The 72,089-nt window shown below is 35.0% G+C and overlaps 1 protein-coding gene across 1 annotated transcript; it reads right to left on the reverse strand.

The window, feature by feature from the left end:
- Positions 1 to 6,719: 6,719 nt before the first annotated feature.
- On the reverse strand, positions 6,720 to 56,993 carry LOC128260229 (uncharacterized). The gene is given in 6 exon segments (XM_052993045.1): positions 6,720 to 7,289; positions 42,366 to 42,606; positions 42,608 to 43,362; positions 43,365 to 43,390; positions 55,131 to 55,523; positions 56,799 to 56,993. Coding segments are annotated over 4 exon segments (1,293 nt in total). The 5' UTR covers positions 55,439 to 55,523; positions 56,799 to 56,993; the 3' UTR covers positions 6,720 to 7,289; positions 42,366 to 42,402.
- Positions 56,994 to 72,089: the final 15,096 nt, after the last annotated feature.

Consider the following 72,089-nt stretch of genomic DNA (forward strand, 5'->3'; position numbering starts at 1 on the left):
CATAATTTAAGCGCAATCGCTGCAGCGCGGAATGGCGTACGAAGTTTGCCTTCACTCGAAAAGGAAAACTTACGCTCTAAGACCCGTGTGGTCGCATCTGGCAAATATCCCTCGGACCGGCTCTTAGCAATTCAACTTTCCACTTGGCACAACGCTTCCAATCTCTGCAGAAGGAGCTTCCTCCTTGTCGACGGCTGCTACTCGATGCCTGCTGCTCATCGAAAACTTTGCTGTGCGTGCCGTGTCCTCCTCCGGTCAATCGCTTTGTAATGTCCTGGGTACTTGACCTGCAACTTGAGGACAAAGTACTGGGAATTGAGTCGCCAGGACGTGCCCAGCGACAGGATATTACATGCAAAAGTGAGTGATGATGGAAAGGACTTACAATAAAGCGTTAGCGCATCGGATCATGGACGATCATAATGTACGTGTAGCTAGACGCTACTGAATCGATCGATCTGATGACTTGCTCCCATCAATAGAAATCTCATTCTTCCATATATATTCAATCATTACCACAGATGGGAGTGCCGCTGTACTCACGCAGCTGCTCTGTTTACTGGGTGTCCGTAACTCGTGAAAGCCGCAGCTTAAAGTGCCACCAAGTAACCAAGCCAAGCCACCTAGCCGACTAACAATTTCCCCTACCCACTCCGTTTTTCCGCGCTGACAGTTTTTCTTTAGTTTCACGCACTGTTGAAAGTTATAAAAAAAAGGAAAAAACCGCGCCCAGAACGCACGTCGTAGTTTCAGTCTCAGTTTCTGCTAGGCGTCTTTGCATTCCGGCATCTTCGGCTGCTCCCGTTTGCCGCACGTGCCACACGTAAAAGTTAAAAATGCCGCACCAACAGCTGCAGCCAACCTCTTTGCACCCGCTGCCGTCTTGCACTAACTGCAACAGTTGCTATCGATATACCAGTTGCCATTTAGTTTTCCCAGGGGGCACACTCTACACAATGGGGCTGCTCTGCCTTATCGAGCCATTTGCAATGCAAGGTGGCTCCTTGAGATTTCCAAGTCACATTTCGTAACCTATCGATGCAGCTTCGCAATGGCGCAACTCAGACCCGAAGAGGGGCGAGCTTCCAGCTGACACTGAAACGCTTTGCAAAGGGCATTTGCGCTGGCTTGTTTGCTCGCTCGAAGCTCGTTTGCCACCTTGTCTGGTTGGGCTAAGTGCCCCGAGTGCAGCCAGAGCGTTGGCACTTTTCGTTTTTGCATAGCGCTCTGGCACAGGTTGGCATCGTAATTTACCAACTATATCCGCCCTGCTGCCAGCCGCATCGGAGCGAGTGCCATTGGCCCCCACCTCCGCTGGCGGAAACCGGATGCGGAAGCGTGCCATAAAAGTGGCATATTTGCCGCATCCTGTTGACAATAACTGGTCCATGGCATTGGTGCCCGCCCTCTGGCCCTGTGCTCCACCTGCACGCAATGCGCGAATTTTTCGCCTGAGTAGAAACACTTTTCTCCGCTCTCTGACGGCTTTTGTGCCTGTCTTCATTAGGAAAGGCTCAGATTGGCGTGCGGATGAGTCGTCTGGTTAAGCTGAAATGTCTCTTGTCTAAATGGGCGGCGATTAATATGGGTATGAAATAAGATAGGAACATGAACCAATTTATGCACAGAGACTTCCCTAGTGAACATATCTATTTGAACTAACTGCCCCAGAGATCATTTTCCGAGTGAGGATGGCCGAGGGCGGTAGTGGTAAGGCTGACAAACAATTACCAAAAAAAAAAAAACCAAAAACAATTAAAACAATGAAAAGTGGGCAGGCAACGCTAAAGATCCCAAAGAGACAGGTGTGACCATCCTTAAAGAGGCAGTCAGCTGGGCGGTGGGTGGTGGGGTGGTGTGTGGTGCTCGTTGTGGAAGGACGTGCCAACTTCATTGCCTGGCAATGGCTGGCTGTCGGCACTTCATCAACTGCCGGTGGCATTTCTCAAGCAACTCCCCGACTTCCTCCTTTGCACACTTTGCTGTTGCTGCTGTGGTTATTGTTGTTTTGATGGCTAGGAAAGGGTGTCCTTGTTGCCCGACCCTTTCGTTTTTCCATCTCCTTGCCTATCGCTCTCTATATATCCATCCTTAGTCTGACGCCGTATGCCGGCTCTTGTCGTAGTGAGCAGGGATGGAAAATTATTACTTATAAACTGTTGATTTGTCTCCGTCGCCCACGGGACGACACCTTGCGAAGGATAGAGCCCCTCACCCCTTTGTCGTTTGAACAAAGTTTGTACCACTGATGGGCCAACTTTCCTTTCCAGCTGTAGCGCCCTTCTTCATTGTCCTTTTGGGCCTATTGTTTAATAGTTGAAAAACATTTTGCACGCTTTTGGCATCTGACATGAAAATTATTGCGCCTGCACTGCCTTGACAGTTCAAGTGCACTGTGCGCAGCTGGTGGAAGGCAGGCTGGCGGATAGATTGTTTTTGCATTTTTAATTAAATTCAGTCTACTCTTGATGTACAAATATATGGAAATGGTAAAACACTAGGAGCGTATTTCAAATTTTTTTATCGCGCTCGCTTTTTACGTTTCAATAAACATTTGTTATTGCTACTGCTCAAATTAGCCGTCTGCCAGGGCCTAGAACTCCCCGTCCATGCCTTTCAGTTGTAACTGCATTTTCTTTCAGTTTTTTTTTTTGCGCTTTTTGAAACTCTCTTTTGCTAATGAGTCTTTGCTTGATTGGGGCTGAATCTCTAGCAAAATAATATTATTTCAGCAAGAGTCCTAGAAATTTCTCAGCATTCCGTAATTTGCCTTCAGCCTGGAGCGGTCTTTGTGGGGTAATGTCTGTCAGAGCCCATTATCTACTCCAAAAGTCCGTGAAATATATGTTTTATGTGGACGTAGCCCACTTGAGCTTCCAAATTGAATGTGCTGCAGTCCTCTAGCTCCGAGCATGAAATTCCATAATGAAATTGTGCAGAAACCGAGGGACGATGCAAGGCGAAGACGGAGGAACAGGGCAATTCGAATCGAGCGAGATGGACACCCACCAAACCTATGGCAATAGGCCTGTCACGTGCCAGCCATGGTCGGTCGACTGCCGGTCATTCTGCCTATATTGTGCCTGGGTTCTGGCTCGGATGTGGACTGGAGTGGGTGTGGGTCGGGGGGACTGGGGACTGGTCCAGGCTCCTTTTACGGCTGGTGGTGCTGGTCTGCAACAGCCATCCTTGGGATGTCAATTCTGTTTGCATTTTTCGCATGAAATTGACGTTTCATTTGTTATAATATGCATTGAGGCAACATTTCGATACTCATAAATATTTAACAGGCATTCATACGTTGGGAGAAACGTTGAGGTAGCCACAGGCTCGGCTGCATCGGGAGTCATGCGATATCTGATGTCGAGGGGAACTGGGAATTGGGATATGGCTGCAAGACCCCGGAATAAGAGCTGGCTGGCAGGCAGCCGTATATGTGCTTGAACATTATAGTCGTAAAATTACCAGCCCCGCCAAAAGGTTCCCTCAGACGAAAATTGTGCATTGGACATCGCCGTTGACACAAGCAACAACAACATAATATCAAAAGCGAAGTTAAAAAACCGGAAAGAAATACACAAATGAATTTCTCCGACTTCAAAATACCTAGAAATTACTTGAAATTAATTCAGCACTATGCTTTTTTTAAAACAATTGCTATTAAACTTAACAAAGACATTGGAAACAGCTTTCTTAGAGATTAACAAAAAAAATATTGTATATAAATGCAAGTATTTGTACCTTAAAATAATTATTTGATTTTTTAACGCTTACAGAAGCACAAGAATGTATATGCTGGTTAGGATGTTCGCATTTTTGCACGAATACAATATACCCTTTTCTTTATCCCATTTTAATATAAGTTTCATTGAGGCTAGATAAATTGCGGTGGCGGATATCAACAGCCCAAATTTCGCGACGATCATGTAATTCATTGACATAGGTTCTATTTCAGAACCTTTTTCTGTTACAGACAGACGAAGATTGCTCCTGTAATCTGCCTTTGCACAAATATCCCCTTGTATTTTGTGGGTACCGGGTATAACAATAACAACCGCAGCGACAGCGAAAGCCAGAACAGGAAGCTCCAGCTCCGTCGTCGGGTGTAGGGAAGTGCATTAAATATTGATTTAAATAATACTTGAGTCGTGAGCTGCATCGCTGCTTGAGAATGACCTCGGTTTGACCGTTCCGAACCGGTAAAGACCAAGAAATCTTAAAGCACGACCGAGAAAAGCCGTGTAGGCTGAATAAACTTCCTGTGCCTCATGCACGGTTTGTTTTTCGCTAAATCAAAGCAATCAGCACTAATTGGAACTCGAACAGTTCATAAAAAGCGCTTCACATCTATATAAATGCAACGCCGGGTGCAGACATCGTTGTTGACCCAAATAGCGATTAAAGCTCGGCAGTATTGCGTTGCATAACCTAAGGAGGAACAGGAAAGGGGTAAGCGTAGATATTTTAAATAAATAAGTTCCAAAAAAATGGTAAAACAAACAAAAAAAAAAATTATTTAATATTATTTATTGTAATTCTCAGTAGCTCAATAAGGTCCGAAGCCAAAAACCCTTTTGGTTCCTCCACTGGCTTAGACATCGACCTCGCATAAGGTAGCGAATTTGGACCTGGTGTGGGGAGAAAGTGGTACTTATAAAGTATTTTATTGCAGGCGGTGGAGCATCGGCGTGTCTTCTAAACATAAACAGATATGCGCTCACATTAAAAAACTATCAGAGTGTTTTTCATTTCACTTCCAAGCTGCTTTCTCCCTTTGATTCATTCGTCCCGCTACTCGTCTGCTCTCGAGGAGAACACTAATTTCGCACCACTAATTACACTTTTTCAGCAAGCCTTACCAAACCCCCGACACTAGCCCTAATTAAGCGAAGTGAGCTTCGCTACTTTATTCTGTTGGGAAAATTTTAATACAAATAACACAACCCATATGCTGATTTGACTGTGATGTTTTTTGCATGTAATTGCTGAAATTCCTGCTGCTGCAGCAATTAGTTTTTATATAATTTTAGACAGAAGTTTTAATGTATATATATTCTTGATCGGCCAGCCAAATGTCTGGCGGAAAATTTCCGTGAGGCTTTTTCGGAACAGAGAATTAACAGAGGAATATTCGAGGGTTTTTCGGAAGTGAAAACTTGAACAGGTCTGGGAAATTCGAATCCGTGTATATCTTTCGTGTAAGAAGTGGAAATGGAAACAAAAATTAAATATTTTTTTATAACAACAAAATTCCGACTTTTATGCGTTTATGATTTACAAAGATCTATAAGATATCATTGTCCGATTTTAATAAAATTATCAGCCCTATTCCAGGTTTCACTTCCGAAAGATTCACACGGATTCGATATTCCCAGACCTGTTCCAATTTTTACTTCCGAAAGATTTGCACGGAATCTAAGTTCCCTCTGTTATATCTCCGTTAGCTTCCGCAAAACCGTGAGACTTTTTGACAAGCATTTGGCTGACGGATCCAGATCCGCAAGAACACAAATTAGTTATATTAAAATACTTTGTTATAATTTAACTTTTTAATGATATTTTTACCTGATTCTTGATGTTTTATGAACAATACTGAAAACAAAAACAGGTTAATAATAACGTATTTGACTTTTAAAAAAATAATTTTCGGTTGATAACTTAAAGTGCAAATGATATTTTTACCTTATTCTTTGATGTTTTAAGAACATTGTTTGGTTAATAGTAACATATTAGACTCTTTAAAAATTATTTTGTGATGGCACCTCAGAATCGCTTCAGATCTAACCTACTGGAGTTTTGCAAATCCGCCGCCCCTGTTCTGGTTTCCGAACGAATTTGAAAGTAACAAAGCAAGGGCTGTCATGGTAAGAAAAAAATAATTATTTTCTTGGGGCTTATTTTTAGCAAGCGCTTTTCGGTTTGTTATAACATGGTTAGAAGTGTAAATTTTCTAAGTTTAGTTTAGAAGTGTTTTTGTTCTTATTACCCCTTAATTTAATGTACTTATTGTGCAAAGCGTATTGTGTATTGACCTTTTTCATCGTCTTTGGCAACTTTGGTCCCAAACACGACTTGTGAAAAGTTTGCAAAACTGGTGCGAAGCAGCTGATTCACACAAATTTTTCAACACTTTTGTTGGTCAGCTTTCATTGCTGCCTTTAAAATAAGAATAATTTCTTATTTTTGGCTACCAATGATTTTTTGACTGATTTTAGACATTAAATGTGTGCACCAGTTCCTTCGATTTTATGCGTTAAACTAGTATACCATTAATGTCATCAGCTGAGGGACACCAGCGGGCCAAAATTTAATCAGCCCTGAGGCAGCAAAACTCTGACAAATCAAACGCCTTAGTCAATAGGAAACAGCTGCCAGTCAGCTGATTTTGTTTCGGAACAAAGAAACAAATAAAGAATTTTCCTGTGGTAAAGGGAAATCCGAAAATGTTATCAAATTCACTTCCGAGTGAAAACCGGAAAAGGCTTGTGTATCAACTTTTTCGTCCAGACACACTGGCAAATTGATTGTCAGTCACAAAACTACCTTTCCTTCCTACTCTCACCCGAAAAACAAGTATGAAAAACTTGTCTGTGCAACATGCAACAGTTCTGGACCTTCCCGACTTACACCAAAAGTGCCAAGAAACGCTGGCATGCGGGAGATAATAGAACAAATTTAAAACAAGGTGCCGCTACCAAGCATTAAGTTTAAGAAGGTTCGTTTAGGTTCGCATTAAAAAAAAACACAGTTCACCGCCGTAATAATCGCTTTAATTATAATTTAATCGTTCTGTAATTATTCTGAAATTTTTTGTTGTTTTTACCATGAAGATGGATGGCCAGCCATTCATTTACACAATTAAGCAGACAGTTCAGGACGAGCGGAAATGTGAGTTCGAAAGAAAGGCATTAAAAGTCGCGAAAGTAGATGCTACTTTAATGCTTATAAAGTTTAATCGCTTTTATGTTGAAGACTTTAGGAAACGTCTCAATTTGCATAAAGTTGAACTGGGCAGTTAAGCTCTTCCGACCTCGGAGTCACTACAAACTGTGGAAGCGGGCAGACTAAGGCCAAGAGATTAAATTGTTAATTCAATGTTGCATTTTAAGTTTGGAAATGTGTAATTTTATGTGTCGAATTTTTAAACTGTTTTGATCTTAAATCTATTTCATACATTTTAATGATAGACTACGCTAAACGCTTTAGTGTTTTATCATATGGCACATAATACAGGCTTGATTCATGCCAGTTACTTCATAATTTTACACGATGTAGCCTTGGGATGGGAGCTGCAAAGAGACAAAAAATAATACATTAAAATGACATTACTTACAATTAAGAAATGTATAGAGCGGTTATTTCTTTTTAAATCCCTTTTTTAAGTTTTTGGTAAGCCCCCAATTATCAATTCCCAGCATTGTCAAAATATCAAATTTTACGACCATTTCGCCTAATTAAAAAGCATCAAAATAAATATTCCGTAAAAAGTTTTTGGCCACATTGCACAATGGGTTGAACGATCATTTTTTGTGACATTAATTAATGAAACGAGATAATTGGGTTGTCTTTTTGATTTAAGATTTTATTAACAAAAAGAAAGGTATATTTAAGAAATTTTGTATTTTTTTTTTTGGGCTTAAATTTAAAAAACCGATGGTGCAGTAATAAAACTTTGACAAAAAAGGCGTGGTCGTCTCTTTTTTTTTCATACAGCACAATTTAAAACAAGGTACTGGTTTCAATCTTAACGCAGTAACTCATTTAAAAAGAATACGTGACATGCTTTTTATACAATGAATATCTATTTACAAAGATAATTGCATACCATTCTTCAATCGTTTCATCGAAACTGACTTACACCAGACAAAAAAGTACAAATTTTACGACTTAAGGACGTGGCATAAAATACAATTTTAGAGGAAGTGCACAAAAGTGCATTTTTAACATTCATTTGAACTAGAATATAATACTCTAGAACATTAAAAAATCTTAAATTGAAACGAGTTAAAACTGTTTTTTTCTTTTCAAAGATGAGTTTTTATAACCAACTATTACAATTTTAGGGGGCTACTAAAACACTTAATTACAAAAAGAATACGATCAATTCAATCTGTCAACACTCACAAGCAAATGCACAAACCACTCTGTTTGGTTTTTATCTAAAACATTAAGCTTAAGGGGTTACATGGGTTTCCCGGTTTCAGAAAATATAATATTTTCTTAATACATTCTATAACATTTCTAGAATATTTTACAAAATTTTTAATTTGGTCCGAGTCATAGTTTTGAAGATACAGCTTTACCACTTGTATTGTCACTTGAAACTTCTTACGCGTTTTTCTCGAAGTTGTCTATTTAAAATCGGCTCTCAAGATTTCTTGAGAACTACTCATCTGATCTTAACACAATTTTGAATGAACGAAGGATTTCTTTGTTCAGTATAGTTAATAAAATAGTCAATAAATTTTCACCAAAATTAACATTTTTTGTGAAGATTTTTATTTTTTCCTTGTCCAATACCTAGTTTTTGGTTTACCTAAAACATAAATTTTTTTTACTTCTGATGATCCTAGAAAATGTTCTGCTGTCAACACGGAGAGACTTTTTTTCCAAGTGACTGCCGAAAATTACGCCGTAATAGCCAAGTTTTTAAATTTTTGTTTTAAATTTCACAAAGTCTGTAATCAAGACTGTAATATAATCAATTTATAATTTTCTTATAAATAAAAAATAAAAAGTTAATACAATTTTTTTAATTTATTATATGAAAAAAAAATATTGAAAATCACCCGTTTTTTGTACGAGGAAACACCTGTTACCCTTCGAATCGTTTAAAATTCGTTATTTTTTTTATTGATTGTTTTCGTTTTTAAGCTTGTACGTGCGCACTCTACTTCAAACAGCTGTTTTAACAGGCGATCACTAACAGTGTTTGTCTCTGTTAAAATTTCTGGTACGTAAAATTGAAGTCGGATGTTTTAAGATCTAAAGATTTACGACTTTTTGGCCAGAAAAACTGGTCTCCATTCCATAGTGCATATGCAAACGTGCTGAAAAAAGAAGCAGGCAATTAGGCGCCGCATAAGAACAAGTGCTAGAAGCAAATGTCACAGAATGGAAAGCAAATATTATCTGAGGCAGATGAGGGTTGAACAAAAATTAGCCTGAGACGGGGAGATATTCGAGGTGAGTGCGAACTGCAGCGATAGTTTTCAAGCATTGACCACATTTCTGGATGGGTGGCATCTTACACCGCTCAGTTCACCAAATGGCAAATGGGATTGATATGGTTGAGAGTGTAATGAAGTGGTGCGATGAGGAGACCTAACCAATTGACACGCTGTTAACTTTGAGTCTACAACAATGTGAATTGCAAAAAATTTTTATGGACAAACAAAGGCAGGGTAGCAAAGAGGAAGGAGCACGGAACAACATAACATCCTGCTCCTTGACGTGTGTGTGGCTCCCGCAAAAAGAAAACCGCAGGTCGACAGGATGAGTCGGCAGAGGACTATGTGGATTTTACGCTCTGCTAAATAAGCAATTTGCAAAATGTCGAAACCAATAACATAACAAATGACACAATGGCTCCCCCAGCTGCACCATCCAGATCCATTTTGCACCATTCAGATTCACTTTGGGTTTGCAACTTATGAAAATTAAAGCCTAGGCTGTTGTTTTTGAGCAACACGAGCTTGAAAGTTATTCTAGACATCGCCTCACCTAGTTTGTTTTAAAGAAAGCAGCAAATTAAATCAGCCCCAACAGGGTAACTCCAGCTGGGTGGACAGGGTAACTCCAGCTGGGTGGACGAGCTGGAGTTACCCTGTTGGGGCTGATTTGAAAATTCTTGAAAGCTGGATAATTCATCCTTCAGATGGCTTTTCACGTTTGTCCTTCAGAGCAAGCCACTTGTCTCACCAATCAATGCCCAACGTTCGATCTCTCGTTGTGAAAATATCATTAATTGGCTCGGGACCCCAAAACGAACATAACATGTCAAAGGCATAAGTGACAAACTCCAAGCTAAAAGCCCACTTTAAATATTAAAGCCAAACATCTCCGAGGACAATTGAGTGGGCTGCTCATTTCTGAACCTAGCACCACGTCAACACAACCGCAAAACATCAAACTAGAGCGAGAAGAAGAAGGAAAATAACTGGGGCTAGTGCAGGTTCGAGTTTGTGGAGGCTAAACGTAAAGGCGTATAATTTACATCACACCTTAGGGGCAAGGATATTTGGGGGGTGCCTGGGACAGCCACGCAGGCGGCGTGACCAACACCTTTGGCTAGAAGGCTGATAATGATAGTCATTATGAGAATGGCTTATGAAAGATGATGAGTGGTATGCCGACGGCTTTAACAGCAAAGACAGGTCTGTTTATGCTGAATTGAAGCTGCACGCGTAATTGGCGTAGGACATCTTGTAGGCCCCATGCTGAGTAGAGCAAGTATGGGTGGCTGATAGTATGAGTTGCGGGTCCGGGACAAACGTGCCGGAAATCAACTTAACACAACCGCAAAAGCGCAATCTCCTTTTGGCCAGCAACAGCAGCGGCCACCTCCTCAGACCCTCAATGTTTTGGGCTTGCCATTTTTGGTAATTGGTGTGCAAGTTGGGGTCTATGCGCATCTTTCGACTGCCTTTTTGCCAGATCCACGGGTCTCTTGCTGGACATTAAGTTGCCGCTTTGGCACTCACAAATTGATTTAATGGCGCTGTGGTGCATCTGCATTCTCCTACTGACCCCCGGGACTCCCGTGTATTTCCGCTGTTGTGAAGCCATTTTGTTCGCTCTTTGGTTTCACGCAGTTTGATTTCGAACAGGACTTGTTTGGCCTCAGTCTCTTCGGCCGGAGCTGCAGTTGCCGGACTTTTTGGAGATCAAGTTGGTCCCTGCGGTCTCATAATGATGTGGTAATGTGTCTCGCTTTTTGCATGCAAAGCTCCCAGCACAGGACATTCTGGATGGGCTTGCCAGTCTGGTGTCCTGAAACATGGCATGGAAAATAATAAATTTATCATGCTCACTAGAATGAGTGTCAATATGCAAAGTGAAAATGCGGTTGACACCTCAGGGTGGCGAAATGAGGATACCAACAAAATGGGGATTTAGCGGTCTAAATCACTCATGACCAAGTTACATGTCTAACTGCAGAAAACGGTCTTAAGCGCAGACCTTAGTAATATCTCAATGATATTCTCAGCTTGCGAACCTGAACTCCGAAATCATCAATTAGTTCTCGAAGTTACTGATTAAGAGTCCGAAAACCATAAACACAAAAAAAAGCGAAAGCAATTGTAGGATGGGTTCCCTAATGCTAGAGTGAATCTGCCGGTAACCCGATTTTATACGGATTTCTGCGAAAAAAAGGGCATTTTTTTGAAGATATATCATATTAACAAATACTTTAAAGCCACGAACAGTCCACAAATCACCAATTTTGCAAGCATAAATAATTCTGAAGAATGTTCAATTTCTTTTAAAATAAGCTGATCGAAATCAGTTAAGCAGAACTGGAGAGTGGAGATTAAAAATGAAATAGGCATGAAAACCGGTGAAAAACGTGAATTACACTTAAATAAAAAATGGTGGCATTCAAAATTTGGAGTGTAATTTTCTGAACCAGGGAGTCCAACTGAACCGGAAAATTTAGGTTTGATCTCTGGAGGATTTTGTCTTAAGTATAAGGGGTTCTTTTTTAAACCTCTCATCAATTTCGTTTCACAGACAAAAATCGCCTTTGGCTTTAGAAGAAAAACACTAGAACTTTTCTAAAATTAAAAGTTTAAAAGTTAAAGTTAAAAATGGAATGAAGAATGGAATTTTCCAAAAGGATAGCCTAGGGTGTAAAATTCTTGGAACATCAATCATTGCTTAACTTTTAAAATCCTGGTTTCAAATCCCTTGCTAGGTGAATAATTTATTTTTTTTTTTCAAAAATCGGGAAAATTGTGATGGTTTAATAAATGGACAGCCCCCAATGTACTAGCCACGTAACAATCCTTTTTTTACTACAAAAAATATTTAAAAATAAATTTATATTTTAAAAAAGTTTTTCTTTAAAATTTTACATTTTTGAGGAACGTATTTTTATAAGTGTTGCATTGTAAAATCACACACTCACCACTTTACTGGCTCACGGTAGGGTCCTTTTTTTATTTTCGTTAGCTATAATTTAAATCAAATAGCTATAGAGAAAACAAATATTTAATTACCACTCAGCAACAACAAAAATATACGACAATAGCTGTTGCTATTGCTGAAGGGAAAGCTTGAGCTCTCGGGACAGGGCTACAATTTTGTTAGGCTGATTTCGTTTTGTTTTCTTTGCATTTCATTAGGGAAATACACCGAGCAACAAGCTATATAGTTTGACATTCCAAAATATTCTCTTTCCGTCTACAACTCATAGTTTTCTCAAGACTCTCAGCATACCTGTACACTCAGTTGACATATAACCTTATACGCATTAATTCACACAGGGAATCGTATAAGGCTATATGCCGTATTTAAAATAATAAATAAATAAATGCTATAATATGGCTGGCAATTCTTGAATTCTTTTGAATATAAAATCTATTTTGCTTAAAAATGACTGAAACAAATACAAGCGCCGCAAATCCTGGTCGCAGTACCACAGTTTATTACTGCTGGATCTCTGGCAGGAAAAAACTGCCAATCATACGAGTATCTTGCTCATTTTTAGAAATTGAGGTGGTCTCCTGCAAACCCGTCAAAATACACCATCAGCTCCCCTTTGTTGTCGTTCAAGTTGGCAAATGCCATTAAAGATTTCCGCATAAAAGTTTTCCGTAAACTCGCTCATATTCATTATTTATAATGTATTTCGTTTTGATTTGCGACAATTTGCAATTGAATCAAGCACATTTTAAAAGTCCCTTTTTGCCGCAATGGAATCAGAACAATGGAAACAAACAAAACTATGACAAAAAAAACAAAAAAAAAAGAAATAAATTGGTCACACAGGTTGGAACATAAGCCTGGACCTTAATAGCTACTTAATGTTTGGTGTTTCAAGACATTTACCCCTAAGCCATTTTTTCCTAAAGCAACTACACACAAAAAAATATCGTAAAGTGCGATTCGATAACGACTAGTCCGTTTCATATTTACAAGAGATTTTAGTTTTTACCATTGAAAAAGGTTCAGTTGTCGTTGTAAAATGGTAAATTTTAAATTGCTCTCTCTTTGAAAGTTTTCTCAAGTCGAAGAAGAGATTCGTGCAAAATGGCGACAAAAATCCAATAAGTTAGAGGGAGAAGGGCAATTACGAAATTTGAACTACCGCTTTCGCGTTGCTTGTTTCTCGGTCATTTGAATTTAATGTGAGAGGACATCGGTAGTGCGTTTTACAATTGGAATTCAAGAAAGGGTGAGTAGTATTTCTTAAACTTTATAAATAAGTGAAATGTTAGTGGATGATAAGTTATGATTGTAACTAACAAGTTAAAAAAGTTATAGTTTTGTTATTTAAAACTTGTATGGGGTTTTTCTCTGGGTGCATCTTCAATGTTTCTAAACAACACACATATTAAAATTATATGTTGTTTTAAAGAATATTTAATTAGTGCAATAACTGCAAGGGTATACAAACTTTGGGTTGCCGAAGTATGCTTCCTCTATTGTTTTTTCTATGTTTTACGAAATAATTTGTTTGGGTGTAAAGAAATGCTTTTTTATTATTTCAGAAGCTGTCAAGAAATTCAGTTTAAAATGGTTTATGAAGTCGGTTTGTACCATCTTGTTTTTATTTATTGACGTATTAACCTAGTACTGCAAAATGATCACAAATCAAATTTACCATTGCCATTTGGCACTTACTGCAATAAGTTTATGTGGTCAGGCAAATATTTGACCAAAGTTGACTCAAGGTTAGTCAAGTGAAGAAATATCGCCTTTAATGATAAGGAAGGCTCAAATACTTATCAGCTGATGTATTAAGTAAGTAAAATATGATGCGGTGAAAAGCTTTAAAAACTAACAATAAGCAAAGCCAGTGTTTGGTCTGCTACATTTATATTTGCAGCCTAAACTTTGGGTTTTAAACGTCAAGTTGGGAGATGGAGGAAAGCACATTTTCTTTGAGCCCGTACATTTTCAAATTAATTACCAGCTCTTGACTTATTCATTAGCTGCTGAGCAATTTTGTTTCCCACTTGCAGGCAAAGTCATAAAGTTAAACTTCAGCATCGTTTTTTCTGATTGTCAAAGAACCGTCAAAGAAGCAACTTTTAGCTCTAATGATACAAAAAAGCACCTATTAACGAGGTAAAAAAGTCGTGACGATCGCACCTTCAACATATAAAATATTTGATATCAAATTTTGTGTCGAAAATTTAATGATTTAATACACTTTTTAAATGTTTTCATTCGGACCGTTTCATCAAGATATTTTGGCTACACAGACATTTTTTATCTCAGCTTGACGAACGGGAACATTTAACAAGAAAAGAAGCAAACTTCGGCCAGCCGAAGTTTATATACCCTTGCAGCTATTGCAAACGAAATATTCTTGAAAACATTAGAATAATGATTTACTTGCGTATATGTTTAAAATCATCGAAGCTATAATGATTTGCAGCTTAATTATTTGATAGTTCCTATGGCTATATGATATCGTTTTCCGATTTAAATATATTAAATATTAAAAGCGTAGTTCTGAACTGTCAAATTATTAATAAGACAAAAAGAATTTTTAAAAATTACAAAGTAGAAAAGTTACGTTTAAGTTAAACAATTTTTATATATTTTTATTGTTTCCATGGAAGCTATATGATATAGTCGTCCGATTTTGATGAAATATATTTTATACATTGAAGGTGCGATCGTCACGACTTTTTTACCTCGTCATGAGGTGTTTTTTTATACCAGATGTCTTTGTTTGAAATATAGTCAAAGCACACCAAAATTGTGACCATGGTTTTTACTAAAAAAAAACTTTTACTTATACTTCAATATTAATTTTGTTTCAAAAACTACGTTTGGCAAGACTTTAAAGCTTAACTAACAAGAGAGGAAGCAAACTTCGGCCAGTCCAAGTCTATAACTTTTCCTCCTGAGAAAAGTAGCAGTTTTCGTTGCTCAATAACTTTCAAAAACATTCTTGCAGAAAAATTTGTTATATACCCAAAAATGGGAAATCGCAAAGGCAATAAACGTAAAAAGTTAAACAAAAAATCTAACAATTGTTATTAATTTTCAAATAAGTAAAAAAAAAATATATATAAAAATTAAATCATTTTAAAACTATTTTATTGAGACCAATTTATTAAGGCATTGTGATTAGCATTTGATACCTTTTTTATGACACATATAATTTGTCTTTACTAGTTTAGAAGTTAAAGAAAAAATACGTGTACGGTTTAGCTTTTTTTTAGCGATTTCCCGTTTAATAAGCTAGTTTTTCAAAAAGTCGTAGAACACACTTTTTTTGTAACGACCTGCCCAACTCAAAAAAAATACTCCAGAATACTAAAACAAGTCCTTAAAATTGATTGAAACTGACAAAGGTCTCGGAAAAATGTTGTATTTTTAAATATACCAAAAATATTTTTTGAATAACGATTTAATGCATGATAGTCCTTAAGCCTCTGACGAGGTAAGGGCGGAGGCTACAGTTGGGAAGTGGGCGAGCGTTTGACCAGACTAGCTGGAGAATGTACAATACCTGAAGAGTTTTATGACTGCAGTCCGCACACGTTGAGCTACACTCAAAAAATTATTTGTTTTATAGCATATAAAAGACAACTTCAATACGAAAACTTGTAACCTTTGAAGGTATTTACTTAAGCAGATCTCATGGTCGGCCATGTATAAAGAAGATGGCCAAAACAACTTTTTATAGAGAAGTCGACATGTCATTTTTTTTCGCTTCATAATAGCGTATTAATATTATATTTGGATTATTGGCAACATTGGGAAAATCACTTTGTAAGGCGTTGTTGGCCCCAATTGAATTTATCAAATACTTTCGCACGGCAGGATAGGTTGCTATTCATATATTCAGGATCTAATTTTTCTTAATGTTTTGCGTTTTTGCAACGCAGTCAAGGAGGTATAAATATAGATATATATATATATATATATTTTTGAGAGGAGAGTCCAGATATGTCCGTCTATCCGTCCGTCTGTCCGTCCGTCCGTTTCTCAGTTTTAAAGCTATCTGTATAAAACTTTCCCAAGAGTTGTCTTCCAGTTGTAGGTTTTATCTAAGTCGGAATGAGACGAATCGGACGACTCTATCATATAGCTTCCATAGAAACAATCGGAAAAAATTTCATTAAGATACCGAAATGGCTAGAGCTTTTAATTTTGTTCAAATCGGAAAAGGATCACTATGGACAGCAGTACACGTAGTGACGATGCGCATATTAGACTACTATATAGCCGTAGAATTGAAAATCTGCTGTGATGGAACGATCATAACGAGTAGTACACCAATCGAAAGGTATCTCTAAAAAAATAAAGATCGCATACCAAGACTTGAGGAAATTAATTGGTTCAGGAAAAAGGTGAAAGTGATATACTAAAAAAAATATTACACTTGTTTAGCACAGTCTAAATTTTATTCAAAATATATGCATATATATTGCATATACAATAAAAAATACTTTTTTTTTGTATATTTAAAAAATACATACATATTAATACATTTCCCTCGTCGTTTGTCAGTTTAAAAAAATTTGTAGGACTTGTTTTGGAATTCTGGAATATTTTTTTTTTGTTGGGTAGGTCGGTACAAAAAAGTTTGTTCTACGACTTTTTGATAAAAAACGGTCTAAAAATATATATATATATAAAAATTTAATTTCGATTAATTACTAAAAAATATATGTAAGAAGCTCGTGTTAAAGTTTGAGACTTCTCGGTTTAGCCGTTTTCGAGTAATGTTGGTCACCGACTTTAAATGCACCATTTTGAGTAAAGCGAGTTTAATTTTTGTACTTGTACACTTTGAAACACCTTTTAAAATTTAGGTGTAACTTCGAAAATATTTACCGGAATTTTCAGTGTGTATTCTTAATATGTACATTAACAAACCAAATTAAAATTTTTTTTTAATTCTAATTGTATATAGCGCTTTAAAAGTATGGCAGACATAAAGAGACGGCCAAACATACATAAGTGTTTGAGAGTTTAGTTATGTTGCAGACAGGCAAAAAATATCATAAATTTTATTGTTTATAAATTAAAAAAAAAAAAAATAAGAAAGGAAGCAAACTTCGGCAAGCTTATATACCTTTGCAGCTTTGCAAAATTTAAATATCCTTGAAAAACGTTGAAGCCATGACGATTTTCAGCTCGATATCAGCTATATGATATCGTTTTCTGATTTGAAATAAATTAAATTTGTAAGTCTAATTATTCAATTATTACTATTTTAAAGAAAAAATTTGTTGAACAAATTATAAAATAGAGAAGATACAATTTTTTAAAATTATATTTTTTTGTTAATATTCCGATTGTTCCCATGGGGGCTATATGATACATTCGTCCGATTTTAATAAAAATTTAAACCGCAATTCTGAACTATTTAACCATTTCCACCTGTCTGTCCGTCCGTCTGTCCGTCAGTCCGTACCTTTCTACGCAAACTAGTCTCTCAGTTTTGAAGCTATCTGCATAAAACTTTCCCAAAAGACTCTTTAGCATATAGCTCTCCATAGGAAAAATCGGAAAAATAAATGAAAAAAAATATAAGTTTGATGTTATTTAATTTTTTAGTTTACTTCTTCGACATATAGTAATGGATGAATATTTTAGAATTTCTGTTTAAATTTCATCAAAATCAGACGACTATAACATTAAGCTTCCATGGAAAAACAATAAAAATATAAAAAAAAATATATATTTTTTTAATTTTTTTGATTTATTAATAATTTGACAGTCGAGATTGCGCTTTTCATTTTATTAAAGTCGGAAAACGATATCATATAGCTGCCATAGGAACTATCAATTAATTGATATGTTTTAAAACATATACGCAAGTAAACCATAATTTTAATGTTTCAAGAATATTTCATTATGAACAACGGCGTGCTGAAGTTTGATTCCTTTCCTGTTAAATGGCCATTAAAACCAAGGAGATTCGAGGCATCAAAGACAGGTCGCCTGTGACGTGAAGTATCCGCTCCGAGGTTGCGGAAACCACTCAAATTAATGACCCCCTCCGTCCCACCGCTCCTATTGGCTGCCAAATTTCCAATCGCAGACGAAAGGAAATTCACAGTCATCAGCCACCATGCAACAGCGGAAGCCAGAAAAAGGCGCCTCCTGCACTGGTGCTCATTAAAAATGCAGCACTGCCAAGAGACAGTGGAGAGTCGCAGACTGTCACCAGTCCCCCACCCCTGCCTTCTAACAAAGTCTCTTCTTATTGCATAAAATGCCATATTAAAGGCCTGTCAATATTGATACTGCTCATAGTTATAGCCATCGTTAGTGCTCAGGCGCAGGCATTGACATCAGCTCTGCATCCGGCCAACTTCTCTGTGTGCACTCGTTGTTGTGCATAGAATATACCGCCGGGTATTCCGCAACGGCCTCGTTTGTCTGACAATCGGAGAAAGTGGCCGGCCAATAAATAATATATCCTAGATGGGCGGACGTGCATGGAGTAAATATACACATTAGAATTTGAAAAAAAATTGGGTATCTGACATTCGATCACCATTATAAGCTTTCTGACCGCCTCAGCTTCCGTTGGCAGATGTCTGAAATTCCTTGGTACTTGTACATACTGCAACTGGCAACTACAGTTTCGGTGGCAATTGCTAATGTTATTGTTATTGTGGCTTTGAGCCCTCCCGACTAGGCTGCTTTTGTTGCCTTTTCAGTTTGGGCGTGGCACTACACATGACTCACAAGTGTAATTATGTTGATTGGCATTCACTTAAGGAAAAATTTAATTAACATGGCCTTAGAGTTAACCCTGTCATATAAATTTGTGAAAAAATTACCTAAGACCATGTAAACTGCCCTAGGTCATTTTTAAAGTATTTTTCCTTAATACACAAAAGAGGATAATTTTTAGGGTCAAGTTCTAAAATCAAGAAAATTTGTTTCTGAGTGTATGAATTTCATTAAATGATGGATGCATTCAATCACTACAGAACTAAGGTAGATGAGTTTTAGCAACAAAGGTAGATAATGTATGTATTTAGAACACTTGCTGAGTATATTTCTGTTTCGGTTAATTCATGCTAATAAATTAGTTTTACCATTTAAATAGAAACGTACCCCCCAAAGCAAAATCCAGAGCACCGCGGAAACTTCAGTGCCAATAAAAAATGTTAGAGCCACACAAAACCCGAAAACTCACACCCTAAAAAAATGGAAGTATATTTACATAAATTTAAAAACAGCAATCTTATACTTTTTTCATTTATTTTTTCAATTGTTCCTTTGGGAGCTTTATGATATAGACGTCAGATCCGGTACATTCCGATTTATACACAACCGATAGAAACTAATCTTTTGGGAATGTTTCATCCAGATAGCTACAGTGGGCAGATAAAGTTTAAACTACTTGTAGGGTGTACACAAATACATCTAAATGCCGAAATAGTTTTTAAAAAACTCAAGAAAATTTCAAATACATTTTCATTTGCTACTTTTTATACTAAAAACTTAAAAATGTTTACTTTTACAGATGATTTTTGGGTGACCTTTTTCTTTATGGTCGAGGTCATGTGTTTGTTGTGAAAAATTAAAGACAGGGTTTTTATTATTTCATCCGATGTATTTCAACTATTTTAAAAACATAACAAAACTTATATTAAATTCCAATTTTTACAAATAATAGTTATTTAAAACATACATTCTTTACACAACTGCACAGTTCGAACGTGGAGTCATTGTACTGTTTTTTGTTAGTCAACAGGTGACTGTATATATGGGCAGAGTCAACATCAGTCTTATAATTTAGTCTAATATAAGTCTGTGAGTCTCTAATGTGTAACATTTCTAATGTAAATCTCTTTCTATAGTGTTGTTCTTTTTGCACAATCATTGTGTCGTCAAAATTTGGCGTGTGGCCAAATGTCAGAGTTATGTTGTGTTATTCTTGTCTTTAGTTTTGATTTTGTCGTTCCTATATATATTTTATTACAAGTTTCCTGATCCTTTCCGTTACATGGGATTTTACTTTTACTTAATTCATCAAAAAAACAAGTTAACACAAAATTAAATCATAAAAGTAGTCCATATTATTATTTTTTATGCTTTAATATTTTTTGGACCTCCTTTTGCCGCTATAACTACAAGGAGACGCCGTTGCATACTGTGTAGCAACACTTTTGTATCCTTCTTTGGTAACTTTCCCTATTCAGACTGTAGAACTTTCTTAAGGCACTCCTTCGACGATATTTAAACATTTTATCTAACAAATTCCAAATGTGCTCAATTGGATTGAGGTCTGGAGACTGATGAGGAGTTTTTATAAGCTTGCAGTTGTAGAGCAGCCATTCCTTAACCATATACGCGATGTGTTAAGAATCATTGTCCTGTTCAAAAAAAACGCACTCTTTTTTAATTGGAGCTGGGTATCGTTGGCCTTAAGGTTGTCCTTTAAAATTCCAGCTGATCCAATACAACCCCAGACCATAGACTCTATAAAAGTGTATTATGGAGTCTTTGCCCAAATTCCCACGTTACCGCCGCTGTGCTTACGATTGATGATACACTTTTTATGACCACCGCCAAGTTTTGTTTTTTCATACTTTTTAAGAGCCATCCAAATAATCCGAATCAGGATGATTCCGAATCGTTCACATATTTGTTATCAAATTCCAACGTTTTTTTTTGTTTACGAAGGAAATTAAGGGGCTAAAGGATTAAAACCGAATTAAATATCGGTTTCGGTTACTGTTACGGTTACAATCAGTATAAATATTTCGATTACGGTTTTAAGTATTTGTTATTTCCATTGCAGTTACGATACAGGAATCAAAACAAGTTGCGGGTACTGGTATTGTACCGGTTCAAATAAAAATACCTATCTATTAGAGCGAATAAGATTTTGCACGAAGAATGTGTGAAGTTTTTAGAAGCTTTTATGAACGCTTAGCAACTTCTTATGAGAAAATTAACATAAGCTTCAGCTTTTCTGCTTCAGCGACCAAATTCCTCTTCAGCGGCTTATTCTTTTATAAAGGATACATGTGCTACATGTGAGTAGCAGTAAATTCGGTAGTGAATCACGGACGACTAAAGCATATAGCTCCCATAGGAACAATCGAAAAAAAAAAAAATTATAATTTTGCTGTTTATATACCCTTGCAGAGGGTATTATAATTTCACTCAGAAGTTAGCAACGCAGTGACGGAGACGTTTCCGACCCTATACAGTATATATATTCTTGATCAGCATCACTAGGAGGGTCGATCTAGCCATGTCCGTCTGTCCTTCCGTCTGTCCGTCCGTCTTTCTGTCCGTTTCTACGCAAACTAGTCCCTCAGTTTTAAAGCTATCTGCATGAAACTTTCCCAAAAGTTGTTTTTCTATTGCAGGTAGTATATAAGTCGAAACGACTGTTTTTTAATTTTTCTAGTAGTTCTTCGACAAAAGTAATGGTTAAATATATCAGAATTACGGTTTAAATTTAATCAAAATCGTACGACTATATCATATAGCTCCCATAGGAACAATCGGAAAACAAAATACAAAAAAAATTATAACTATGCTGTTTTTAAATTTTTCTAATAGTTCTTCGACATAAGTAATGGTTAAATATATCAGAATTACGGTTTAAATTTCATCAAAATCGGACGACTATATCATTTAGCTCCCATAGAGATAATAAAAATATATGAAATATAAATATATAAAATTAAATGTATTTTTTCTGTTTTGTAATTTTTTTTGTTAATTATTTTGACTTATTAATAATTTGACAGTTCAGAATTACGCTTTTATTTTTATTGAAATCGGAAAACGATATCATAAAGCTGCCATTGGAACTATCGAATAATTAAGCTGCAAATCATCATAGCTTCAATGTTTTTAAACATATACGCAATCTAATGTTTTCAAGAATATTTAGTTTTTGCAATAACTGCAAAGGTATATAAACTTCGGCTTGCCGAAGTTTGCTTCCTTTCTTGTTGAAGACAAGTTTGCTCATTGATGTATCGTCCCCGTTGGTATTTCATTGAATGGTATTTTTATACCAAAATCCGGTGCATATTTTGTACTATCGGGTATCGGTTCAGACAATTTTGTTCATTCATTGCACATTGGAATCGGCACAGGTTGTCCTGCTCGCACTTACGTAAAATCGTATGGTTAAAACCAAAAATGAGCAATGAATGAGGCCAACGATGTAGTGTCATAAGCCCTTTACATCCTTAAAAATCTTTAAAGTGTATAGCTACCAAAAAATTGTGTATGACAGATTAGTTTTAAGCCTTACTTCCGTTAAAGTCAGCTGTTACTGTCGAAGTGCAAATGCTAAGAGATTGCACTGCAAATGGTTTTAAAGGTAATTTCTTGGAATGAAATATCGGCGACATACCAAACGTCATTTAGGTTCCATTAACGTGCGTCCAAATGTACGTTGTAGAGCTATTAATTGTGATTCAAGGATAAATTGTCTCAAAGTGCACAAAATCAGCAGTCTGCGGAAACTACATTTTTGAATTTGAGCTTTTTAACTCTTGGCAAGAAAATGCAATCCTCGACTTTTTTAAAAGAAAAATAAATTAAAATATTTTCGTATCAAAATATGAAATATACCTAAAGAGCTAGAACCAAATTTTTTAACAAAATATAATTGCGAATAATATTTAAAAAAAAACATTTAAATTGCTTGATTATTTTTTTTTATATATATAATAGTGTATTATAGACTCTACTTCATATAAAATTCATATAGTTACTTAAATTCTTATTAAAATAACATTAAAATATTTTTAACACAATAATCCGTACCTTGACCAGGTGTCCTTATGGCTGCTATATGTTAAATTGTTTTGTCCAGTACGTCAAAAGCGCCATATACCCATAGAATATATTTTTGACAAAGCATTAATAGAATGATTGCACATTAAACTTGTAAGTTTGGTTCAATTCGTTTGGAAATCACTGAATTTGCATAGCCTAAAAAAATTAAAAAACTTATTGATCTTAGAAGCCTCATGCAAAAAACTACACCATAAGTTAATATTCGAAAAATGGAAATACTCCCCGTAGTGTAAGGGTTTTACAAAGGAAATTCCCCAAAAGAGAAGAAACAAAAGTTACTCTCATTGTTTTGAAAAAAGCGTTACACTTTGGATATCCGTGATGTTGGCACATCGCCTAAATTCCCATCAAGCGCACACAAACAAACACGGCTTCTCGAACAAAAATAGATTTCGAAAGTTACGGTCCTATGCCGCAGATCCCTTCTCCCGCAGTGGCTGGCAAAATCCATTAAACTTTTACGACTATTGTAAACATTAACTTGCATATGCATTTTATGTGTAAAGAGAAACGCACGCCGCAGGGTACGCTATACTTTTTAGCGCCTCCATTTAAAACTTGCCACATTGACTATGAGACTTTGTCCTGCTCAGGCCAAGGGAGCGGTAGAGGTTGTGGTATGGTTGTCATATATCAGCATCCTTAGACATTGTAACAAACAGAGATTTGATTTTGAGCGGAGAACTCTAGGGAGAGAAGCGAAGTGTGAAAAGTATTTGGAAGCCAGGCACTCAGCCTGACAGGGCACTATGGGACTAAGAAACACTTTTTGTGGCAATATTTAATAACTTATAAACCTTACATTTTCGGGATCTGTTTTTTAAGCGAGGTAAGGTTTTTGAAAGCGAAAAAAACGCCTATTTTTATATGTTGGGGCGACATTTATATTTTAATTTTATACATTTAATTACATATTAGTTTACAACTTTTAAAGAATGTAATAACAAATTTACAAAGTAAAATAGTGAAAACAAAAAAGGAAGCAAGCTTCGGCAAGCCGAAGTTCATATACCCTTGCAGCTTTTGCAAAAACTAAATATTCTTGAAAACATTAAAATTATGATTTACTTGCGTAGTATGTTTAAAAACATTGAAGCTATGATGATTTGCAGCTTAATTAGTCGATAGTTCCTATGGCAGCTATATGATATCGATTTACGATTTTAATAAAATTAAAAGCGTAATTCAGAACTGTCAAGTTATTAATAAGTCAAAAAGAATTTTTAAAAAATTACAAAATAGAATTTACATTTAAATAAAAAAATTTATTTGTTTTTTGTTTCTATGGGAGCTATATGATTTAGTCGTCCGATATTGATGAAATTTAAACCGTCATTCTGAAATAATAACCCATTACTATATGTCGAATAACTAAAAAAAATTAAAAAATAATAATTATAAATTTTTTTTATTTATTTTTCCAATTGTTTATTTTTATGCTGTAGTCGTCCGATCCTGCTCGTTCCGACTTATATACAAAGAAATATAGAGACAACTTTTGGGAAAGTTTTATGCAGATAGTTTTAAAACTGAGAGACTAGTTTGCGTAGAAACGGACGGACAGACGGACATGGCTATTTCGACTCGCCTAGTGATGCTGATCAAGAATATATATATATAAATGTCTCCTTCACTGCGTTGAAAACTTCTGACTGAAATTATAATACCCTCTGCAAGGGTATAATAAGCCGGTGACCGGGAATCTTCGGAGGTGTCTTGACAAAAAGTTGGTTTGCGGTGAACATCATAACTGTCCGGATTATACGAAAAAAATGAATAAGCATTTTTCCAGGTAATCACGAAGAGTTTTTTCTTCTATTTTTTGAGCACTTTGAAGTGAACAACGCGAACGTGAACAAAAAAAACTGCTTGTGATTACCTGCCGATTTATCTGAAGAAGTAATGCAGGGTCCTCTTCTAATAAAAAGCGCTGACTTTGATATAATATTTAATATTTGCCTTTAATCAGCATTCGGAGGTTTTGCTTAAGCTTAACAAAAAATACATGTGCTTTTCTCAAATGTTCTCTACGAATTTCTGGAGCCGAGTTTCTTCTAGTGTCGACTCGCTTATTCTCAGGTTGGACCTGGGTATCGATAACTTCCTAATACTATCAAGTACAGAAAGGGATAGATAATGAGTCAGAATATGAGACCACTTCTAATTGTCCTTGTTACTCCACTAGCGCATCACAATCGGCCCGCCTGACATTGGATTCGCCCCGTATGCCTTCATGAACTCCGCAACTGTACTTGTTTATGATCTGCTGAAACTTACATACATGCTTATACCAGCAACCTGGGCTATTTTGGCTTAGTTTGTATACCATGGGAACAACTATGTATAGTTGCGCATCCCTTCTACTTGTCCGTGTCGATATAAGCAATTGCTAAATTTTCTTTCGATCGCAGTACTCTTGTAAAGAAATGGGATGTGAATGCAGCTCCACGGTCTGAAACTATCCTGTAAAGGATTCCAAAACAAACACCCTGGGACTCCAAGCAAGGGATAACTTTTTTAACTCCTGTGCTTCGAGTAGGGTACAGCCACACATACTTAGCAAAGGCATATACGATCACAAAATGTGATTATAACGGTTTTTGGTTAACTCCATTGGGGCAACATGATCAACATGGTATATTACTAGCCGCTTGTCGCCCTAATCGATCGGTGCTAGAAACCCTTCCTGCCTGCCAGCTTTCGCGTTTACAAGGATGCATTTGACGCAGCTATCAACCACTGGCGCTACTTTGACTTTCAGTTTCGACTCCTCAATCAAATCCTGGTTTTCTTAGAAGATAAGTGACCTTGCATGTGACTCATTTGAATAATTTTGTTTTCCGTCAGTGAAGGAACTACTAACAACTCCTTTTGGGATCCTTCAACAAACTTCGTTTACCACGTAGAACGTTCATAGCCCTTAGTCTCAACAACACTTTTTAGCACTTTTGTCCAATCGTCAAGCAACGGCGCTTCTCGCAAGCGATGTAGCAAACTATCTGTCACCGCAAAACAAGACACTCTACTCAACGCATCGACGTGTCTCATCTTGGAAACTGACCTGTGCTCTGTTTCGTAATTGAAATCTTGTAAGTAAATTGCCCATCCTGATATTCTGACTGGAATCTCCCTCTTTCTCATTGTCATGGGAAAGGCGTTACAGTCCGTAACTATCTTAAACTTTTTCCCTAAGACGTACACTCGCCACTTTACCAAGGCTCCAATGACTGCTAGCTCTTCAAGTTCATAGGAATGATACTTTTCATCGCAAACTATCTGTCACCGCAAAACAAGACACTCTACTCAACGCATCGACGTGTCTCATCTTGGAAACTGACCTGTGCTCTGTTTCGTAATTGAAATCTTGTAAGTAAATTGCCCATCCTGATATTCTGACTGGAATCTCCCTCTTTCTCATTGTCATGGGAAAGGCGTTACAGTCCGTAACTATCTTAAACTTTTTCCCTAAGACGTACACTCGCCACTTTACCAAGGCTCCAATGACTGCTAGCTCTTCAAGTTCATAGGAATGATACTTTTCATCGCAAGGCTTGGTTTTACGACTCATGTAAAAAACTGGATGCCCCAAGTTATCTCTGTAGAAAGACTGATCCGAATCAAAACATTGAAGCATCAGTATGAATTTCTGTTGCAAGCGAATGATCATAAAGCTTCCAATCTGAAAACTCAAGCTTCAACGGTTTGGCAATTATAGTATATCCTTCCACAAACCTTCCACAAACACACGCCTACGCATCAAGCACGATTCGGCACCTGTATCAACAAGTCCTTTGAATTCTGAATTCATGCAGATCACAGACTTTAGTTCCAGGCTCCAAGAAAAGGATGCACGCGATGGCTTTGAAACAACTTCTTCTTCTGGTTGATCGTACTTAAAACATTTCTCCTTTACCGGAAAGTCTTTCTTCATTTGCGAGGAATCTCCCCACCTGAAACAGTTTCTAACCGTTTCAGCAACCCGCTTCTTTATTCATGTCGCTCACAACTTTGCCGCTCTCCGAGCCATACTTGTTTCCTGGCTTGGATGAACCACGAGAATTTTGATACGCTTGAGTTTGTAGCTTTAAATCCTTTAAGATCTTAGCCTGACACAACATTGCCTAATTGGACCTAGCGTCCGGGATACCCTCTACAAAATACTATATGAAGCTTTTGTTTTTCAAAAATGTTTTTCAGCGCATACAATAATTCGTGCAAGGTTTCACCCTTATAGACTTTTGCAGAGAACAGTTTTAGCCCAAACTCCTTCAGCAAAGCCAACTTCAAATTTTGCAGTCCTTGACGTTACTCCAGCTACGCACAAACATCTTCGCTGCTCCATTTAGAATTTGTTATTTACTCCGAAGTGGGTCAATAATGTCTTTTGCAATTCCGCTCTCAATCCAGACGTAACTCTTCAACATCATTTTACAACGTTAGCCTGCTAAATTTTAAGTTTAATACAAAGTATTTTTAAATTTAAGTCGCAAATCAAAATGTAAATAGAAAAACCACCCTGTGTCTACAACACTGCTTGCAACACTTGCAATTTTACCCCAACAGCTTGCAAAAAACTTAAAAATTCACCAAAAGTACTGCTTCTCGTTCAAAGATTTTGCGTCTCGTTCACAGATGTCGTCTCTGTTCGTCGTCTCCTCGCTCTTACGTGTGCACCGCTTTCTGTAGCGTCACAGATACAATTAAGTGGTCCAAACTCTACTGGAACCTTCTGGATTCCCTCGTCTGCAGTCAAAATCCTTGCACCAGCCCTCAGTTTATAATATCATGCACGCTCGCACGATGACTTAACCAGATCCAATACCTTGTTTGCCACTTTTGAAACTGCTACCAGCCCGATCCGCTGCTCCTTGATCTTTCCAGCTCTAGTACCGCTGCTTCTCGATTTTTCTCTACACCCAAGCCACCAAATGTCTCAGCTTGTATGTGTGTGTAAGTTAACCAACCCGTGAAACAGGGCCGCTTATGGAATTAATAAACAATTTTCAAAATTCAATTTAAACAATCTTTGCCTATGCCTTTGCATTTGCCTTTGTCTTTGCCCATGCCTTTGGCTTTGGGGTCCGCTCTTGGTTTCCCTACCAAGATACACAAACAAAACTTAAAGTAAACATAAGTTTCCACTCGAAGCCCAATCAATTGCGTTCTAAGTTCAAACTATTGCGATCCAAGCCCAAACAAATTACATCGGTCAGCATATTTGAATTTCACAAAAGGATGCCATGATTTCATCCTAAGCTTATATTCTAACATAAGGAAAAGTTCTAGAAGCTCAAAGAAAAGCTTCTGGCCGAGGTTTTAAAAATTTTAGAATTAAGCCCGCAGTCCATCTTTGATCAAGAATCAGTTCGGAAGTAAAAAATTTCGAATGTGAAAAATAAAGTGTATTGTTCTTGTGAAACTAAATAAAATGGTTTAACACCAAGTTACAAAAAATAAAAAATATATTTTTTTAACAAATTTACTAGTGATAAACTAAATTTGTAAGTTACTCGTAGCTTTTGTGTGTATTTGCGCTGTACCTTGCCATAGCTTGCAATGCGCTTCGCTCTGATGAAATTTTTTTCCGCCTTGCGGACCACTCCTGTCTTCTTAGTCACTATCCAATAATAAGCCAATTGCTTATGACGAGTTGCAGAGCTTCTCCAGTCAGAATTGCGAAATTCCATCAGCTCTCTGCATTTACCGCACTCCACGTAGTTTTGCCAATTGATGTTTAAGGCATTGTCAAATAAAAGGCAATTATCGGAAGAGCCCCCAAAAATTGCAGGGTCCTCTTTTAATAAAGAACGCTGACTTTGATATAATATTTAATACTTGCCTTTAATCAACATTCGACGGTTTTGCTAAAACTTAACAAAAAATACGTGTGACCTTGTCAACTGTTCTCTACGAGATTCTGGCGACGAAAGTCTATCGATAACTTCTTAATATTATCGAGAACAAAAAGGGATAGATAATTAATCAGAATTTGAGACTAATTGTGATTGTCTTTGTTACTCCACTACCGCATCCCACAGTAATCTTTAAATTTTCAAATAAAACGGGTCAGTAGATTTTGAGTTATGATGTTTACGAACTTTAAAAAATACGTTTTCGGGAAAACCCATTCAAATTTTTTCATACATGAAACGTTAAACGTTATAACTCCGTTCGTTTGTACAGTTTGTACAGAATATTCTCAACATATTGGTGATTCAAAAAAAAATGTAAGACCGCACCACCCCTTAAATTAAGTTTATGATATTTTAAGAAAAATTGCCGTGGCTCAGCCTTTTTCTTAAGGATTTATTTTTTTTTTGGGTTAATATCAAAAATATTATATATATAATATGCTGCACGCTCTTGGTTTTAATTGTTGGTTATGCAGTCCGACAGATGGGGAAATATTTAGTTTGATGTTTTTTAGCTGAGTAACGGGTATCTAATAGTCGGGGAACTCGACTATAGCGTTCTTTCTTGTTTTTTTCTTTACTCCTTAATTTCATATGAAATTAGAATGACAGGGTATATGATAAGCCGATAAGTAAAAAAACAGAAAAGCAAACTTATTTATTTTACACCAAGCCGACCCAACCGGGATTCGGAACCGAGGACTATTTTACTATTTTAGAACATAGCCGGCTAAGAATTCAAAAGAATTTTTTTGCAATCAAATAGCTTTTATTAACTATACTAGTTACAAAATTTAAAAAAAGCAGAACGCTAGCAAAATAAAAACCAAAAAAATTATAAATTGATTACCTTGTCTGGGATTTAAGCCCGGGATCTTAATAGCTTACCCAATGTTTTATGTTCCAAGACACTTACTCCCTTTCCAATCATTTTAATAACGGAATGTTCTTGTTCTATGAAGGGCGATCTTATTTTAAAAACATTTTTGAACCAACCACATTTTAAGAACCATTTAATTTGACTCAAAAACTTTAGGAACATTTTTTACTCAAAAGTTCTTGTTCTTGTTTTGAGCAAATTTTCAACTCAGCTGAGAACATCAGAATTCTCTCTGTGTAAAAAAAAGGCCTGATCCTACTTATTTTTTTAAGAAATCACTATTTGCTTCTTTTGCCCAAGTTTTTTGAAAACAGAGCCTTGAATATGGTTTAAAATAATTTACAAAAATGGTCATATAGAAATTTAAAATTTTGTTTTCTTTAATATCCCATGATCCTCCCAAAATATTATTGTCGACCTCATCTTCTTACAAATCGTTCGCAAGATAGTTTTTTTTTTTCGTTCTATAATTTTTTTGATATAAGGGACAACGTAAATGCGAGCTTGAATAGTTTCACGTTTCTTTTGGACTTAGGTCATTTTTGAAATGATTTTAACACATGCTTTAAAGTGTATGCCCTTGCAGAGGGTATTTTAATTTTAGTCAGAACTTTGCAAAGCAGTGAAGGAGACCTTTCCGACCCAACAAAGCATATACATTCTTGATCAGCATCACTAGGAGAGTCGATCTAGCCATGTCCGTCTGTCCGTCCGTTCGTTTCTACGGAAACTAGTCTTTCAGTTTTAATGCTATCTACATGAAACTTCCAATATATGTTTTCGTGTTGCAGGAAGTACATAATTCGGAACAAGCCGGATCAAACGGTTCCCATTGGAACAAACGGAAAAAAATAAAAAAATTACAACTCTGCTTTTTTATACTCTATGAAGAGGGTGTTGTTATTTTAGTCAGTTTGCAAAGCAGTGAAGGAGTCATTTCCGACCCTATAAAGTATATCATATAGCTCGCCTAGGAACAACAATCGGCCGACTATAGCATATAGTTCCATTGGAAACAATCAAAATACTTAAAAAATTAATTTAAAAACATTTTACTTTTCAATTTTCAAAATTTTTTTAGTTCTTTTGAGCATAGTTATGGTTTAAAATTTCAGAATTACGCTTTTATTTTATTAAAATCGGAAAACGATTTCATATAAATGTCATAGGAACAATCGAATATCTGAGCTAAAAATCGACAAGCGACCGAATTTTTATTAACGCAAAGGTTATGTGCTTACAATTTCGTTCGAATTTTGTAAACGGACGTGCAAGGGTATAAAAATTATAAATTTGCTGTTTTTTAATTTTTTTATTAGTTCTTCGACAAATAGTAATGGTTAAATATTTCAGAATTACGTTTTAAATTTCATCAAAATGGGACGGCTATATCATATAGCTCCCATAGGAACAATAGGAAAAAAATACAACAAAAATTATAACTTTGCTGTTTTTTTAATTTTTCTATTAGTTCGACATATGGTAATGGCTAAATATATCTGAATTACGGTTTAAATTTAATCAAAATCGGACGACTATATCATACAGCTCCCATAGAGATAATAAAAATATTTAAAATAACTATCTAATAATTGAGCTGCAAATCATCATAGCTTCAATGTTTTTCAACATATACGCAAGTAAATCATAATGTTAATGTTTTCAAAAATATTTAATTCTTGCAATAGCTGCAAGGGTATATGAACTTGCTTCCTTTCTTGTTTTTCTTTGAGATATAGTCATGGTTTACTATTTCAGAATTACGGTATAAATTTGGATTATCCCAAGAGAAAAAAAAAATTTTTTTAATTGTTTCTTAAAGAACATTTAGCTTACTTTATTGTTTTCAACAAAAAACAAGAAGGAAAGCAAACTTCGGCAAGCCGAAGTTCATATACCCTTGCAGCTATTGCATTAATTAAATACTTTTGAAAACATTTAAATTATGATTTACTTGAGTATGTGCTAAAAAAAAACATTGAAACTATGATGATTTGCAGCTCAATTATTAGATAGTTATTTTATATATTTTTATTATTCTATGGGAGCTATATGCTATAGACGTCCGATTTTGATAAAATTTATACCATAATTCTGAAAAAATTAAACATTGCTATATGTCGAAGAATTAAACAAAAAATTAATTTTTTTTCATTTATTTTTCCGATTGTTCCTATGGGAGCTATATGCTATAGTCGTCCGATTTTGATGAAATTTAAACCGTAAATCGGAAATATTTTACCATTAATATATGTCGAAGAACTAAACAAAAAATTAAAAAACAGCAAAGTTATAATTTTTTTTCATTTATTTTTCCGATTGTTCCTATGGGAGCTATATGCTATAGTCGTCCGATCCGGCTCGTTCCGACTTATATACTACCTGCAATAGAAAGACAACTTTTGGGAAAGTTTCAGATAGCTTTAAAACTGAGAGACTAGTTTGCATATAAACGGACGGACAGACGGACGGACAGACGGACATGGCTAGATCGACTCTACTAGTGATGCTGATCAAGAATATATATACTTTATAGGGTCGGAAACGTCTCCTTCACTGCGTTGCAAACTTCTGACTGAAATTATAATACCCTCTGCAAGGGTATAATGACCCTTTCATGTGCAGCATGTGGAGCAATTACAGTTGGCAAATGTGAGATTGGTCCCTAGAAAGATAAGTTTCAGAAAACGTGCGCAAAGGTGGACTTTTATACTAACACACTATAAAAAGGATTGAATTATCTACAACATGAAGATACTTTTAGAGGCGGGAATTACTTTTTTAGTTTTTCTTGAGGGTACATATTTCACAGGATTACAAGAACACCACAATTTATGCCTATAGTTTTCGCTTTCAATTACAAACCACATATTTGGACTGCACTTTAACACTTTTTTTAACTTAAACTTTGAGGAAAAATAAACGATTGACAGCGCTCGAATTACGTTGACTTTAGACTTTAACTTCAATGTTTATTCTTGTAATATTGAAGAATAATGTTATTCGAATACATCGCTGAAAAAATATATAATTAACGTATTTTAAAAAATGGGTTTTGGCTAAAAAATGTGGTCGTTGGCCCCATGGTGCAGGGTGCCAACAATGCCATTGAAGAGTCGCTATCTAGGCAAGGAAATTTGTATGTATCTTGTATTTTCTGTGAATTCCTCATAAAACATTGCTCAAAATGGCAACCATGGGGAGAAAGGGAGGAATGAATATTGTGGCGTCATATCTCTTAAATTTATTGATCCCGTAAAAATGCTTCAATGATGGGACCACACGCAGTTCAGCTCGCAGCTGGCCATACTGCATACTGCTTAATGCTCATTTTGAATCAAAAGAATCTTTGTAACCCATCGAACCATCAGCTGCATCCATAAAACGATAATTTATGGCAAATTTATAATGCTGTAAGTGGCAACAAACTTGCTGTAACTATCCATAAAAGGTCGGACCAGCCACCCACTGTGTCAACTAATGTCTGGGCAACTGACACCCATAACCCCTTTTGGTTGTAACGAGACTTGGTCAAGATGAGTGTGGAGGTTCCTGCATTGAATGCATGTAGTATGGAGTTTGAGGACGCCATGCCATGCAAGGGGTACACATCAAAGGCGTCACACCATAAATACTACAAAATCGTAAATAGACACCCCCCTCACTGCGACGCTATGAAGTGCCGAGTGTAAAACCATTCGCACAATTGCAGCTACTAGATACAGATTCGGAAGCGAAAACAGATTTAGACGCAAATACATTTAAGGGTGGAGGAGTTGATCCTGCAGTTTGCCTACTATCTCCTTTTAACAGTCCGTGCGTGGGGCAAGAGACCAACTTTTATAGCCTCAGAATTGTAAACATGCTACGATTGTCCGATTACAATAAATTATATATGGGCATTTCGGAAAAATGTCCACCACGACTAAAAAATTAAAAGGTTATACCCCAAAATTTTTTTTTTCATTTATGTTGATTGAAGAAATTTGTATATTTGTTTGTTTTTGTTGTGAAATATTTGAACAGAAAGTCAAAAAATGATTTTGGTAGTTCATGGCATATTTAAAGAAAAAAACGAGAAATGTTCTTGAAGACATTCAAATTATGATTTACTTGCGTGTATGTTTAAAAGCATTGAAGCTATGATGATTTGCAGCTCAATTATTAGATAGTTATTTTATATATTTTTATTATTTCTATGGGTTCTATATGATATAGTCGTCCGATTTTGATAAATTTAAACCGTAATTCTGAAATATATAACCATTACTATATGCCGAAAAACTAAAAAAAAAATTAAAAAACAGCAAAGTTAAAATTTTTTTTCATTTATTATTCCGATTGTTCCTATGGCTATATGCTATAGTCGATGCTATGCTATAGTCCGATCCGGCTCGTTCCGACTTATATAATACCTGCAATAGAAAGACAACTTTTGGAAATGTTTTATGCAGATAGCTTTAAAACTGAGAGAGTAGTTTGGACAGACGGACATGGCTAGATCGACTCCCCTAATGATGCTGATCAAGAATATATATATATATATAACTCAGATCAAATTTGCGACAATATTCTAGAGATGTTATAGAATTTAATAAGAAAATAAAACAAGAAAGGAAGCAAACTTCGGCAAGCCGAAGTTCATATACCCTTGCAGCTATTGCAAAAATTAAATATTTTTTAAAACATTAAAATTATGATTTACTTGCGTACATGTCTAAAAACATTGAAGCTATAATATTTGCAGCTCAATTATTATATAATTCTTTTATATATTTTTATTATTTCTATGGGAGCTATATGATATAGTCGTCCGATTTTGATGAAATTTAAAACCTAATTCTGAAATATTTAACCATTACTATATGTCGAAGAACTTATAGAAAAATTAAAAAAAGAAAAGTTATAATTTTTTTTGTATTTTTTTCCGATTGTTCCAATGGGTGCTATATGATATGGTCGTCCGATTTTGATGAAATTTAAACCGTTATTCTGAAATATTTAACCATTACTATATCTCGAAGAACTAAAAAAAAACATTAAAAAAGACTAAAGTTATAATTTTTTTTTATTTAGTTTTATGATTGTTCCTATGGGAGCTATATGCTATAGTCATCCGATTTTGATGACGACTATAGCATATAGCTCCCATAGGAACAATCGAAAAAATAAATGAAAAAATTATAACTTTGCTGTTTTTTAATTTTTTTTTTTGGTTTTGGAATTACGGTTTAAATTTCATAAAAATCGGACGACTATATCATATAGCTGCCATAGAAATAATAAAAATATATAAAATAACTATCTAATAATTGAGCTGCAAAGCATCATTGCTTCAATGTTTTTAGACATATACGCAAGTAAATCATAATTTTAATGTTTTAAAAAATATTTAATTCTTGCAATAGCTGCAAGGGTATATAAACTTCGGCTTGCCGAAGTTTGCTTCTTTTCTTTTTTTCCCATGGTTCTAATGGAAGCAATATGATATAGTCGTTTGATCCGGCATGTTTCGATTTAGGGGGGTTATCTGGTCGAGAAGCCTGAAGGTATTTTTTCAAGTAAGGTAAAAAGAAATGAAAAACATTTTTGATAAACAATATTTTATATTTTTTTTTTGAAATTTTAGAGAAACAAAACAAAAAGACTCAATATTTGCCGAGATACAGGTCGGTGGTGTGTGTTCTTCAAAAAATAACGGTGCGTCCTGGTTGACATGATTTCAGCCCTTGTAGAGATCGGAAAAAAAAATAAAACAAATTTTTCATTAGTAAAAATGCCTTATCGGGTTGACAAATTTAAAAAAAAAATATCAAAAATAACAAAGCGCGGCCGACTTGAAAACAAAATGTTTTCAAACCAATTTTTTTTACCTTTTCGAATATTTTAAAAATACTTACAATCAACATTTTTCAAGTTAGAGGCAGACGCGATATAAAGTAGTATAAACAAGATATATAACAAATTTCAAAGAAATCGGTAAATATCATGTCAACAACCTCAAAAAGTAGTTTCGAGAAAAACTCGTTTAAAGATAAGGAACTTATTCTAATGGCTCGGATTCACCGTCACAGAGTTGTCTGTGTATCCGAAAATATTTGGAATTTTGAAAAATGCTATATTTTAAAGTCTAAACATTCAAAATATGAAAAAAAAAAAACATTATCCAAATTTCTAGACCAGTATACCAGTATATATTAACGAATAGCAATGAGACTTTCAACCAGCAAGCTTTAGGACTGAGAGGCTAGTTTGCTAGAAACGGACGGACGTAAAGTCTGATATACAGACGAACATGGCTAGGACGTGGTTGTGATGCTGATCAAGAAAATATATTCTTTATGTGGTCGGAAATGTATCCTTCAACGCGTTGCAAAATATAGTACCCTCCGAAAGGGTTTAAAAATAGGCGTAAGGGGAAATAAAATAATTTAACTTTAAATTTTAAATTTAATCAAACTAGTTAAAAATTTCACAACATCAAAATTTTAAATCATTTTCAAACGTTTTCAGAGTTATTATTTTGAAAAATTTTTCAAAAAATTTGTTTTATACCCTTGCAGAGGGTATTATAATTTTATTCAGTAATTTGCAACGCAGTGAAAAAGACGTTTCCGACCCTATTAATTATATATATTCTTGATCAGCATCACTAGGCGAGTCGATCTAGCCATGTCCGTCTGTCCGTCCGTTTCTACGCAAACTAGTCTCTCAGTTTTAAAGCTATCTGCATGAAACTTTCCCATCTTTCTGTCTTTCTATTGCAGGCAGTATATAAGTCGGCACGAGCCGGATCGGACGACTATAGCATATAGCTCCCATAGGAACAATCGAAAAATAAAGTTATAACATTGCTGTTTTTATATTCTTGCAGCGGGTATTATAATTTCAGTCAGAAGTTTGCAACGCAGTGAAGGAGACATCTCCGACCCTATAAAGTATATATATTCTTGATCAGCATCACTAGGAGAGTCGATCTAGCCATGTCCGTCTGTCCGTCCGTCTGTCCGTCTGTCAGTCTGTCCGTCCGTTTCTACGCAAACTAGTCTCTCAGTTTTAAAGCTATCTGCTATCTCAAAAGTTGTCTTTCTATTGCAGGTAGTATATAAGTCGGATCGAGCCGGATCGGACGACTATAGCATATAGCTCCCATAGGAACAATCGGAAAAATAAATAAAAAAAATTATAACTTTGGTGTTTTTTATTTTTTTTTTTTTAGTTCTTCGAGATATAGTAATAGTTAAATATTTCAGAATTACGGCTTAAATTTCATCTAAATCGGACGTTTATATCATATAGCTCCCATAGGAACAATCGAAAAACAATACAAAAAAATTCTAACTTTGCTGTTTTTAAATTTTTTTTTTTGGTTTTTCGACATATAGATATGGTTAAATATTTTAGAGTTACGGTTTAAATAGAAATAATAAAAATATATAAAATAACTATCTAATAATTGAGCTGCAAATCATCATAGCTTCAATGTTTTTCAACATATACGCAAGTAAATCATAATTTTAATGTTTTCAAAAGTGTTTATTTCTTGCAATAGCTGCAAGGGTATATGAACTTCGGCTTGCCGAAGTTTGCTTTCTTTCTTGTTTTTAGAAATATTTGTTGACTAATTAGTGTACAGTTCAGAATTACGCTTTTAATTTTATTTAAATCGGAAAACGAGATCATATAGCAGCCATTGGAACTATGAATTAATTGAGCTGCAAATAATTCTAACTTCAATGTTTTTAAACATATACGCAAGCCAATAATAATTTTAATGTTTTCAAGAATATTTAATTTTTGAAATAGCTGCAAGGGTATATAAACTTCGGCTTGCCGAAGTTTGCTTCCTTTTTTGTTTATAAATATTTTTAAACAGAAATTAGAATTACAATACTGTAAAAAGTACGTCGACTTTCTAAATACATGAAAAGTCTATAGGTGGATCTTAAAAGGCAATAAGGTCGAAAAATCGTTATGTTTACGTTTTATTTATTTTTATATATATTCGTGTAACCCTGCCTATAAATCAGGGTATGCTAGAATGCGCATTCCAGGGTGTTAGACGGTCGCACATTTGGAAATGCTTAGTTTTTTCCCCTCTTCGCAACTCGTCAACGAGCCAGAGTGTCGAAAAGTCGGAAGGCGAGTTCAAGTCCAAAACCAAAGCTAAGAGCTATATACGAATAGTCTCTTTTTGGTCTAATTTTTATTTTTGGCTTATTGTGCGTAGTCAGTTCGCTTTTGGGCCTCTGGGAAATGGGGCATGGGGTAGGAGAGAGGGAGAGCAGTCTTGACTCCTGTCACGTTGCATGCGCATGTTATTTATTCGTGAAATTCTCTCAAATCTTAAAACTTGTTCTATTCAGTTCGGCAGTCCGTGCGCCTGCGAGTCTGAGTAAGTGTCTGGGCCCTCTTCAGCGTCCGGAAATTACAACTTTTGTATGAGCCTGGTATTTTGTGTGTAAATAAAACCAGAAATAAATTGGTCAGTGCAATAAATTTGTTCAGTGGGCCAAGTAGTTCAAGAATTTTTGGCGAGCACAAAAAGCTACGGGCGTGCACAACTTTTGAACTGAACATTCCTATCTACTTTTATTAATAACATAAATTAAAAGTAATTATTATGAGCGATATTAAAAAAAATCACATATAACACTGGTTTACAAATTTAAATCGATGATATCATCCAGAGATCAGACCTTGGTTTTCCGTTGGATGGACTCCCTGGTTCAAAAAAAAAACACAATTTTTTGTATGGTATAATTTGTTTTAGTGTAAATAACGTTTTTTCACCTGTTTTTATGCCAATTTTTTATCTGATTAACTAGAAGAAGATAATTCTTCAACTTCCTATACATGTTATAACTATAGGTTTCCTACTATAGGTGCAAGAGCCCGACTAAGTTTGAATAAATTGCTAAAACTGAAGTTCCGACACAATTGATTAATTTTTTAAAAATATACGTTGAAGAGTGATCTACTTCTATTGAAATAAGCTATAAATGGTTTTTTGAATCAGGGAGTCCATCTGCACCGAAAATCAAGGTTTGATCTCTGGAGAATTTTATGGATTTAAAATTGAAAGCAAGTGTAATTTTTATTTTTGAATTTAATTGATTCCGCTCAGAAATAATGATAATTTTGAGTTTTATTATATTTATCAAAAATTAATCATTATTTGTAAGCGAAAAAAAATATCTCTCAGAAATAATAATTATTATTTACTCAATGCCCGATTGTAGCCGTATTATACGGAATTGTGACAAGATTGAAGGTTAAACCACGGAGATATATACAAGATATAAAAAGAAGTCGATTCCCTTATCAAACGCATTGAAAAATTTTAATAAAACAAAAAAAATAGTTGTTGAGGGAATCGAACACATATTTATTTATTTGCTAGCACGTTAGCAACCAGACTACTTTTCTTCTTTGCTTTTAAGGGGCAGAGTTCAAATTTATATTGCTAAGCAAATTTTCTACACGCAAAGGCCTAATTGCACAATTGTAATGCACGAATGACTACTACTTTTTACATATTGTACATGTGCTTATATTTTTGAGCGAAGTAATATAATTTTTTTAATGGTTAAATGGCTAAATATTTCAAAATTACGGTTTAAGTTTCATCAAAATCGGACGATTATGACATAAAGCTCCCATGGGAACAATTAAAATATTAAAAACAGATATTTTTTTATTTTAACTTTTTTATCTTCTAATTTTTTTTAGAAATTCTTTTTGACTTATTAACAACTTGACGGTTCAGAATTACGTTTTTAATTTTATACATAATTGGAAAACGATATCTTATAGCTGACATAGGAACTAGCGAGTAATTGAGCTGCAAATCATCACAGCTTCAATGTTTTTGAACATATACGCAAGTATATTATAATTTTAATGTTTTCAAGAATATTTAGTTTTTGCAAAAGCTGCAATGGTATATGAACTTCGGCTTGCCGAAGTTTGCTTCCTTTCTTGATTTTATTAATTTTTCCGATTGTTCCTATGTGAGCTATAGTCGTCCGATTTTGATGAAATTTAAACCGTAATCCTGAAATATTTAACCATTACTATATCCCGAAGCACAAAAAAAACTAAAAAAAAACAGCAAAGTTATAATTTTTTTATACTTATTTTTCCGATTGTTCCTATGGGAACTATATGATATAGTCGTCCGATCCGGCTCGTTCCGACTTATATACTACCTGCAACAGAAAGACAACTTTTGGGAAAGTTTCATGCAGATAGCGTAGAAACGGACGGACAGACGGACGGACATGGCTAGATCGACTCTCCTAGTGATGCTGATCAAGAATATATATACTTTATAGGGTCGGAGATGTCTCCTTTACTGCGTTGCAAACTTCTGACTGAAATTATAATACCCTCTGCAAGGATATGAAAAATGCAGTAAAAACAAACATAGATAAAATAAAAACGATTACAAAATTTACATTTCCAAAAACATTATAAGATCTCCGTTCCTTTTTGGGCATGACAGGTTATTATAGGCGGTTCATAAAAGATTACGCGAAAATAGCAAAACCCCTAACCATTCTTCTAAGAGGCGAAGGCCGTATATCTAAGACCAAGTCAAGCAGAACTGATATTAACTAGAGCAAAGACTCGATTAAAGCATTCGATAAATTAAAAATTACTCTCGTCTCCAGGGAGGTAATCCTTGCCTATCCAGATTTTGGAAAAGAATTACAACTGACTACTGACGCTTCAAAGGCCAACAACGTTCATTTAGAGCACCCTGTCAAAAACTGAAGATAACTACGCAACTAACGAAAGAAAGATGCTCGCTATCGTTTGGGCGCTTCAAACTTTAAGACATTATCTTTACGGGTATTCAAAAGTGTTAATATACACGGATCACATTCCATGTACAAATAGATAAAAGGCTAGGAACTAAACTTACACCTAGATACAAAGCCGAGAGAGTAGCGGAAAATAAAATGACCACCATTAAAACCCAAACCGGAAAAACATTATCATAAAAATAATATAAGAACATACTTTTTCAGATTATTTTTACAAACATACTTGGGGATAACTATATACCTCCACTATTCCAATTCACAAATCATCTCACTCGGAACCGGATTATCGGCTAGTCATGGCGGAACATTTAAAATCATCTAAATAGTTAACCTACAAAGCTATGAAGAAACTCTGGCGAAGTTAGAAAAATCATTTCATTCACTCACCTCGTTTCATCACAGATCCAAACTCAAAAAGACAAAAAAGGGAAATAGGTACTGCATGGAAGGGCTGGCGGGATCACCAGATCACCACGACTATCAGATCTTAGAAGATAAGATAAATGAGCAGTTAAAAACAACAATAGATTATTAGTAATCAACAGATTAATTAATCAACAATTAACCAACTTACTAATGCTACTAATGCAATACTGAAAGTTATCCAGAGCTCGGATGAAATTGTAAATCAGAAAGCAAACATTTTAATGTATAAAATTCAATTAATAAAGGAAGAAATAACTAACAAATCTGACACAATAAATTCATTTGTATTTACGAACACAGAAACCAAATAGTGAAAGAAATTTAAAAAAAAAAAAGATATTTTTTTAACATAGAAGAATTATTGGAATTTGCTCGAATCAAATTAGCCACAAATGGCAACGACCTTATTTACATTATTAACCATTAAATCAGATAATTGTAGAACTTTAAAAATTAATGTAGTAAAAAAAACCAAAATATTCAAAGAACGAAATATGAAAAAATTTTAGAATGTAAGAGACATTTATTGGCAATAATTAAACATTGTGATTTCTATTAGATTTAAGCAATGATACTTGCGTAAAAGCTCTCTTGAACCTTCGAGAACCAGAATGTAAGATGATCAACAATCAACACATACCGGATTTCAAAGAATCATTCTGTTGAACGACTTCAATGGACCAGTCTCGCTAGACGAAAAACTTCAACAACTGCGAGGCTCTTTCATAACACAATACCGTAATTCGACGGTAACTATTGGAAATCAACGTAGTTGAACCAGAACCTTCGTTATTCCAACAACTGAGGGAAAGGACCAAGTTAGAGGAAGTCTCTCACTACAAATGGTAAAGGAACTCAAAATTAACTACAAAAAAGCGCTGGAAGACAGTCGCGTTTAAGGAGAGAATAGTTAACACCCAAAATAAAACAAATTTCCAGTCAGAAGCGACGGCGACCAAGAACTGCAACCAATGATATCAAAGAACGTCAGCGGAAACAGAAACAGCGGAAGACACGGTGGCAACAATGGAGCGACGCATAGCTATATCAATAACTGGTTTACTTAATTAAATTAGTTCTAAATACAACTCAATGAAGAGAAGTTTGATTTATTTTTTTATAACATTATCCTAATCAATCTTTTGACTTATATGTCGGAAAAAACCGCTTAAATAAAAAATATTTCAGAAATATTTCTAAAATGTACAAAAATATTTTTGTTAATGGCCGTATGTACCTGTTAAAAACTTTTGTTTTTTTTTTTATAATAGACTCTACAAATAAGGAATTTAAAAACAAGAAAAAGGACTACAAAAAGGCACTCACCTACTCCGTTCAGAGGCGTTCTCGGTCCCCACAATCATCACTTCTCGGCGATTAGCAGCAGCATCTTGTTCATCAATTCGTTAGCTACAGTCTCTTGCAAAGTGTTTAGTCGGGCGGCCAGGAAGTCGCCGAATTTTATGTAGAGCAGTTCCCTGGAAGTGGGCATATGGCGTGCCTGGGAGTGAGATCGACCCAGGCCCCTGCCGCATCCCCCACCGTCTCCGGTGTAGCTGCTTCCGGCCTGAGAGCCTGCCGTCGGCGCCTGTCATCTCCGATTGATCGACAACTGGCAAGCAGTGTCCGGCAATGTCGTCATCCTCGTCGAAGTCGTCCAGATCCTCCTCCAGATCACCGGCGTCGGCGTCGATAAGCTCGTTGTTGGCATTGATGATCAAATGGGGCGGCGACGTGGCGTAAGCCGATGTATTTTTGGGTGGTGGCAGCTGCAGCCGCGCCTTGAGCTGCTCTTTGGTCTGAGGGCGAATTGTGGCCAGCTTCTTATGTGTCCCCTCTCGGCCATTCCCAGACACCACTTCATCCGGGCACCCCACTTCCGGAGAACCCGGCTCGTCCTTAATGTAGATCGAGGGCGAAGAGCTGCAGGAGCGCGAGCTGGACAACAACTGGGCGGGCGATAACTGGGACATCGGCGTGGGTGTGGCCTGGGAAAGGGACGGCTGTTTCTGCAGCGAGGTCAGCGTCACGTCTGGCTGCAACTGAAGAGCTTGAAGGTGTTGGGCCTGCTGCTGCAGAGCAGGGGGCAACTGACTAAGGCTGAGACTCAGGCTGGGGATGGTCACAGATGCTGGCAAGCTGCTTTTTGGCGCTGGCTGCGGCTGGGGCTGGTTGTTTGGGTTGTTGGGGTCACTCGGCGCGAAGTACTGATACTCGTCTAAAGCCGCACTGCTGCTGTTGTTGTTGCTGCTGTTACGACTGACATTGTTGGTGGTATTGGTGGTGTTGTTGCTGCTGCCGGTGGGCATAGGAGCGGAATCCACGAGCCGTGCTTGATGCGCTCACGGGATCTGCAAGCCGAAATGTAGGATTAGCGTTTTGGGAAATTCTTACGCCTACACACAAAAGGAGAAAAAGCAAGGAAATATCAATTCTACTTAAATCACTGCAAAAAGATTTGATTTACATAAATTTGCAACGCACAAAAATTCCTCTGGTCGAGATAAGAATAAGCTCCAAAAATTTCTGATATTAAATCAAATTTAGTACAAAAGTGATTTCTTCAGAGCATTTTGTTATCAGAACGAAACAATTTAATTTGGAAATTTTTTTTAAAGCCATCTTTAGCCCTTCCTTTGCTCTTGTGAGTTACTTGTAGTGCTAAAATTGTATGTTTATAAGCATAGTTCATAAAATATTATTAGTTAACATGATATGAAAGCAATTTACTTACAAAGTGCTTTTATGAAAAAGCACATGCCTCGACTGAGAACAGAAAAAAAAAGTATATCGCTGTAGTCGGCAGTACACGTAGTGACGATGAGCACCAGAAAGCTGTGCACAAGGAGACTACTACATACAAGAATATAGCCGCATTATTGGAAAACAGCAAGAACAGTCCGATCTTAATAAATAATAAAGCAATAGGAAAATAACGCTTTTATAAGAGTTTGTGCATACTAAGAGTTTTAGAAAGTCATTTGGTTCCGGAGAAATGGGGGTGAAAGTGCGAGAGCTGTTGGGAGCGATATGAAAAAATTCTGACTTTTATTGCATGGTTGTATTTTGGATTTAAATATGCGGCCAACGACACCTCGGTCATCTCAATCCAATACTCCGTTCAAAACATGTTACGGAAAAAAACAATTACGGAAAAAACCTATGGATATGCTATAGTCGTCCGATCCGGCTCGTTCCGACTTATATACTACCTGCAATAGAAAGACAACTTTTGGGAAAGTTTCATGCTGATAGCTTTAAAACTGAGAGACTAGTTTGCGTAGAAACGGACGGACAGACGGACATGGCTAGATCGACTCTCCTAGTGATGCTGATCAAGAATATATATACTTTATAGGGTCGGAGATGTCTCCTTCACTGCGTTGCAAACTTCTGACTGAAATTATAATACCCTCTGCAAGGGTATAAAAAATTATAACTTTGCTGTTTCTTAATTTTTTTTTAGTTCTTCGACATATAGTAATGGTAAAATATTTCAGAATTACGGACATGGCTAGATCGATTCTAAAAACAAATTTAAAAAAATTAGCAACGCTCGGCAACGGAAACAAGACGAAAGTCGGCACTGGTCAATCAGAAATAACTCTTACTATAAGAGCTGATGAATTATCAGCACCAAACAAATCTGCAACACTGCAAGCGGACACGGAGCGAGCTCAATCACTCTCTCCAGCGTTATTATGCCCAAGCGGCAAAATACAAATGAGCCATGGAGTTCCCAATGTCCGTCCCCCGATCCGCACAACCTTACCAACAATCTGCTTATTACAACAACTACCAGCAATGCCCTTATCAAAAACTGTGACATCGACCCTAAAAACGACAACAAATTTAAAAACAACCTCGTCAATTGCAATATCTCCGCGCCCGGTAACGTCATTTCTTTTTGACAAGCTCCAACCTACCCAAACAAAAGGTGGCAAAAATGTAAACGGAGCGTTATTACAATCTAGAATCGATCGCTATGAGCAGTTGGAAAGGAAGCTAAGCCCACAAGAAGAAGAAGAAGAAGAAAAATAGTGCATCGAAAGTAAACAAAACCACTGAAATAACTACTCCAAGTAATACGCTGACAAAAAACGGTTATCGATTCTAAGTAACCCAAACGACGATACCACCCACACACCTAAGTCCGGCTCGTTAAGGCCGCCAGCCACATATGTTTTCCAGGCAAATTGTGGAGAACTGGTTTAAAAAAATAAGTGATGAAATTGGCGTTAACAAATTTTTATTAAAAGGAGCAAAATAAATGAAACCAAGATTCAAGTAAAAGATGAACAGGACCATCGAACATTGAGAAAAAAGCTGTTGCAATTCTTAGACCAATATGGCATTGACGTTATGCTTATATCAGAACAAACGAACAACAATTATTTTTATCTTAACAACAAAAACTTGTACACAAGCAACATCAATACACATAGACACTCAATGCGGCTACATAAACATAGCCGCCATATACAGTCCATCGCGCTTCTCCATTTCCGAAAACGAATTTGTAAAATTTGTTGATCTACTAGGTGACCGCTCTATAGCTGCTGGTGACTGTAACGCAAAACACACCCACTGGGGATTACTACTCACCAACCCCAAAGAAAGACTTTATCTCTTTGGGCAAGCCTACATACTGGCCAACACGTCCTAAAAAGAAGCCTGACTTGATTGATTTTGCTGTTACCAGAAGAGTGCTGCAGTCTCATACACGCGTAGAGCACTTATTAGTCTTGTCATCGGATCACTCTCCAATCTTACTTCACCTCTATGACCATCCACAGCTTTCAGAACGCCCCACACAGATTGGCTGAAATACAGAAAGTATGTAAGCACCCACATTGGTGAAGAAGACATCGACAGCTCAGTAGAAGCATTAGTGCTGTTATGTCATTGGCAGCACAACACTCCACTCCAAAAATCTCCCCTTAATGATCATAGAATTACCTAGTTGTCCATTATATTTTCTCACCTTTACATTGAACAGCATGATGAAAAGGGGCTATTATCCTCAACAATGGAAGAAGTCTGTCATCAAAATGATCCACAAATCCGGAAATGACAAGACCCAGCCATCATCATATAGGCCCATCAGCCTTCTGCCGTGTATATCAAAGATATTTGAAAAGCTGCTTCTGCACCATATCAATCTACACCTACAGGCCGCCCAATGCACCAATTTGGCTTCCGCGAAAAACACGGAGCCATTGAACAAGAAAACCCGATTACATCTGAGATAAAAATGCATTTAAAGGACGAGAGTATTGCTCCGCTGTTTTTCTGGAAGTCGCCCAGGCTTTCGACTGCGTTTGGCTGGACGGCCTAATTCATAAAATTAAAAAAATAATTCCACAGAACACTCACAAAATAATGGCATCATATCTACAGCAAAGAAGCTTTGCAGTACGATGCAAAGATTTTCTCTCTGAATATCACTCAATTGAAGCTAGAGTTCCCCAAGGCAGCGTGCTTGGACCGACATTGTATATCTCATACACAGCAGATCTTCCGACAACCAATTTTACAACAACATCATCATTTGCGGATGATACTGCTATTCTAAGTCGGTCGATGTGCCCTGCTAGAGCAACGCAAAATATATCAGCTCATCTTGTGCTTTTGGAAAAATGGCTAGCAGATTGGCGCATACACGTAAACGAGCAAAAGTGCAAACACGTTACCTTTACTTTAAACAGACAAAATGGCCCTTCAGTATATTTAAAAAATATAAAAAATATAAAAAATTAAGTGCTTATAGCTTTTGAGATTATCCAACTATTGATATATAACACACTTTTCCTAAAAATTCGCTTTTGGGTGTAATTTAGCGTTTAAAAATGCAACCCAATTCACATCCTTTTATACCCTTGCAGAGGGTATTATGACTTCGGTCAATAGCTTGTAGAGCAGTGAAGCAGACGTTTCCGACCCCATAAAGTGTTTATATTCTTCTCCGTCTGTCCGTCCGTCTGTCCGTCTGGACGTATGTTTCAATGCCGTTTGCGAGCTCAGCTTAAAAGCTAGTTCGTCCTAAATCATGTGTAGGCAGATCAAGTTTAAAAAGCGCCCCGTTCGGACGGTTATATCCCACAGCTCCCATAGGAACAATCGGATACTAACTTGCACGAACTGAAGATTTTTCGCACAGTGTAACAATGATTGACATGCATCTTTCGACGTCTTTTTTTATGCATACATTGATCAGGGTAAAAGCGCGTGCCGATCGGACGTATATATTCTTTAGCTCCCATAGAAAAAAAATTGTGAAATCGCTTAAAATTTCGCACAGTATATAAGCTTTTTCGGCAAAGTCTGCAAGGGTATTATTCGGCTTGCTTCCGTCCTCTTTAATTTACATTTTATGCTTATTTGCATGTCCACGTAATTTGAGGACGCCTCCTAGTCATGGTATTAGTGTACTTAAACAAAAAAAATATTAATTTTAGGTCTCCTGTACAAGCCGAAGCTTATATACCCTTGCAACTATTGCAAAAATTAAATATTCTTGAAAACATTAAAATAATCATTTACTTGCGTATATTTTTAAAAACATTGAAGCTATGATGATTTGAAGCTCAATTATTCAAAAGTTTCTATGGCAGCTAGATGATATCGTTTTCCGATTTTAATAAAATTAAAAGCGTTATTTTGAACTGTCAAATTATTAATAGTTCAAAAAGAATTTAAAAAAATTAATAGATAGAAAAGATAAATTAAAAAAAAAATGTTTTTAATATTTTTATTGTTCCTATGGGCGCTTTATGTTATAGTCGTCCGATTTTGATGATATTTAAACCGTAATTTTGAAATATTTAAACATTACTAAATATCGAAGAACTAAAAAAAAAATAAGCAGAGTAATAATTGTTTTAAATTTTTTTTTTCCAATTGTTCCTATGGAAGCTATATGCTATAGTCGTCCGATCCAATCGAAAGATTGGATTAGAAAGACAACTTTTAAGAAAGTTTAATGCAGATAGCTTTAAAACTGAGAGAATAGTTTGCGTAGAAAAGACGTTTAATTTGCATTCGAAAATTATATCAAAAACAATTTTAAAATAAAAGCTAACACTAAAATTAAAAAAAAATAATAAAAATTTTTATTTAACCATACAATTTGTATTAAAAGGTTTCGCGATTTAAAGAAATCTATTTTTTTATTTTATTATTGAATTCTACAACATCTCTAGAACATTGAATTTTCAAGTTGATCCCAGTGATAGATTTGGAGATACAGCTTTGAAAAGTTGTGCGCTCGCTTCCCACTTTTATTGTCACTTGAAACTTTAAATGCGTTTTCTCGAAACTGTGTTTTCAAAGTCGGTTGCCAAGTTTTCTCGCGAAGTACTACTCTTAATGAAATTTTCCACAGGTCTTCGAGATATAATTAACAAGGTCTTGATCGAACGATTTTTTTTCAATACATCAATTTAAAAAAAAAACTACGAAATTTTTACCAAAACTGACATATTTTGTAAAAATGTCTGTCAAAAACTCAATTTTAATTTTTTATGTCCTTCGTCTTATATTCTTAACTAAAATATATATTTTTTTATTTCTTACTTCTTACTTCCTGCCAAAATTTCTGCTTTAATGTGGAGAGATCATTTTTCCAAGAGACTGCCGGAAATTACGCCGTAATAGCTGAGTTTTGAATATGTATTTTTTTTTAAATTTTACATACTGCCCTGTTCCAGTTTTCACTTAAGAAAGATTCACACGGATTCGAATTTCCCAGACCTGTTCCAATTTTCACTTCCGAAAGATTTGCCCGGAATCTAAGTTCCCCTGTTAATTCTCTGTTAACTTGCGCAAAGAACTCACGGGAACTTTTCGCCAAACATTTGGCTAACGGATTCAGATCCGCAAAAACAGAAATTAATTCTTTTAAAATACTTTGCTACATATCATAAGAACATACGGATGAACTACAAAACGGAGACTGACAATTGCGCTTATATATATAGACATATACTAGGGAAAGAAAAATTAGTTAACAACTCCACGTCACCGGACGCAGACGTGTAAATTAAATGTATGTCAAATGTAAATTGTTTTCTGTTTTTAAGAATATTAAAATCGTTGTTATTATATTATAGTTGTTCTGAAGACGGTTGCCGAAGAGCATCCCAAATATATTGACAAATAACCAAAATTAAAAAAATTGTGTTATTTTTTCAACATTCTGACCTCGAGCCGGCTAACAATTAATATAATTTGGAAAGGTGGCCAAAACCATCTAGATATTTATTTCAGCTTTAAAAAAATATTTTCATTAAACAAGAAAGGAAGCAAACTTCGGCAAGGCGAGGTTCATATACCCTTGCAGCTATTAAATATTCTTTAAGACATTAAAATTATGATTTCCTTGCGTCTATGTTTAAATTTAAACCGTAATTTTGAAATATTTAACCAATACTATATGTCGAAAACAAAAAAGAAAGCAAACTTCAGCAAGACGAAGTTCATACACCCTTGCAGCTATTGTAAGAATTAAATATTTTTGAAAACATTAAAATTATGATTTACTTGCGTATATGTCTAAAAACATTTAAGCTTGATGATTTGCAGCTCAATTATTAGATAGTTATTTATATATTTTTATTATTTCTATGGCAGCTAAATGGTATAGTCGACCGATTTTGATAAAATTTAAACCGTAATTCTGAAATAATTAACCATTACTATATATCGAAAAACTACAAAAAAATAGTAAAGTTATACTTTTTATACCCTTGCAGAGGGTATTATAATTTCAGTCAGAAGTTTGCAACGCAGTGAAGGAGACGTTTCCGACCCTATAAAGTATATATTCTATAAAGTATATATATTTCGATTGTTCCTATGGGAGCTATATGCTTTAGTCGTCCGATCCGGCTCGTTCCGACTTATATACTACCTGCAATATAAAGACAACTTTTGGGAAAGTTTCATGCAGATAGCTTTAAAACTGAGGGACTAGTTTGCGTAGAAACGGACGGACAGACGGACGGACATGGCTAGATCGAATAGGAGTGATGCTGATCAAGAATATATATACTTTATAGGGACGGAAACGTCTCCTTCACTGCGTTGCAAACTTCTGGCTGAAATTATAATTTCCTCTGCAAGGGTATGCAAATAGATATTATTTGATAAATTCAAAAAACTAACTTAAATTATATCATTAATTTCAAACACCATTTGTTTAAATAAATATGCTTTCCTAGTTTGCAAGCAAGGCAATGCATCTGGCATATACCAGGTATGCTTTACATATCCTTCCATTTTTAATTTAGCTTATCGCACCTTTAACATATTAAATATCTGATGTCAAATTTTGAAAATCAAAAAAGCATTCGACTAGATAAATTCACTTTTTAAATGATTTCATTTGGACCGCTTCATCCAGGTATTTTGCCTACACAGGCATTTTTTATTTCGGCGTGACGAATGGGAAAATTTAAAAAGTGCAATTATCTAGTCGAATTTCGTCACAAAATTTGATATCAGATATTTTATATGCTGAAGGTGCAATCGTCCAGACTTTTTCACCTCGATGAAATGTGTTTTTGTTTGATATCAGTAGTTTTGGTTTGAAATATAGTTAATGTACCCCAATATTGTGACTATGGTTTTAAAAAAAAAACTTTTACCTATAGTTCAGTACTAAATTTGTTTTGGCAAGACTTTAAAGCTTAAATAACAAGAAAGGAAGTAATCTTCGGCAACCCCAAGGTTATACCCCCTTGCAACTATTTCAAAAATTATTTTTTTTTTATAATAACAATATTTTCATTTTTATGTTTTTTTGTTTTACAAGAAGCTTTTTGATGTTGTGGTTTAATTTTTAATAAAATTGTCAATAGTGATATAATTACAACCTTTCAATATGTGTAGATGGCATAAAATAAATTGCATCTCCATTTAAGTTGTCTTTTCTTCATTTTAATTCTTTTGTCGCATGCAACAAACTTTAAAAAAGTTTCGAAATCAATGCACTGCTTATACTCAACAAAAAATTTTTTAATTGGTTATATATATATTTTATATATATTAAACCTTCACCTTTTTAAGGTAAAACAAGAAACGAAGCAAACTTGCAGATATGCCAAAAATTAAATGTTCATGAAAACATTAAAATTAAGATTTATTAAATTTTTTTTAAATTTATTTATTTTAATATTCCGGTTGTTGCTATATGATATAGTAGTCCGATTTTTATGAAATTTAAACTGTTAAACCGTAGTATTTAACCATTACTACATCTCGAAAAACTAAAAAACAAAGTTAACAAGAAAGAAAGCAAACTTCGGCAAGCCGAAGTTCATATACCCTTGCAGCTATTGCAAGAATTAAACATTTTTGAAAACATTAAAATTATGATTTACTTTCGTATATGTTTAAAAACATTGAAGCTATGATGATTTGCAGCTCAATTATTTGATAGTTATTTTATATATTTTTATTATTTCTAAGGGAGCTATATGATATAGACGTCCGATTTTGATAAAATTTAAACCATAATTCTGAAATATTTAACCATTGCTATATGTCGAAGAACTAAACAAAAAATTAAAAAACAGAAAAGTTATAATTTTTTTCATTTATTTTTCCGATTGTTCCTATGAGAGCTATATGATATAGTCGTCCGACTTTGATGAAATTTAATCCGTAAATCGGAAATATTTAACCATTACTAAATGTCGAAGAACTAAACAAAAAAATAAAAAACAGAAAAGTTATAATTTTTTTTCATTTATTTTTCCGATTGTTCCTATGGGAGCTATATGCTATAGTCGTCCGATCCGGCTCGTTCCGACTTATATACTACCTGCAATAGAAAGACAACTTTTGGGAAAGTTTCATGCAGATAGCTTTAAAACTGAGAGACTAGTTTGCATATAAACGGACGGACAGACGGACAGACGGACAGACGGACATGGCTAGATCGACTCTACTAGTGATGCTGATCAAGAATATATATACTTATAGGGTCGGAAACGTCTCCTTCACTGCGTTGCAAACTTCTGACTGAAATTATAATACCCTCTGCAAGGGTATAAAAACAGCAGTGTGTATATAATTATTTTGTTTTCATTTATTTTTCCGATTGTTCCTATGAGAGCTATATGCTATAGACGTCTGATCGTCGGCTCGTTCCGACTTATGTTCTACCTGAAGCAGGAAGACAACTTTTGGGAAAGTTTCATGCAGATAGCTTTAAAGCTAAGGGACTTGTTTGCGGAGAAACGGACGGACAAACGGACATGGCTAGATCGACTCTCCTAGTGATGCTGATCAAGAATATGTATATACTTAATAGTAGCCGGATCGGACGTCTATAGCATATAAGTCCCATAGGAACAATCGGAAAAATAAATATAAAATATTTATAACTTTGCTGTTTCTTAATTTTTTTTAGTTCTTCGACATATAGTAATGGTTAAATATTTCAGAACAACGGTTTAAATTTCATCAAAATCGGACGGCTATTCATATAGCTCCCATAGGAACAATCGGAAAAATAAATTTAGATAAAATTATAACTGTGCTGTTTCTTAATTTTTTTTAGTTCTTCGACATATAGTAATGGTTAAATATTTCAGAATTATGGTTTAAATTTCATCAAAATCGGACGGCTATATCATATAGCTACCATAGGAACTATCAAATAATTAATCAATGTTTTTAAACATATACGCAAGTTAATCATAATTTAAATGTTTTCAAGAATATTTACTTTTTGGAATAGCTGCAAGGGTATGGGAACTTCGGCTTGCCGAAGTTTGCTTCCTTTCTTGTTAAAGAAATAATTAATGGTATGTTATAATATAATACTTAAAGTAAAATGGTGCCATAGAAAAAAATTGGAGTGTCATATCTGATTAAGGCACACCGGAAAAACAAGGTTTGATATCTGGAGAATTTCGTCGATTCAAATTTGTATGCCAGTGCATTCCGTCTTCAAGGTAAAGCGATATATATACTTTCAACTTTTCGTCTTAATTTATTTTTAATTTTTAATAATTAATATCCCAACAATAACTTGCTGCACAGTTTACAGATTGAATTCAGATTTAACTACTTTTACGCCTAAAAGCAAAATTATTTTTTTTCGCTTTATCTAGAAGACGGAACGTTAACGAAACCATTAAGCTCTTAAACTTTACAATGCGCTTCTTAATCTATTTATATCGATAACCGAAATCGGTTAAGTAGAACGGAGTTACAAAAAAATAGGCATGAAAACAGGTGAAAAAGTTACCACTTAAAAGGTGCCTTGACACAAATTTTAAGTGTCGTTTTCTTAATCAGGGAGTGCAACTGCACCGGAAAACGAAGGTTTGATCTCTGAAGGATATTGTCGTTTTAAATTTGTAAGTCAGTGTAATCGGATTTCAAATAATAACGTTATTCATATTTCATATAATATTGGATACACCTCCGTTTTGGTAGGACTTTGATCGGTTGAAAAATTTTCATTTCTTATATTTTTTTCAATTACCTCCTTATAGTTGTGAAATGAGCACACATTTCGCTTGATCAAAATAATAGGAACAGCGTCAAAAAACACCTTAACATTAAGGAAATAATTTTAATGTTCTTAGTTTTTTGAAATTGTATTTAAGTTTCATTCGAAATGAATGAACATTTTTCAGAGAAATGTACCAAAAGTAGCATTAGTACAGAATTGAATGATCAATCGTCCTCAGTCCGAAGTTTATTTACCCTTGCAGCTTATGCAAAGTTTAAATTTTATATTATTTATAAATAAATAAGAATGTTTAACAACAGTGAAGCTTTGATGATTTTCTGCTAAATTATTCGATCGACTATATGGCTGTGATGAATAACTATATATATAAATATATTCAATTAAAAAACATTAAATTTTTTATTGTTCCCATGGTGCTTTTTGATATAGTCGATCGATCTGGCTCGTTTCGATTACATATATACTATCTGCAAAAGAAAGACATTCTTTGGAAAGATTTATGCAGATAGGATAGCTTAAAAACTGGTAAACTAGTATACGTGGAAATTTACGGGCTGACAGACGCACATGGCTTGGACGACTCTGTGATGCTGATAAGGAATAAAGTCCTTGATAAAATCGGAAATGAAAACTTTTGACTGAAGTTATAATACCAATTGCAAGAGTATCAAAAGGCTTTACACCATAAAATGGGAAATAAGTAAGTGCTTCAACCATCTGTATACACTTACAGCAGGCCAAGAAGTAAAAGAAAGGCCCGGTCCAAACCCCTCTTTGTTACTGTTCCAAAAGGCTGACCACTATAAACCGGGGAGACAATTTAAAGAAAAAATGGCGAAACTAAATTTATTTAATTTGAAAATTTAGGTAATATCTTTTTAAAATATTTACAACTCAAATATATTTAGTTTTGTCGTTTCGAAAATTTATTACCGAAAATGTATCTAAAAGTTTACCATATCGAGCTCTTTTTTTTGGGGTCTTGGTGGAACTTTTCTTTTACCTCTCGGTCTTACTTCCAAATTTAGGGCAATAAAGCCTTTGTCGACTTTTGCGTTAAAAAAAAGTAAATTATTTTGGTGTTTTGTTGTACATTTTTTCGGGATTCCTAGAAGTTTTTCTTTAAAATGTTTATTTAAAAACTTTTTAGACTAAGGGTCAATCGATCATTTAATTTAGTTTTTTCTGTACATTTTTGTAAAAAAAAAAAATGATTATTTTCTTAATTTTGGAAGAAACTTTATATGTATAACTTAAATAAAATTACCAAAAAAAAAAAACACACACACATTTAACTGATTTCCTATATATTAAGGAGTTTTGTACTAGTATTTTGATCAAACAGTACCTTTTAAAAGTGGGCTCAGCCCACAACTTTGAAAAAATCTCAGCTATACGAGGGTTTATCCTCATTGCCAAATAAAAAATCACTTAAAGTCAAACTAAAACTAATTTATATGGAATGTAAAAAAGTGCAGATACTATTTGAATATCCAGTAGACATGGACATCCCTAAGTTTTCATACTCTTTGCCAGTGCTTTAGGTAGAAAATTAGATAAGTTTGCTAAATATCTTTGAACAGGTCAAATAGCCTTGTTACTTGCGCTCACGAATGACCTCCTTGAGGAAGGCCATGGCGTCGTAGTACTCCCACTTGGACTTGAAGCGTGCGGTGCCCAGCATCTTCTCGTGGTTCAGCTCGCGGCGGAAGATCTCGCGGAGCGATGTAAAGGTGCGCTGCACTCGCTCTCCATTGACGTTGAAAAGGCGACCGAGCTCGTTCCACTTGATGGCCTTGCGCTTGTCGGAACGTTTGTAGTGGGGCAGGCGGCAATCCCAGAGGATGGGGTTCAGGCGCACTAGCTCGATGAGTCGGCGCTTCTCGATGTTATGGCGGGAGAAGGCCATGTTTATTCGCTCTTTCAGGCGTTGTTAGCCAAACTGCAACTACCAAAGAAGCCACTGCGCATGTCCTGTGTCGCTGGATGCTGCGCTGCGAAGTGAGCGAGGAAATGAAGTGAGAAAATCGTTAATATTAGCTTATGCTGATGGTGGAAATGGCCGTTGCATATTTTTCGGCGCTTTCGCCGGCAGTCGTGGCTGGGTTCAGAGGTTTTGGTTCACGCACCCACGCATCTTAAGTGCAATGACCCCAGTAGGTAGGGTTGGTATTTGATTTGAACAAATAAAAACAAGACAAAAATAGCAGAGGACAAATCAAATATGAAATTGATTATGGTCTGGCAGTTGGCATGGGAAATAATCTATATCACACCCCTCCCCCTCCGCCACAATTAATGAATTTCGCTTGTATACAAGTGGAAGTTCGCATAAGTGGCTGTTAGCTAAACAATAAACGAATAGTGTAAACAATGGTGTTCTAAGAACACGAGGTAAATCTAACTCGGCGAGAAAGTATTGTGTTATGGCACGATCCAAATATTTGGACTGTGACTGGAAATCAGACTGAGAATCGGGGGAGAAAGTATATCCTAAGATGGGGATTGGTAGGACCTCTCGCTCTCTCTTGTTGCACTCTTCACTTCGTTTTCCCCTCAAGTTTTGCCAAATTTTTCGTTGACTCATTTTGCAGTTTGCAGTTTGCAGTGCAGCACAGACACTCACTAATGAGAACACACTGGGGGCTATAAATAAACGCCTGTGCAGCTTTGTTGTAACTGCCACTGGTTGTGATACCAACATTGAGATATTCACTTATTTTCGACCGGAATTCCTTGGATTTTCATGGCATTCGCTCTTTCTCTTTGCTCTTCTTCACACAAAGTCGTTTGACGCCTGGCATGGAACTAAACACCACATTTGCTCACTGTATATTGTTTACTGCCGCTGGTTCCACCGTTGCCCGTCCGCTCTTTATTAACAATATGAGCAGCAAAGTCGGGGAATTTATTTCAATTTATTTCAATTAACAACAAACGCGGCTGCCGTTGTTCTGCCGACCGTCGCAGTTGCTGCCACTTATTGGGGGATGCTGATGCTGTTGTTGTCTGTTGTGAGTAGCTCGAGGGCCTTGCCACAACTATTGGCTGCCACAGATACAGACACAAATATTCGGCAACACGGCAAAATTAACACACTCACACACTCGCACGGGTCTATGCCAGTGTGCGTATACACACACTATTTATTAGGGCGGACAAAAGAGGCAGCCACAACCAAAACAAACCGAAAAGCGTGTTCGGACGAAAACTTCAGCTGCAACGGGCAGCTAACATGCGATTAGCACCATTTTGGTACATCCACTTGCCACTTTCCACTCGTCACCTCTCACTGGCCGTTGGCAGCTCAGCTTCCTTGCGGAGAGTGCGCCGCTGCTCTCCTCGTCGATTTCCACAACTGCAAACGAAACGAACTTAATTTTCTTGCAAATTGGCGGCGCGGCACAGCAGCCGCCGCACAAAGAGAGCCGACCGCGAAAGAGCAGAGAGCAAGTGCTCTCGCTTTTCCACCGCGCCAAGAGAGCACGAGGGCGAAGAGAGCAGCTGATGCTTTTGTTATTACGCCTCCGCTGATAGTAAACAATCCAGAGTATAGCCGAGGACCTGCTGCCAATCCAAAGCTTATTTACACTGTGCAACATAGCGAATTAACCAAAAATGTCGGAGGGTTGGAATTAAAACCAAAAAGTGTTCTATTGCAATTAAGAAGGGAGATAAATAATAAAAACAAATAGACACATTTTTTTATTAATTGGCAGTTTAGTTATTTAAGAAAGTGTGGCCAGATGTGATCAAAAATATATGTATAAACTTTATGGGGTCGGAAATGTCTCCTTCACTGCGTAACAAACTTCTGACAAAAATACTAATATATATACTATTTATATAATACCCTTTTGTCAATTTGGTCTTTTTTTATATGATTTTATTGTTTTGGGGAGCATTTTGGTAGCCTGAATACCAAGCCTTAACTTACTTTATAGATAGACTGAATCTTACTTTGTCTATACCATTATCTGAATATATGGATGGTTCCGCAAGGATCCAATCCAAAGATAAAATTACTATAATTCAATTTTCTTGATTAGAAACTGAACTGTCAAATTTTTAATAAGTCAAAAACGAATTAAAACCAAAAATTTCAAAATAGAAAAGTTAATAAAAAGTGGAAGCCGTAATTCTGAAATAAAACTGTTTTATTTTTTTCAATAATTTTTTTCAATTGTTCCTATGGGAGCTATATGCTATAGTCGTCCGACCCGGTTCGTTCCGAAATAAAACGTTTTATTTTTTTCAATAATTTTTTTCAATTGTTCCTATGGGAGCTATATGCTATAGACGTCCGATCCGGTTCGTTCCGATTTATGTACTACCTGCAATAGAAAGACAACTTTTGGGAATGTTTTATGCAGATAGCTTTAAAACTGAGCGACTAGTTTGCGTAGAAACGGACGGACAGGCGGACATGGCCAGATCGACTCTCCTAGTGATGCTGATCAAGAATATATATACTTTATAGGGTCGAAAACGTCTCCTTCACTAAGTTGCAAACTTCTGACTGAAATTATAATATTAACTATAATTATATAAGGGTATAAAAAATGGCTAGTGTAGATCAACGAGAAAACGCTTCACTTAAAATATCAAAAATTGACTTGATGAGATGATGCTACCAGATGCTGAATACACAAATCTATCTATCCATCGTATATGAAGCTATATTTTTGATGAAGAATCCTTTAGTCCCATACCAATTTAATAGAAGAGACTTAAAAAATTATTCTTTGAGATATTATACAGAGATAGATGGGTAGATAGTTAGATAGATCGTATTTTTGGTTCAGACAATAAGTTGCAGCAAATAAAAACATTAAATTTGTAAGTCAGTGCTACTTCATGTGGAGAAAATTTTACTTATCGCCGCTATGGTGCCGTTTGTGGAAGTGGCATGTAATCCCCGCTCTGTGGCGAGTGAGTAATCAAAAGAGTGATAGCAAGAACTGTTCTGAGTGGAATTTGCTTACCACAAGCGGGATAAGTAAAGAACAGCTAGAGCCCAGGATTGGCAGCTTGAGAGGAACGCAGAGCAACAGTTGTACGTAGGCGAAGCAACAGCTTGGTGGGGAGAGCGAATTGATGCAGAGAGCAAGGGTTGTATTTTGGTAGCAAACTACGGGGGCGGGGGGCAACCCGAAAGGAGGATTGCTCAGTACCATTAACGCTAACAATGGTAGTCACTCACAGCCACTCTCTCCGCTCTCGATGCTTCATTTATCATCCTATTTGCTACTTTGCTGATGCGGACATTTCATTTAACAATGCGAGCAAACAAACGCCACGCACACACTGACAGGCAAATATTCAATTTGCCACTGCTGCAATCAACTTTATTACCCGCTGTTGCTCTTGTTTACTCATTGTTGTCTCCCGCTTGGTCATCTGAAAAATAAGCCCTAAAAACGTACTCGCGTTTATCAATCGACACAAACACAGCCATTCCATGTTTTCGCTCCTCCCACCCCCCCTCCTTCTTCAACGGAGCACCCAACCCAGACACACTCTGTTTGATTTGACTTATCACTATGCGTTCTCGGCGCTGATGAATCTGCAATCGAGTCAAACACGGTTTACAGCTTAAATTAAATCAATTAATGCCCTGCTAATCCGAGGCACATAAATATTTTTTTGGGGGAAACAATATGTAACAAAATCTGCAGGGTCACACGAATGCAACTTGCTTTCTTACCCTGTAGTTGGTGGCCAGTGGCCGGGGTACAAAAGGGAACGACCACCTAGGCGACCCTCAAGGGTCAGCAAATGGGTTGTGCATAGCCTAGGAGGTAAAAGCCTTGAATCAACAAACATTGGATAGATAACTTTTTTTTGTTTATGAATTTTGGTAATGTTCAGTATTTATTTTAATTGCTTATAATTTAACTTAAAAATTATAGCTACAAAAGCCATTCCATTCCCATTTTAAATCTTATAGGGCTTAGTTAGTTTTCGAATATAAAGCTGGTGCTTTACGAATCCAAAAGTCCTTGGTTCAAATCAAGATTCTGTTGACTTGATCCAAAAAAAAAAGTTGATTTTTTTATCTTTTATTTAATTTACTTATAGTTTCTCCTATTTCCTTTCATTCTAATCAAACAAAAACACCTCTTGGCGAGGTAAAATAAACGTATGATCGCGCCGTCAACTACCAAAATATATATACCCTTGCAGCAATTGCAAAAATAAATTAGTCTTTAAAACATCTAAAATTCGATTTATATGCATACACAGAGAAAATTCTGATGTTCAGAAAATGAGAATTTGAATTCTCAACTTGAGGATTTACTCATTTTGATTACAGATTTTGCCCAAGAACTCACATTAAGAATAATGGCACTAACTATAAGAAAAAATACTAAAACTGAGCATATATTCTGAATTTGAGAAAAATTTTCTAATAATGAGGCAAAATGTACTTAAAATCCGTGGTTAAAGGTCTGAGATGTACGGACCAGGAAGCCAACACCCAAGGTTTTGAGGTTCTGAGTTCACTTCAAGTTGTGTGATTTTTTTTTTTGTTTTCCGTTGTTTTTTTTTTTTATTAACTCTTAATCATTTTTAAAAAATACTGCAAATATTTCGCTTGAAATACGAATTTGCCTTTTCAAAGAAAATTGTAGTGCGGTTTTTGCTTGCTGACAAGTTATAAGGCTTACATCTAGAGAGCGAAAAGTCCCGGGTTCAATTCTCAGTCGAGGCATGTGCTTTTCATAAAAATATTTCGTAAGTAATATGATTTCATTTAACACGTAAATTAATTATATAACATTTAATTATGAATTATTAAGTTTATAAAGAATCAATTTAGCTCTACAAGTGGACAACGAAGACCTATGTATGTAAAACAAACAATTAAATAGAAAGAAAATGTTAGTTACATTTTTGGCCGATTTATTTTGGTAGATTCTCATTTTGAGTTTTTTCATTCTTGAAAATTTGTACTCAAACTTAGTAAAATGGACACAAAGTGAGAATTTTTACTCTTGGAGTACGAATATTCTCAGATTGAGTGCAATATACTTGATTCATTTTCTCTGTGTCTATGTTAAAAACAAAAGCTCTTATGGCAGCTATAAATTATCGTTCTCCGATTTGAATAAAATTAAAAGCGTAATTCTAAATTATTTTGCCATTACTATGTCTTTCAGAATTTGAAAAAAAAATACAAATATAAGGAAAGTTAAAATTTGTTGTATTTTTTGATTTTAATATTCCGATTGTTTCCATTTAATCAAATTTTAACCATAATTTAGAAATAATAAAAAATTGTTATATCTTAAAGAAATAAAAAAAAAAAGTTTAAAACAAACAAGAAGGAAAGCAAACTTCGGCAAGCCGAAGTTCATATACCCTTGCAGCTATTGCATTAATTAAATACTTTTGAAAACATTTAAATTATGATTTACTTGAGTATGTGCTAAAAAAAAACATTGAAACTATGATGATTTGCAGCTCAATTATTAGATAGTTATTTTATATTTTTTTTATTATTTCTATGGGAGCTAATGCTATAGACGTCCGATTTTGATAAAATTTATACCATAATTCTGAAATAATTAAACATTGCTATATGTCGAAGAACTAAACAAAAAATTAAAAAACAGAAAAGTTATAATTTTTTTTCATTTATTTTTTTTTGCTATAGACGTCCGATCTGGCTCGTTCCTTATATACTACCGGCAATAGAAAGACAGCTTTTGGGAAAGTTTCATGCATATAAACGGACGGACAGACGGACGGACAGACGGACTTCTGACTGAAATTATAATACCCTCTGCAAGGGTATAAAAATAAACAATTTATGAATAGATAGTATCAGATTCTAAGCCATCTCTGAAAATGTATGATTGTTTTGATTTTTTTAACATGACTCGTCAAAGCTGACGAAACCGTCTTTGCTTTTGACGTTCATTCTTTGAGTGGAAACACAGCATAGTGTATCAATGTCCAACTACCGGGCGGAAGGCCCGGATTTGATTCTCGCCGACGACCGAATGAGTTTTTTTCCAAGTTTTGTGGTATTGTTTGTGTGTTAAAATGTTCTAATATGAATTTTACAAATCATGTTTATCTTTACCATCTTCTCAACAACCAAGAGAAAATCTGCTCTATCTATCGAGCAGAAACGTTCTTGTAATCGAGAAGAAATTGTTCTAATTGTTCTTGATTTCGCTAATCGAGAAGATAAAATCTTGAACTCGATAAGAAATTAGCCTAAAATTTTAAAAAATTTAAAGAGATAAAAATTGGGAGAGAAGTTCTCGCTCAAATTGTTCGGAAAGTTACCGAAATATACTTCGGGCCTCGTCAATTCACTTTAAAATTTTCGGCCGCGGCTCGATGGACTTTATATAATAATTTTCATTTAATTTAATTTATTTGTGAACAAAAAAAACGTGTTTCAGATGTTTAAATTTACTATTTTACACGTGCTTAAGTATTCTCGTATGTAAATATGTATGTATGATTGTGACGTAGTGCGAGCATTTGCAAGACATAAAGAATAAGAATCAACGGAAACAAAAAACACATTTGTATGTACGTATGTATGTATGTATGTACATGGACTGTGTTAAATCCTTCGTTTTACTAAAGCACGTGTTAAATAGTTAATTCAAATATATACATATATTTTTGTAGCGGAGCCACGCTTCAAATTTTTAAAAACAATTTTGTTTTTAGACAAGATAGTGTCCAAATTCGAATTTAAAAATTGTTCCACTGTTTAATTATTTTGTTCTCTAGGTGCCGGTGTTAATTTCGAGTTCCTTGAATTTATTATCGCAGAGGAAATAACAGGGGCGATTCCGCCAATCGGAATAAGAGTTATTTTCCGCAAAAACTGTTCGCTTGGAGGAAAACGAAAATAAGACATTATTATTCCTCTTTCCAAATTCTTATTAACTTTCTCTGTTTATTAAAAATACAGTTTGCCCAAGAAAAAACTCCACAATCATCGCCTCCAAGGCCACCGCCACAAAAGTCACATATCCTCTTTATATGTATGTTTTAAATATTGATAAGAAAACTTTAAGATTAAAATATATTTAGCTATATGTTTTCGAATGTAGATGTATAAAAAATTAATAAATGAAAAAAATAAAAAAAAAACACAAAATTAAAAAAGGTTTTTGGGATCTGGCTTTTTTACTGAAAAACAAGAAAGGAAGCAAACTTCGGCAAGCCAAAGTTCATATACCCTTGCAGCTATTGCAAAAACAAAATATTCTTGAAGACATTAAAATTATGATTTACTTGTGTATATGTTTAAAAACATTGCAGCTATGATGATTTGCAGCTTAATTATTCGATAGTTCCTTAATAAAATTAAAAGCGTAATTCTGAACTGTCAAATTAACAATAAGACAACAAGAATTAAAAACAAGAAAGGAAGCAAACTTCGGCAAGCCGAAGTTTATATACCCTTGCAGCTATTGCAAGAATTAAATATTTTTGAAAACATTAAATTATGATTTACTTGCGTATATGTCTAAAATCATTGAAGCAATGATGATTTGCAGCTCATTATTAGGTAGTTATTTTATATAATTTTATTATTTCTATTGGAGCTATATGATATAGTCGTCCTATTTTGATGAAATTTTAACCGTAATTCTGAAATATTTATCCATTACTATATGTCGAAGAACTTATAGAAAAATTTAAAAACACCAAAGTTATAATTTTTTTTATTTACTTTTATGATTGTTCCTATGGCAGCTAAATGATATTGTTTTCCGATTTCAACAAAATGAAAAACGTTATTCTGAACTGTCAAATTATTAATAAGTCAAAAAGAATTTAAAAAAAATAAAAATTACAAAACAAAAAAGTTACATGAAAAAAAAAATTTAATATATTTGTATTGTTTCCATGGGAACTATATGATATAGTCGTCCGTTTTTGATGAAATTTAAACCGTTATTCTAAAATATTTAACCATTACTATATGTCGAAGAACTAACAAAAAATTAAAAACAAGAAAGAAAGTAAACTTCGCCAAGCCGAAGTTCATATACCGTTGCAGCGATTGCAAGAATTAAATATTTTTGAAAACATTTAAATTATGATTTACTTGCGTTTATGTTTAAAAACATTAAAGCTATGATGATTTGCAGCTCAATTATTAGATAGTTATTTTATATATTTTTATTATTTCTATGGGAGCTGTATGATATAGTCGTCCGATTTTGTTGAAATTTAAACCGTAATTCTGAAATATTTAACCATTACATGTCGAAGATCTAAAAAAAAAATTAAAAGTCAGCAAAGTTATAATTTTTTTATACCCTTGCAGATGGTATTATAATTTCAGTCAGAAGTTAGCAACGCAGTGAAGGAGACGTTTTCGACCATATAAAGAATATATATTCCCGATCAGCATCAATAAGAGAGTCGATCTAGCCATGTCCGTCTGTCCGTCCGTTCGTTTCTATGCAAACTAGTCCCTCAGTTTTAAAGCTATCTGCATGACACTTTCCCAAAAGTTGTCTTTCTATTGCAGGTAGTATATAAGTCGGAACGAGCCGGATCGGACGACTATAGCATATAGCTCCCATAGGAACAATCGGAAAAATAAATGAAAAAAAATTGTATCTTTGCTGTTTTTTAATTATACCCTTGCAGAGGGTATTATAATTTCAGTCAGAAGTTAGCAACGCAGTGAAGGAGACGTTTCCGACCCTATAAAGTATATATATTCTTGATCAGCATCACTAGTAGAGTCGATCTAGCCATGTCCGTCTGTCCGTCTGTCCGTCCGTTTATATGCAAACTAGTCTCTCAGTTTTAAAGCTATCTGCATGAAACTTTCCCAAAATTTGTCTTTCTATTGCAGGTAGTATATAAGTCGGAACGAGCCGGATCGGACGACTATAGCATATAGCTCCCATAGGAACAATCGGAAAAATAAATGAAAAAAAATTGTATCTTTGCTGTTTTTTAATTATACCCTTGCAGAGGGTATTATAATTTCAGTCAGAAGTTAGCAACGCAGTGAAGGAGACGTTTCCGACCCTATAAAGTATATATATTCTTGATCAGCATCACTAGTAGAGTCGATCTAGCCATGTCCGTCTGTCCGTCTGTCCGTCCGTTTATATGCAAACTAGTCTCTCAGTTTTAAAGCTATCTGCATGAAACTTTCCCAAAATTGTCTTTCTATTGCAGGTAGTATATAAGTCGGAACGAGCCGGATCGGACGACTATAGCATATAGCTCCCATAGGAACAATCGGAAAAATAAATGAAAAAAAATTATAACTTTGCTGTTTTTTAATTTTTTGTTTAGTTCTTCGACATATAGTAATGGTAAAATATTTACGATTAACGGTTTAAATTTCATCAAAATCGGACTACTATAGCATATAGCTCCCATAGGAACAATCGGAAAAATAAATGAAAAAAAATTATAACTTTGCTGTTTTTTAATTTTTTGTTTAGTTCTTCGAGATATAGTAATGGTTTAATATTTCAGAATTACGGTTTTAATTTCATCAAAATCGGACGACTATAGCATATAGCTCCCATAGGAACAATCGGAAAAATAAATGAAAAAAATTATAACTTTTCTGTTTTTTAATTTTTTGTTTAGTTCTTCGACATATAGCAATGTTTAATTATTTCAGAATTATGGTATAAATTTTATCAAAATCGGACGTCTATAGCATATAGCTCCCATAGAAATAATAAAAATATATAAAATAACTATCTTATAATTGAGCTGCAAATCATCATAGTTTCAATGTTTTTTTTTTAGCACATACTCAAGTAAATCATAATTTAAATGTTTTCAAAAGTATTTAATTAATGCAATAGCTGCAAGGGTATATGAACTTCGGCTTGCCGAAGTTTGCTTTCCTTCTTGTTTTTTTTTAAGTTCTTCGACCTAAAGCAATGATTAAATATTTCAGAATTTCATCAAAATCGGACTACTAAATCATATAGCTCCCTTATAAACAATTATAAAATGAAAGACATTTTTTTTTAATTTAACTTTTTTATTTTGTAATTTTTTTTTAGAAATTCTTTTTGATTAATTAATAATTTGACTGTTCAAAATTACGCTTTTAATTTTATTAAAATCGGAAAACGATATCATGTAGCTGTCATAGCATATAGCTCCCATAGGAACAATCGGAAAAATAAATGAAAACAAAATTATAACTTTGCTGTTTTTTAATTTTTTTTTTTAGTTCTTCGACCTAAAGCAATGGTTAAATATTTCAGAATTATGGTTTAAATTTCATCAAAATCGGACTACTAAATCATATAGCTCCCTTATAAACAATTATAAAATGAAAGACATTTTTTTTTTAATTTAACTTTTTTATTTTGTAATTTTTTTTTAGAAATTCTTTTTGATTAATTAATAATTTGACTGTTCAAAATTACGCTTTTAATTTTATTAAAATTGAAAAACGATATCATGTAGCTGTCATAGGAACTATCAGATAATTGAGCTGCAAATCATCAAGAATATTTAATATTTGCAATAGCTGCAAGGGTATAAGAACTTCGGCTTGCCGAAGTTTACTTCCTTTCTTGTTTTATTTATTTTTCCGATTGTTCCTATGGGAGCTATACGCATTAGTCGTCCGATCATTCCGACTTATGTACTACCTTCAATAGGAAGACAACTTTTGGGAAAGTGTTCATGCAGATAACAACTGAGAGAAAAACCCGTATTTTTGTTAATAAATACTATACTTTAAAATTCAATTTATTGTGATTTCATTTGCAATCAATTATTTGAAGTTCTAATTGTCGGGGAACTCGACTTTAGCGTTCTCTTTTGTTTTTTCATTTGTGAATGTTCGTGAGCATCTGTTATTTGCGAGGTCTGTTTATTAATTTCTGTGAGGAAATAAGACTTGTGCCTCCTTATTGGCAGTTGATACCGAAACTACCACTAAGCCCTTCTGAGAAAGGTTTTGCTTTTATCTTGCTGCTCTGTTTTAATTATTAAGTCAGTTCCGGAAGTGTACAACTTTAGCTGGCTCTCTTGACAGACCCCATTCGCAGCGAATAGCTAAAAGGTAAAAGCAAAAGTCAAACACACGAAAAGCCAGATGTAGAAACTTTCCTTTTCAGTCAGTTGTACCCGGCTTAGGCATAACAAACCAGCAGCTTGACCAAGTCATGGCTTTCCTTCCTTAACTATATTAAGCATATATCATTTGCTACTTGCCATTTGTGTCTATTCGTGTGCCGCATAGCAATTCTAAGCCGACGCAGGCAAATCGAGGTGAAGTGTTTAAGGCGAAAGCCGCTTGAGTAATTACGCTTCAAAAGCCGACAGCGTTAAAAAAAGTAAGGGGAATTTGGGTTTACCAGGGAACATCTGGAGCTCGCTGCACGCTTATCAGTTTTGTCAGAGATTTTCTACTTTTCTTGGCAGTACTTTACGCACTGCTTCCATTAAAAATCAATTATGTCAACATCTCGATCGACTTGCTCCGCCTAATTGTCACACGTCTGGAAGCATCCGATTGACGTTTAGCCTAATGAACCCAGGAAAGGAAGGGGTCCGATTGAATTAGAGATCTTCTTCGGAGATTCACATTATTGTGCGAGTCAAATGTGATCCCAAATTAATGGATCTCTCTCACAAAACTGGTCTTCAATTATCCTACATGAGGCATACCAGTTTGATATTTTCCAACATATATCATGGTGTTTTCTCCTATCAGATCGATACACTTATCAGATTATCCAAGGGACAATAACAGTTATCACTTTTATAATAAAACAGTTATTTTTATACCCTTGCAGAGGGTATTATAATTTCAGTCAGAAGTTAGCAACGCAGTGAAGCAGACGTTTCCGACCCTATAAAGAATATATATTCCTGATCAGCATCACTAGGAGAGTCGATCTAGCCATGTCCGTCTGTCCGACCGTTTCTACGCAAACTAGTCTCTCAGTTTTAAAGCTATCTGCATGAAACTTTCGATAACCAAACAATTCGTAAGTCTTGGTATACAATCCCTTTTCGCGATACCTTTCGATTGAAGTATTACTCGTTACGATCGCACCAACACATCAGATTTTCAATTCTGCGGCTGTATTCCTAAAAAAAAACTGTTATTAAGGAATTATTTTTGGTGTCAAAAATAACTTTTATAAAAGGATTAATTTAATTCGCAAAAAAACGTCTTAAGGTGATTTTTGTTTGAGAGCTCTATAACAAAAGTCCTTTCGGTGAAAGAACCATAAAATAAAAGCAAACAAATTGAGTTTCTTGTCGTTCACTTATTTATAATTATTTTGGCATTATAAGTTTTTTAAGTGTTTATTAACATAAATTGTATCGTAGTTCTGTAAGTGGAAGTTTGAGAGCAGAAAATCCTTTCTCTATGCTAGCTTGGCTTTTGCTTGCACGTATAAATTTTGATATATTTGTTTCTTATCCTTTCCAATACTCCATTAATTTTTTAGATGTATTTATATGTAGTTTCGGGTTATATGTAACGAGTTCATATATGGCTTTACGTATATTTTATTCCTCAACTTCATCTGCATCGCCGGCACTTTACTGGCCTACTGATTACGCGTACATGAACTCGCTCTGATTTCCGCACTATTACTCGGAGCTGCCCTTGTCCTTGCGATTATAGCCCGTGGTGGTCCCGTCCATTTTTTCAAAGTTTGACCTCGTTACCCTTGCCGTCTGAGGGTCCAAGGATTTTTCAACTTCTTCTGCTAAAAAATCAATCAAAGATGAACATAAAATTAGGTAAAAATTTACCAGGTTTTTTGTCCTCAGCCCAATTTTCAGGACATGTTTTCCCTAAAACTAAAATTTGAATTAGTTTTATTTTTATAATTTATATTGTTTTATTTGTTAGAAGTTAATCTTATCCTAATTAATTATTACTAATTACTTGTATTTATTTATTTATAATAAAATAATATCTCAACATTTAACGCATCTGCCAATATATGGAAAATGTATACGGATAGAAAAAATTACCTTCGCCTCATATTTATACCCTTGCAGAGGGTATTATAATTTCAGTCAGAAGTTTGCAACGCAGTGAAGGAGACATCTCCGACCCTATAAAGTATATATATTCTTGATCAGCGTCACTAGGCGAGTCGATCTAGCCATACCCGTCTGTCCATCCGTCTGTCCGTCCGTTTCTACGCAAACTAGTCTCTCAGTTTTAAAGCTATCTGCATGAAACTTTCCCAAAAGTTGTCTTTCTATTGCAGGTAGTAAATAAGTCGGAACGAGCCGGATCGGACGACTATAGCATATAGCTCCCAAAGGAACAATCGAAAAAATAAATAAAAAAAATTATAACTTTGCTGTTTTTTAATTTTTCTATTAGTTTTTCGACATATAGTAATGGTTAAATATTTCTGAAATACGGTTTAAATTTCATCAATATCGGACGACTATATCATATAGCTCGCATTGGAACAATCGGAAAAAAAATACAAAAAAAAATTATAACTTTTCTGTTTTTTAATTTTTTTTTTACTTCTTCGACATATAGAAATGGTTAAATATTTCAGAATTACGGTTTAAATTTCATCAAAATCGGACGACTATATCATATAGCTCCCATTGGAACAATCGCCAAAAAAAATACAAAAAAAATTATAACTTTGCTGTTTTTTAATTTTTTTTTTACTTCTTCGACATATAAAATGGTTAAATATTTCAGAATTACGGTTTAAATTTCATCAAAATCGGACGACTATTTCATATAGCTCCCATAGAAATAATAAAAATATATAAAATAACTATATAATAATTGAGCTGCAAAGTAATTCATAATTTTAATGTTTTAAAAAATATTTAATTTTTGCAATAGCTGCAAGGGTATATGAACTTCGGCTTGCCGAAGTTTGCTTCCTTTCTTGTTTAATTTGCTTAACTTTCCAGGCTAAAATGCTTCTTTTCCCTTTCTTGATCCAACTGTTAAAACTTTGTCCGGATTGTAATCCAATTGTTTTCCAAACTGAGTTCAACTCAAAATCTCTAATTATCTAATAAGAAACATAAACAAATATGAAATACACGCCTCGAGGCGTGATCAGCGAATAAATACATACGCACATAAATAACCACTTGCGCATACTTTTGTATGGTAAATGCGCATTATTTCGATTCCAGGAAAATTTATTTTAATGGGATTTTGACCTAACTGCTCATTTGTATATGTATGTATGTATGTATGTGTGTATGGATGTGAATAAGTGGCGACCAAGAAGATAGACAAAAGCCGTTTTAAAAAACTATTTTCTTAAAATTAAGAAACCAGTAGTGCGCGATATAATGCCTATAAATAATATTATTTCGCATTACTTACATGATCATTTAATTGTCCTCAAAACATTTTACTTGCACTTGCACTTTCAAGAAACTTTACGAAATGCGCGTTCTTTCTGTAAGTGATGGCATGCCACCGATTTTAAGACGATAGCGATAGCCTGCATTTTTTCGGAAATCTGTCTATCGAAATATCGCCCATCTGTAGCATACATACAGTTTAACTTTTAAGCGAAGTTAAACTTGAAATACTTCCTTAAATTATTAACTGTATAACAATAAGCTACTTATTCATACATTGTATTGTTCACCAATAATATTTTATCAAAATGTTTCACAGAAATGGTTTGAAAGCAACTCGAAATTATTAGGTAAAATGGACTACTTTTAATACGGCAATTGACCTCAAAAAATAGTCCACCCATATCCTTAAAAGTAGGAAAATAGTCCATATTCTGAGAGTTTTAGGTAATGCCATACATAAAGCTGAAATTTTTCCCATACTGAAATTTTTAGGTAATGCATAGCCTAAAAACAAGTCTACTATTTCTCTGGGTGTAGCCATATCCGACAGTCCGTCTGTTTCTACGCAAACTAGTCTCTCAGTTTTAAAGCTATCTGCATGAAACTTTCCCAAAAGTTGTCTATTGCAGGTAGTAAATAAGTCGGAACGAGCCGGAACAGAACAATCGGAAAAATAAATTTAAAAAATTATTACTTTGCTGTTTTTTAATTTTTTTTTTAGTTCTTCGACATTTCATCAAAATCGGACGACTATATAATATAGCTCCCATAGATACAATACAAATATATACATTTTTTTTTAAAATGTAATTTTTCTATTTTGTAATTTTTTTATATTTTTTTTGACTTTTTAATAATTTGACAGTTAGAATTGCGCTTTTAATTTTAATAAAATCGAAAAACGATACGATCATATAGCTGGCATTGGATCTATCGAATAATTAAGCTGCAAATTAGCATAGCTTTAATTTTTTTTAACATATACGCAAGTAAATCATAATTTTAATGTTTTCAAGAATATTTAGTTTTTGCAATAGCTGCAAGGGTGTATGCACTTCGGCTTGCCAAAATTTGCTTCCTTTCTTGTTTTTTTAGTTCTTCGACATAAAGTAATGCCGATTGATTTGACGCAAAAAACCTTCTGGACCGATTGAAAGGGATTGGAAGGGAATCATCCCATATGAGCTGCTCCCATATGAGCAGAAGCTTTATTCTATCATCTACTGAAAACAACTGGACCGCTTGAAGTAGGCGATAGACCAGAAGCGTCCAGAATTGGCCAACAGGAAGGGTGTTGTGTTCCATCAGGACAACGCCAGACCACACACATAGTTGATGACTCGTCAAAAGCTTCGTCATCTCGAATGGGAGTTTTTATCACATTCACCATGGCGAACGCCTTTGGTGGTGTAAGGTGGTTGTCCAAGTTCTTCGCAAATAAGGAGAGGGGCTTCTATGAAGTTGTCGTCTAGATGGAAACAGATTATCGAACAAAACGGCGCATATTTCACAGTAAAACTTTTTATAAAGCATTGAATAAAGAGCAAAGCGAAAGGGAGATCTTTAACAACATTATATTAAAAATTGTTTATTTAAAAACATAATAAGTAAACAAATATTGCGAAAATCCATATTATTTTTTAAAACCTCATAACTTTGTAACTTCGGTTTTCTTGTATGTTCATAGTTCAGAATGGTCTGGTTTTGTGCTTCAGATCACGGGTTTTGAGGAAATCCCTTCCGTTAGCGGAACACCTCCTCGCCGACATGCCGCCATTGATGCACGCCCCTCCCCCACTTTTTTCATTCATTCAATGTTGAACAAGAAAGGAAGCAAACTTCGACAAGCCGAAGTTCATATACCCTTGCAGAAATTAAATATTCTTAGTAGCATTAAAATTACGATTTCCTTGGGTATATGTTTAAAAACATTGAAGCTATGATGTTTTGCAGTTCGAATATTCGATATTTCCAATGGCAGCTATATGATAACGTTTTACGATTTTAATAAAATTAAAAGCGTAATTCTGAACTGTCAAATTATTAATAAATCAAAAAAAAAATTTAAGAAAATTTACAAAATAGAAAAGTTACATTTATTTTAAATTGTTTTTTTTTTTTAATTTTTATTGCTCCCATGAAAGCTTTATGTTATAGTCGTCCGATGTTGATGAAATTTAAACCGTATTTCTGAAATATTTAAATATTTATTTATTTAATATTTAAATATCTCCTTTACT

This window comes from Drosophila gunungcola (assembly GCF_025200985.1).
Source record: "Drosophila gunungcola strain Sukarami chromosome 3L unlocalized genomic scaffold, Dgunungcola_SK_2 000031F, whole genome shotgun sequence".
NCBI lineage: Eukaryota > Metazoa > Arthropoda > Insecta > Diptera > Drosophilidae > Drosophila > Drosophila gunungcola.